The 72,089-nt window shown below is 36.5% G+C and overlaps 5 protein-coding genes and 1 pseudogene across 8 annotated transcripts; all 6 read right to left on the minus strand.

The window, feature by feature from the left end:
* Positions 1 to 3,415: 3,415 nt before the first annotated feature.
* LOC117724774 (olfactory receptor 14J1-like) lies at positions 3,416 to 8,371 on the minus strand. Its single transcript, XM_076916915.1, has 3 exons — positions 7,069 to 8,371; positions 6,686 to 6,969; positions 3,416 to 5,947 (listed from the first exon to the last, which is right to left on the minus strand). Exon 3 carries the CDS (start codon positions 5,919 to 5,921, stop codon positions 4,983 to 4,985), a length of 939 nt encoding a protein of 312 aa, XP_076773030.1. The 5' UTR covers positions 5,922 to 5,947; positions 6,686 to 6,969; positions 7,069 to 8,371; the 3' UTR covers positions 3,416 to 4,982.
* Positions 8,372 to 12,225: 3,854 nt separating this feature from the next.
* LOC117724733 (olfactory receptor 14J1-like) lies at positions 12,226 to 16,893 on the minus strand. The gene is made up of 2 exons (XM_034524636.2): positions 16,585 to 16,893; positions 12,226 to 14,504 (listed from the first exon to the last, which is right to left on the minus strand). The coding sequence occupies exons 1-2, from the start codon at positions 16,607 to 16,609 to the stop codon at positions 13,540 to 13,542; spliced, it is 990 nt and encodes a 329-aa protein (XP_034380527.2). The 5' UTR covers positions 16,610 to 16,893; the 3' UTR covers positions 12,226 to 13,539.
* A 14,783-nt stretch (positions 16,894 to 31,676) lies between these two features.
* Positions 31,677 to 34,358, minus strand: LOC117724797 (olfactory receptor 14J1-like). Of its 2 annotated transcripts, XM_034524717.2 has the most exons (3): positions 34,023 to 34,357; positions 33,519 to 33,810; positions 31,677 to 32,779 (listed from the first exon to the last, which is right to left on the minus strand). In XM_034524717.2, exon 3 carries the CDS (start codon positions 32,751 to 32,753, stop codon positions 31,815 to 31,817), a length of 939 nt encoding a protein of 312 aa, XP_034380608.1. In that variant the 5' UTR covers positions 32,754 to 32,779; positions 33,519 to 33,810; positions 34,023 to 34,357; the 3' UTR covers positions 31,677 to 31,814. The 2 variants fall into 2 exon arrangements, with proteins under 2 accessions (XP_034380608.1, XP_076773031.1); XM_076916916.1 differs by having other exon boundaries at positions 31,677 to 33,810; positions 34,023 to 34,358.
* Positions 34,359 to 39,894: 5,536 nt separating this feature from the next.
* LOC117724807 (olfactory receptor 14J1-like) lies at positions 39,895 to 40,840 on the minus strand (annotated as a pseudogene).
* An 8,843-nt stretch (positions 40,841 to 49,683) lies between these two features.
* On the minus strand, positions 49,684 to 53,682 carry LOC117724777 (olfactory receptor 14J1-like). Its single transcript, XM_034524696.2, has 2 exons — positions 51,880 to 53,682; positions 49,684 to 51,109 (listed from the first exon to the last, which is right to left on the minus strand). The coding sequence occupies exon 2, from the start codon at positions 51,081 to 51,083 to the stop codon at positions 50,145 to 50,147; it is 939 nt and encodes a 312-aa protein (XP_034380587.1). The 5' UTR covers positions 51,084 to 51,109; positions 51,880 to 53,682; the 3' UTR covers positions 49,684 to 50,144.
* An 8,628-nt stretch (positions 53,683 to 62,310) lies between these two features.
* Positions 62,311 to 70,110, minus strand: LOC117724668 (olfactory receptor 2G3-like). 3 transcript variants are annotated; one of them, XM_076916919.1, is made up of 5 exons: positions 69,977 to 70,105; positions 69,361 to 69,473; positions 68,439 to 68,568; positions 67,005 to 67,045; positions 62,311 to 66,640 (listed from the first exon to the last, which is right to left on the minus strand). In XM_076916919.1, exon 5 carries the CDS (start codon positions 66,634 to 66,636, stop codon positions 65,683 to 65,685), a length of 954 nt encoding a protein of 317 aa, XP_076773034.1. In that variant the 5' UTR covers positions 66,637 to 66,640; positions 67,005 to 67,045; positions 68,439 to 68,568; positions 69,361 to 69,473; positions 69,977 to 70,105; the 3' UTR covers positions 62,311 to 65,682. The 3 variants fall into 3 exon arrangements, with proteins under 3 accessions (XP_076773034.1, XP_076773035.1, XP_076773033.1); XM_076916920.1 differs by having other exon boundaries at positions 69,361 to 69,425; positions 69,977 to 70,104; XM_076916918.1 differs by lacking the exon at positions 69,361 to 69,473 and having other exon boundaries at positions 69,977 to 70,110.
* Positions 70,111 to 72,089: the final 1,979 nt, after the last annotated feature.

Here is a 72,089-nt window from a genome sequence, read left to right on the forward strand (position 1 = left end):
TTCTTCCTGTCCTCCACATCCAATTCTCCAATCTCATCCCCAATGTGAAGCACACCACATGCAGGGGCCTGCTTACCCTCTCTTCTTTCATTCCACAGGGACTCCACAGACCCTTGCGGCAGATCCATTTTTTCTCCTTTCTCATCCCCCATTCTCCCAGCCCATCACCATTCCTTCTTGTCAGCTCCTAACACCCAGAAACAAATTGTATCTGAGAATCCACAGTGTCCCCACCTGGCAGGGACACAGAAACACTCTGTATCAGGCAACCCACAGACACCACATGCTCTTAAAATCCAGTGAAGGCCTGAGAAATCAAATACAGCCAAAGCACAAGGCAGTTTACAGGAAGCCTAATCAAGATCAACTTAAATGATGAGAAACTCAAAGAAATTTCACTAAAAAGAAAAGGTTGACCATTCTCTTCAGATCTTTTCAATCTAGTATTCACGATCTTTGCAATAACAATAAGAAAACCGAAGGAGACCAAGGAGAGACAAATAGGAAGGGCAGAAGTCAAAGTTCCTGTATTTTGTGTTTGTAAACACAAGTGAACATAAAAGTTTCACCAGGAAATTCCTATAGTTGATAAACACTTTTAGCAAAGTAGCAGGGCATAAAACTAACATAAAGATTAGTAGCCTATATACAAAAGAAGAATGGACTAATACAGAATATAATATGTTGATATTATAGCTTCCCCTTTCCAAATGCCTCCAAGTACTTTTGCATCTTCCTTCCAATCCAGATCCACACCCTTGTTGGGAGCCAACTTCTAGCAGAAAGCAGCTATCATCTTTGCAGCCATCTTAGGCCATATACCCTGACAGGGGACTTGTTTTCCAATAGCCCACAAAAGCTTAGCACACTCTGATAAACATTTTGTTTTTCTCACATATCCTGTTTCGTTGTTTAGTGTCCACGGCTGTAAGGTACATGGAAAAGTGCCTTCAGCTGTATTCCCCCTGCTTGTGCCTATAAATACCCAAGATTTCCTTTCAATAAGCGGGATTTCCTTTCCAATATTTCCTTTTTCCAAAATTTCCAAGATTTCCTTTCAATAAGACTCTCTATCTTGTCACCATTCTTCGTGGCTCTTGCCCCTCCATCCCCACTCTTTCCTTGCTAGACCCTGTTGACTGACCTGAACGGACAGGATCACACCCTGTCTCTCATTAGAAAAAAAAACTAGGCACCTAAATAATAATAAAACAAAAACAAACAACGTCCCCTCAGGAGTAACTGCATCCTCTCCCACTGAGACAGACAGGGTAGCCCAGCTAAGGTACAGAAATCCTAAAACAGCAGAGTCTGAGTCAGAGATAGCCCAGGCTCTAGTTGTTAGGGGACTGGCATCAAGAGCAAGCTGCACATCTGCTACATATGTATAAGGGGCCTACATCCAGTCTATGCGTGATCTTTGGTTGGTGGTTCAGTCTCTGTGAGCCCCCATGGGCCCAGATTAGTTGGCTTTGTAGGTCTTCTTATGGTGTCCTTGACCAATCTGGCTCCCTCAGTCCTTCTCCTGACTCTTCCACAAGACTCCCTGAGTCCTGCCTAATGTTTGGCTGTGGGTCTGTGCATCTGTTTCTATCAGTTGCTCCATGAAGATTCTCAGATGACAATTATGCCAGGCTCCTACCTGCAAGCATAGCAGAATATCATTATTAGTGTCAGTGGGGTTTGTTATTGCTATTTTGTTTTTTTAAATGTTGGCCATCTACTACTGAGTGTGGGACCTGCCCTTAAGAGTGAGACTCCACTGGACAAAACTAAATTTGTATCTGAATTTTGTTTCTGGGTTATAGATGGGAATTGTGTCCACTTCTCTTCTCAGTACTGGGACCCAATCTGGTGTCCATGGCATGTTAGCACAGTCTCTTTGGGACTTCTTATGGGAGTTCATATGTGCTTTAGTACTCCTGTGTTTAGAAAGCCTTATTTCTTTATTGGCCTCCATCCCCTCTAGCTATTACATTCCTTTATCCCCTCTGGCTCTTATTTTTTTTTTGCTTCCTCTTTTGGATAATTCTCTGACCTCTGAGGGGAGATATTTGATAAAGCTATTACATTTAGGACAGGGTATTTCTAGGTCTTTCATTTTCTGCACACGGTTCAGTTGTGAATCTCTGCATTTATTCCCATATACTGCAGGTAGAGGCTTCTCTGATGATGCCTGAGCAATGCACTAATTTAGGAGTATTGCAAAATATTGTGAGGAGTAATTTTATTGCTATCTTCCTTTAGTAGTATTAGGTATTTTCTCTATATTCCTGGCCAATCTAGTTTCAGGTACTTGGCCATTTGAGCAGTGTCAAAGATGGGTTCTATCTTATGGAATGGGCTTTATTTAATTCCAAGCAAATATAGGTTTCCCTATATCTAGAATGTAGACACAAGACCTGGTCTATATATTGGGTGCTCCAGCTGGAGACACCAGCTTAGAAAAAAACAGAAAGAAAACCCTAAGCAGCAGTCAGTTCCACTAAAGTTGGTGGCTTAGGTACTCAGCTTTAGAAAGCAGTCTCCTGGAGTTCAGAAGCCAATCTATGAATCAGTAAATCAGTATTATGGCAATCATCTGAGCCCAGTTGTCATCACTGTGGTCTGTGCTATGCCATTTGAGGCACTGGGCTCATCTCCTCCAAGTTTGGTTACCTGACTTCCAAAGAGATCCTGTGACATACCCAGTATGCTTTAAAAATACTGTTTAATTAAATGAAAAAAGAAAAATAGGGTGTTTAGAAGTTACATAGTCAGGTCCTCAGCATTTAAAATCCCATAACATTTTTGCTTTCCAAAGATGCCTCAGGTCAAAATATAACCTTGATTGTCCTTATTTGTAACTTTTATATTAATATGAATAAATGCCCCGAACAACTTGAAAAAAAGAAAAGAAAAATAGGAGATATCTCCAAATTTTATACAACCACAAAACAGAGATGACTAATGTTGTCTAGCGTATAATATTTATAACCTAATAATCTCAGGGTTTGGTGACAGAGTTAATAGAACTGTAAGAAACTTGAGTTTCATGGTATGTCTTAAATTTATTTCTTCCACATGTTATATTATAGCTTACTCAGACTCATTCTTATACCTGAAAAATGAAGAGAAAGTGTTTTCTCACTTGGAAGGAAAGGGTAGTAATGTCTCACGTTTATGGAATTCATATGTCATTGGTTGTTCATCATAGAGTTACTGTTAATAAAAGTAAGTTGTATGTAAATGAATCACACAAATGTAATTATATATTACACATTGAGAAATGTATAATTTTTAAAAAGAATTGCAAATTTCTTTTTTTGTTTGGAGGTCTTGAACAAAGCTTTTGGTACTTGCAACAAAAACCAACTTAATGTCACAGAACACAACATTCCCAAAATTATTTTATATATTTGAAAGATCAATAATCTCAAAGAAAATAATTTTATTAAGTACAATGAAGACATTCAACATATCTAGTAGAGAAGACAACAAAATACTTATAAACCAAACATTAGCTATTTACCCAAGTCATTTGGAAATGATAAGCCAGTATTTTTACAGCTAAAATTTATAAATGGATGGTCATGTAAATAAATTTAAAACATAAGGTTAAAATGGAATTGATTTTATGTTGTAATTCAATTAACTAATAAAATTAACAGGCTAGCACAAGTTTTTCAAAAAATATGCAACTCAAAAAGAATCAAATGGAATTTATATGCTTCTGCAGATGGATTGAACAGTCCAATGTCTGAGCAGGTAAAAGGTCTAGTGATCAGTCACTTGTGGTAGTATCTTGAAAATCTAGACTGACCAACTTTTCTTATTACAGGTTTCAAAATCTAAGACTCAATATACTATATAAAAATTTGAATTGAAAAATGGCCTGAATAATAGAAATCATGATTGAAGAATTGTTTTACCCACTATAAAATGAGGAATTAACATTATTATGAAGCTTTTTACAAAAAGAAAAGGAAATATATAAGATTAAAATAATATGAAAACTAACAAGTATTATCAATATGTTTGATCTGTTGAGATATCACACAATTGAAGAAATATAGCAATGGTAGATTATTACAGAAATACAAATCTCAACAGATTTGAGTACTGTTTGTCACTATGTTCCATGCATCTGGCAGGATTTCATGCAGCTCTGAGTTTCTGTCTATATCCATAGTTCTTCATGAACTAGTGAAATCATGGGAATTTTAGAAGAGAAGCACCCTGGCCCTACATTCATAACTGACACATAAATTACCCATTTTTAGAAAGCAATATGGTCACATAATTTAAGACACTTGAATATTTCGTACATGTTGATTCAATAAGCCTATTGTTTAGAATCATAAAGAGAAAGCTTAATAACTTACAAATGCATGTATTAAATTACTTAAAATAATTAAATATTGAAGATATTTTATATAGGAAATTGAGTGATTATATACAGAGAAATTTTAATATAAATTGAAAACAGTACTTCACGAAGTCTTTAACTGTAAGATTATGTGAATTTATGTAGTGATATCATATTAATTTGTATAAATATATATTAATAGACAAAAATAATTTTAAAATAAAAATTTAAAAATAAATTGTTGATATAAATAATAACTTGGTGGTGGAACTTGTGCTAATAGTATTACTTTTGTGTTTTATTTTTGTGATTTTTGTCTCTGCAAAAGTGTTAAGAAATATACTGAGATTGTCAGTGTGTCTACGTGTGGATGTGTTAGGAGGTAAAAAGTAGTGAATCTATATTACAACTTTTTAAAATATTTTAGTATTTTGAAGAAACAAAACTTTTAATACAAAAATGCAAAGATATAAAACAATGTACTTTCATAAGGACATGGTTATAAAATGTAGTTTATCTATAAGAAAACAAAACAAAATATCACTCTTCATAATATGACAGTTTGAAGAAATCCAATGAATATAAGCATTCTTGTGTAGAAATTTACAGTAAGAAACAACAGGGAAAAATGATTCTAACCAGTGAATTTTGTACTAAACAGTAACTTCCTTACAACACTCTTTATGGTCTCATTTTTCAGACTATAAATAATAGGGTTGAGAGTTGGAGGTAGGACTGTGTAAAAGATAGAGAATAAGAACCCCAAAGCAGTTGGAGAGTCTGAGATTGGGTTCAGATATGCAAAGATGCCTGTAGAAAGAAACAATGAGACAACAAAAAGGTGGGGCAGGCAAGTAGAGAAGACCTTAGACCTGCTTTCAGCAGAGGGCATCCTGAGAACTGTGGAGAATATGTGGACATAGGAGATGACAATCCCAATAAAGCAGACAAAGCCCATTACAGACAGAAAATCAGCCACTCCCATTGTTACAAGGTAATCATTAGAGCAGGAGAGCTTGAGCAGCTGAGGGACATCACAGAAGAATTGGTGAATTATTTTGTCACCACAGAATCTGATAGAGAGAATACTTGCTGTGTATAATGTTCCTGAGATGCCTCCACTTATCCACACAACTGCCATAGCCCAAGTGCACTTTCTGGGACTCATGATGACCTCATAGTGGAGTGGAAGGCAGACAGCTACATAACGATCATATGACATCACTGTGAGAATGGCCAGCTCACCCCAAGCAAAACCTGTGAAGAAAAAAATCTGCAGCATACACTGGCCATATGAAATGTATCCACTTCCTGCCAGGGAACTCTCAATATACTGGGGAATTGTGACAGAGAGGGATGAGAAGTCCAGAATGGAAAGGTGCTTCAGAAAGTAATACATTGGAGACTGGAGCTGTGGGTCCAGTGTTGTGATGGTGATAATGATGAAGTTCCCTGCTGAGCCCAATAGGTATGTCACCAAGAAGAGCAAAGCCTGCAAGATCTGCAGCTCATGGTTGTCAGAGAACCCCATGAGGAGAAATCCGCTCATTGTGGTTATATTTTTTACAAGCATTTTGGTAATAGAATTTGTGGTAGGACCTGGAGAATAAAATAATATATTAAGTGCATTAGAAAGAACCCAAGGCATTATTTATTTTTTCATTAATATTTATTTCAATAATTACACTCTATATAGTCTATTATCCATACTTAATGAGAAACTCAGGTAAGACCACATTTTTCTTATCTCTATAGATCCCACACTATCCACTCATAAAACAGTAGTTAGAGGAGCATGAACATCACTGGGTTCTCTCTAGGAATGTGGTTTGTTTGCCCCGTGGAAAAGCATTGTTCCACCATAACAGTTGAAACACATTGCTTTTCTCTAACTCATCAATAGTCAGTCAATGATGGACTGTGGAATGAGATTTTGAACGTAGATTTGATTGGTTATGTATAACTTGGACAGGGTACCATGTTAGCAAATGAAATAGACATTTATAGGAAATACACCGAGAATTTCAATATGGTTTGGTTGTCTACTGGACACAGCTATTCTCTCTTAGAAAACAACACTGTCATAATAGCAAGAGGATATTGGTTATTGTAGAATCAAGTGTAAATAATGCTTTAAAGGACTATGTAGGAGTTGTTGAAATCAATAAAAATACTTGTGTGAGGGGAATACTCACAAGACACTCTCAGTTTAGATATCCTATTTCACTTTAAGGAGTGTTTTAGGGGACAGGCAGCTTCTATTTGAATTCTATTCCTATTTAACTGCTGTCCATAGTACTTGCCTTCACCTATAGCCACCAAGTTATTAGCTCTTACCAGAACAGAGACAATTACAAAATCAAATGGTGATTTCTTGAGATGGTTTATGATGCAGAGGAAAATGGCCAATATCCAATAAGAGATGGCAAATTTAAAGTCATTTATGTTTCCAATAGGAGTCATGCTTTAGTTCATGGTCTTTTTGATATTTGAGGGATTGAAAATAACCTATCATTCTCCCCTTTTAAGATGCATGTTGGTGTTTGTAGGCCGATGAGAATTTAATAGGGTGTCAGCTTCCTGCATGCTTGTTGTTGTTTTTGTTGTTCTATTAGTGAGTTCTAGGAAACAAAAGCAAATGAAATATCATGACATATTTTCAAGTTTACTTATAATTTGTGTGCTTACAAATGTAATTGCAGAATAAAATTTGAGGTCACCTTTTTTAAAGTTGAAGTTAAATTTTTTAAATTTAAATGAAATTTTTCATTTAATGGCATCTCTCTTATGACAGAAAAAACTCACTCCAGCTCCCTCACACCTCTTCCTCAAAGAATGAACATGCATCCACATATCCGACAGGGTGTTGGAATTTGATTGTAGTTAAAGTGGTCTTAGAGACAATGATATGAGAAAATGAGTCCCAGGACCTGTGGCAGCAGCATGCTGAATTCAATCCAGTACGTGCTTTACAGAAAGATCCTCCATCTATAGGAAAATAACTGACTGTTAAATAAAGTATATAACTTTTGTTTCATCTCATACAACTTTTGTGTTTGAAAGCCTATTGTCTGCTGTTTTGTGTACCTCAGTCATAACTTGACTCTTTCTAGAATATCCTCACACTGTTTAATTTCTTCAATACCTTATATACACAACATAAATCAGAGCAAATCAAAGATCTCCCTTATGCCTTTCACAGTTTCCAATTTTTTTCTTTGTGGTTGGTAAAATGATAAACATATTTATAATTATTTTCCATAATAAATTTATATTGGTTCATTTAAATTAACATTTTAATCTGATAAATTAAACTAGTTCATTTAATATGAAGATGTCAATCTGTCAAATCAAACCAGTACAGTGAGAGTTGAGAAAGCGGAGTAATATTGATCTTTCATGGAAATGAGACAGGAGACATGTTTGGGTCCTTCCTAAAATCCACACAGATAGTTTCATCAGCTTGCAGTTAAGGATTTTAATAGAAAAAATTTAAGTGTTTGTAGCTTAAGTAACAATATGAACATCAAGTTATAATAATTTATACATATAAAAACCACACAGGGATGGGGTAATAATCACATTGAACATGGCTACTTGGGCTGTATCTAATGTTAATATCTGAGAGCTATTGAAGAAGTGCTATAACTGTTTAGAGACGTGTCACATATGCAAAAGTATAACTTGATAACTTTTCTCATTCAGTAGTCTTCTCACATGGTCTCTTATTATGTTTATATGAATTTTTAAAATCGGTTTATTTTCACTAAGGTGCCCTTGCTTCCTTGCTATAATGATAGCCTTACTTTTTAAAACTAAGGTTGTAAGGTTGTGTTAAAATTTCCATAAAATACTTATCTTTTCTCATGCAAGTTTAGGAAACTCACTCCAAGAAGACTTGTTGTGTATGTAGCTCTCCAAGCTGATCAACAATTTCTGATATTTCTTGTCCATGATTGCAGATTTATAAATCCTATTATGTCCCTAGAGAACAATTGTGGTGAGCTGTCTCTTGTGGAGAGTGAATGGACTTGAAGGTGTACTCTCTTTTGAAATGGACTTAGACAAAGTTACTTCATTTACTCTGACCCCATGTCACCTGGGACATGGAGTCCCTAAAATTTTCCACATATCTGTTGAATGGTTTTGTGATCTAGGGGTTTAGTTGTCCTAGCTCAGTGGTTTTCAGTCCTTAGTAAACCTGTGCATCTCCAGAGAGCTGTTGGGCATCACGCTGAGTGTCTCTGAAGCAACCATTGTAGGCAATATCTCACAGGGGTAGCTTCTAGTGCAAATGCCTCAGGTAGATGGCTACTGTGTAGCAAAATTGATTATTTCTGACAGGACAAAAGAATAGATAAATTAAAGTAGAAAAATAATGGAAGAAATTATACATTTGTCAACCACATTTTACTCTATCTGTTATTTTCAAAGAATTCATAATTTATCAATTAAACTAATGGAGAAAATTTAAATACAGCAAGAATTCCTTCAATGTGAAGTTTAGAGTTTGTGTTAGGAAATTGTCAGTACTGATGAATGTTCCATGTGGCCAAGTCACAGATGATGCCATAGAAAAATTGGTTTGCTGTTTTAAAATTACTTATTACTTTCTACAGAAAATAAAGCATTACTTTGTTTTGCTTCAAAGAAAATCTCATGACTTCTTGAAAGTCACAAACAAAAATGCAATTACAGGATTTTGCCACAACCTTTCTGCATGTTTGAATTTTTGCATTGTGCAGTGCTTTGCCTAATCTGAAGCATTGTTTTAATGAAAAATTTTCTTAAAACAATGAAATTGAGGGAGAAATGGATTGTGATGTTGATTTTTCTATTACTATTTTTCCCTTGCTGGAGAATGAACTCAGCTGTGCTACTAAGGTATATCTCTACAGGTATTCATATTTAGATTTCTACACTGATAAGAGAATCAGGTAGATGGTCTTCATTCTTCTTCTAGACCTCCATTTCCAATGCTCTAATCTCATTCTCACTGTGCAGCAGACAGCTTGCCGAGGCCTGACTACCTTCTCTAATTCCCCTGTGTACTCTAGAGGTCCTTTGGGCAGACCCAGTTTTTCTCCCTCCTACAAATTTTCTCACATGTACCCTAACAGCCTATCCCCATTCATTTTTGTCAGCTCCAACACCTAGAACAACATTCTCTCTGGGGATCCACAGTGTCCCCACCTGGCAGGGACACAGAACACTCTGTATCAGGCAACCCACAGACATCACATGCCCCTAAAAGCCAGTGAAGGCTGTTGTAGCCCTCTCCACTCCATGCTTGGCGGCCACTGTTTCCCGGCCCAAGCTGCTGCTCCGGTCTGCGGGTCAGGGTCTAGCAAGAGAGAGAGTGGGGATAAAGGGGAAAAGACACAAAGAATGGAGACAAGACAGAGGTTCTGATCAAGTCTCTGATCAAGTCTCATTTATTAAAGGGAAATCTGGGGTATTTATAGGCTTTTGCCACATGCCTTGCGTAAGCCTTACAGGCGTGTATAGGGTGGATAGCATGTGCACCGTGCGCCTTGCAGCTGGGGGCAGTAAACAGCAAAACAAAATATGTTGGATATCAGAGTGTGCTTCAGCTGTTGTAGGCTGTTGAAAAACAAGTCTCATGTCAGGGTATATGGCTCAAGATGGCTGCAAAGCTGATAGCCACTTTCTGCTAAAAGTCAGCTCCCAACAGAAGGCAACAAAAACAAAGGAGTGAAAAACCCACCCTACAAAGACAAGTTGTAAACACCTAGAATCACAATCACCCCAAATCTAGTTGCTTAGATACAAGAATGAAAATATAATAAAACAGCCAGCACAACATATTTTTGCCAGAATCCAGAAACTCTACTACTGTAAGTCCTGAGAAGTGGAATAAGTTAAAGCATAATAAAGGATATTTACAGGACACCTACACTCAAGATCAACTTAAATGGAAAGAAACTCAAACATTTCACTAAAAAGACAAGGTTGATAACTCTCTTCAGATCTTTTCAATATAGTACTGGCAGTCATAGCAAGAACAATAAAACTATTCTAGATCAGGGGAGAAAATAGAAAGGGAAGAAGTCAAAGTCTCTTTATTTTCAAATGATATAATTGTACATACAAGTGACCCTAAAAGTTTCACCAGGAAATTTCTTCAGCTGACAAACATTTTCAGCAAAGTAGCAGGGCACAAAACTACCACATAAAGATTAGTAGCCTATATACAAAAGAAGATTGACTAAGATAGAATATAATATATTGTGATTATACCTTTCCCTTTCCCAATGCTTCCAAGTTCTTTCTTACCTCCTCAATAATGATCCACAACCTGTCTTTCTCTGAAAAAAACAGGCACCTAAGTAACAATTTACTGTTATTATTATTATTATTATTATTATTATTATTATTATTATTATTTTATAAAATTTAATATAAAACAAAAAGAAACAACATTGCCTCCAGAGTAAGTGCATTCTCTTCCACTGAGGCCAGAGGTAGCCCAGCTAAGATAACGGAACTCTAAAACAGCAGAGTCTGAGTAAGAGATAGCACAGGCTCCAGTTGTTTGGGGACTGGCATCAAGAGCATCTGCTACACATGTATAAGGGGCCTACATGCAGTCTATGCGTGATCTTGGGTTGGTGGCTCAGTCTCTGTGAGCCCCCATGGGCCCAGGTTAGTCGGCTCTGTAGATCTTCTTATGGTGTCCTTGACCCCTCTGTCTCCCTCAGTCCTCCTGACTCTTCCACAAGACTCCCTGAGCCCTGTCTAATGTTTGGCTGTAGGTCTGTGCATCTGTTTCCATCAGTTGCTCCATGAAGATTCTCAGATGACAATTATGCCAGGCTCCTGCCTGCAAGCATAGCAGAATATCATTAATAGTGACAGTGGCTTTTGTTGTTATTATTATTATTTTGGTTTTGTTTTTTAAATTTTGGCCATTTAATGCTGAGTGTGGGACCTGCTCTTAAGAGTGAGACTCCATTGAACAAAACTAACTTTATATCTGCATTTTGTTTCTGGGTTATGGATGGGAACTGTGTCCACTTCTCAGTGCTGGGAACCTGTCTGGTAGACCCGTGTAGGCCCTTGGCATGTTACCACACTCTCTGGGAGTTCATATGTGCTTTAATATGCCTGTGTTTTAAAGGCCTCATTGTCTTAGAGGCCTCCATCCCCACTAGCTCTCACATTTTTTTATCCCTTCTGGCTCGTAAGTTCTTTGCCTCTTCTTTTCCAGAATTCTCTGAGATCTCAGGGAAGAGATTTGATAGAGCTATCCCATTTAGGACTGGGTGTTTCTAGGTCTTACATTCTCTACACACTGTTCAATTGTGAACCTCTGTGTTTGTTTACATATACTGCAGGTAGAAGCTTCCCTGATGATGACTGAGCAAGGCACTAATACACAAATATTGCAAAATGTTTTGAGGAGTAATTTTATTGCTATCTTCATTTAGTAGTATTGGATTTTTTTCTATCACCTTCCTCTATCTTGTCTCAGGTTTTGGCCATTTGAGCAGTGTCAGGGATGGATTCTGTTTCATGGAATGGGCCTTGGTTCCTAGTGAATATTGATTGGTTACTCCCATGACATAGATGCCAATATTGTATCAATATATTTTACATATAGGCCATCATTGTATATATAAGGGTTTGAATTTGGATTGGTATTTGTCTTTCTTCTCTGGGAAAAAAAATGTACTTTAGAGTACACTCCAGTACCACAAACATTAGTATATAGGGGTGAAACTCCATTACTGTAATGCATTCTTTGTACTAGAAGCTCTATCTGGGGATGAGAGATGGGCTCTCATCTCATCTGTCCCCCTGTTAGTTGCTTATTTTATTGCCTTCATCTATATACATATTTTAAGAAGCTCTACTATATTAGGTTTCCATGCCACCCCTCAAATGACCTGTAGTTTTAGCTGTTCCTTCTTGCATTTTCTCACTCACCCTCCTTTCCTCTTCCTTTCCTTGTTTGACCCTCCTGTGCCAGTGTCCTCCATATTCACCTATAACTACTGTCTATTTTATTTTTTCTAACCTAGGGAGATCCACCTACTAGTCCTTTACTCTATATCCAACTTCTGTGGCTATATGGATTGTAGCTTGCTTATTAATGACTTAACAGGTAGCATCTACATATAAAATGATATGTACCATGCTATATTTGTGTTTTGGGGTCTGGACTACATTGCACAGGATGATTTTTCTAGCTCCATCCATTAACCAATGAATTTTACGATTTCATATTTTAATGACTGAGAAATATTTTACTGTGTGTTTTTTTCATCTATTGACAACCATCAACACAATTTCCAATATCTGACTATTATGAATAGAGTTGCAATGAACATGTGTGAGCAACCATCTCTGTAGTAGGATTAAACTCCTATGGGTATGCCCAAGAGTTCATTAAATGAATCTTTATGGATATCTAGTTTCAACTTCCTGAGGAACCACATACTGATTCTCATAGCAGCAATACAAGCTTGTACTCCTATCAGCAGTGGATGGATGTTCTCTTTAATGTAATTTGTAGCCAGCGTGAGCTGTCAGGTCTGGACCCTATACATATTATACCGTTCAATATATCCTAATTAAGTACAACAAGAGATAAATAGATAATAAAACAGCAACCACAACACACTGAATTAAGTTGTCAGTACAACACTACTGTTATTTGTGAATGTAGTTAGATAAACTAGTGTGCTTGAAACAAGCATATTGGTAATGCTACAGTGGGTATAATGATAAAATTTCCGGAACACTGAAGTAAAAGTAGTTCCGTATTACTGAAACTCAGTTTAATGATTAACATTTTGGTCTGGATATAGTGGTATTGTGTAAGATTTCATCTCCTATAAAACTGTACAGCCTAGGACTTGTAACTTTTATGTAATCATACAAAAATGAGGACCAAATCAGTACTCAATGTTTCAGAAAAAATACTATTTATGCTAATTCCAATAAACTCAAATTGTGAAAGTGTCATATTCAAGTGTTTGCCCAGTCAGTGTTTGTGCATGTTTTCTGCAGAAAAATTCACATTCCTCAATAAAGCGTCTTTAAATATCAAAAAAAAATAAGAGGAGAATAATATTTCCAAAATATTACCTTTCATTAACATTAGAGTTTGTAGAATCCTATTCTTGTGTTTAATTGAACAGTCAGTAACAACAGGGAAAATGATTCTAACCAGTGAATTTTGTACTCAACAGTAACTTCATTACAACACTCTTTATGGTCTCATTTCTCAAACTGTAAATAACAGGGTTGAGAGTTGGAGGTAGTACTGTGTAAAAGACAGAAAATAAGAACTCTAAAGCAGTTGGAGAGTCTGAGGTTGTGTTTAGATATGCAAAGGTGCCTGTAGAAAGAAACAATGAGACAACAAAAAGGTGGGGCAGGCAAGTAGAGAAGACCTTAGACCTGCTTTCAGCAGAGGGCATCCTGAGAACTGTGGAGAATATGTGGACATAGGAGATGACAATCCCAATAAAGCAGGCAAAGCCCATTGCAGCCAGAAAATCAGCCACTCCCATTGTTACAAGGTAATCATTAGAGCAGGTGAGCTTGAGCAACTGGGGAACATCACAGAAGAATTGGTGAATTATTTTGGCCCCACAGAATCTGATAGAGAATATGGTTGCTATATACAGAGTTCCTGGAATGCCACTGCTTAGCCAGACAACTGTCACAGCCCACCTACACATTCTAGAACACATGATGACCTCATAGTGGAGTGGAAGGCAGACAGCTACATAACGATCATATGACATCACTGTGAGAATGGCCAGCTCACCCCAGGTAAAAGCTGAAAAGAAAAAAATCTGCAGCATACACTGGCCATATGAAATGTATCCACTTCCTGCCAGGGAACTCTCAATATACTGGGGAACTGTGACAGAGAGGGATGAGAAGTCCAGAATGGAAAGGTGCTTCAGAAAGTAATACATTGGAGACTGGAGCTGTGGGTCCAGTGTTGTGATGGTGATAATGATGAAGTTCCCTGCTGAGCCCAATAGGTATGTCACCAAGAAGAGCAAAGCCTGCAAGATCTGCAGCTCATGGTTGTCAGAGAACCCCATGAGGAGAAATCCACTCATTTTGGTTACATTTTTCACAATCATTTTGAAAACAGAAATTGTGGTTGCAGCTGGGAAATAAAACAGTACAATAAATGTATTAGAAAAACATTTAAAATATTTATCTGTTCATCTATATTTATTTCAATAATTATTCTCTTTATATACTCTATCATCTATCTATCTATCTATCATCTATCTATTTATCTATCTCTATCATCTATCTATATTCTACTTGTTGATATATTTGAGAGCACACTTTTCTCATCTTGTTAGATCTCATACTATCCACTCATAAAGCAATAGCTACAGGTGTACACATGTTTCATCATTGGTCCTTCTCAAGGGATGTGGTTTTGTTTGTCCCATGTAAAAGCACTGTTTCACTCTCACAATTGAAACCCATTGCTTTTTTTAAGTCATGAATATTCAGTCAGTGATGGACTGTGGGATGAGTTTTTGAACATAGGTTGGTTATTCATACAACAGACAGGGTACTCTGTTGTCAAATGAAATAGTCATTTAGAGAAAATATACAAGGAATTACAATATGGTCTGGTTGTCCACTGGACACAGCTATTCTCTCTTAGAAAACAATACTGTCATTATAACAAGAGGATATTGGTTATTGTTGAATCAAGTGTAAAAATGCTTTTGAATAAAATGTAGGAGTTACTAAAATCAGTAAGAAAAATACATGTAAGGGGATTATTCACATGACTCAGTTTAGATATCCTATTTAATTTTAAGGAGTGTTTTAGGGGACCATCAGCTTCTGTTTGAATTCTATTAATATTTAACTGCTGTCAACAGTACTTGCCTTCAATTGTAACCACAGAAAAATTATTAGCTCTTACCCAAAACAACAACAATTGCAAAGACAGATGATTTCTTGAGATGGTTTAAGATGCAGAGGAAAATGGCCAATATCCAATGAGAAACTGCAAATTTTAAGTCATTTATGTTTTCAGTAGAAGTCATGCTTTAGTTCATGGTCGTTTTGATATGTGAAGGATTGAAAATAACCCATCATTCTCCCATTGCAAAATGCATGTTGGTGTTTTGGGGGCTGATGAGCATTAAATGGAGTGTCAGCTTCCTACATGTTTTTGTTGTTGTTGTTGTTGTTGTTTTATTAGTGAGTTCTAGCTAACAAAAGCAAATGAACTATCATTACACATATTCAAGTTTACTTAAAATTTGTATGCTTACAAACGTAACTGTAGAGCAAAATTTGAGGTCACTATTTTCAATGTTAAGATATTTTTCATTTAATGGCATCTCTCTTACTACAAGAAAAACTCACTCCAGCTCCCTCAAACCTCTTTCTCAAAGAATGAACCTACATCCAAATACCAACAGGATGTTGGAATTTGACTGCAATTAAAGTGGTTTTAGAGCCAACCATGACTTGAGAAAATGAGTCCCTCGACCTGTGGCAGCAGCATGCTGAACTGAAACCAGTGTGAGCTCAACAGAAAGTTCCTATGTCTACAGAAAAATAAATCACTGTTAAATAGCTAGATAAATTTTGCTTCATGTGATACATCTTTTGTGTTTCAAAGTCTCTTGTCTCCTGCTCTGTGTACCTCAGTTATAACTTGAATCATTACATAATATCCTCATACTGTTGAATGAGGTTGAATGGTGATTTCAACACTTCACATGCACAAAGTAAATCAGAACAAATCAAAGATCTCCCTTATGTTTCTCACACTTTTCATCATTTCAAATTCTGGGTTTTGATAGAGTTTTTCCTCGAGGTTGGTTAAATGATAAACATATTTATAATTATTTTTCATAATAAATTTATATTGGTTCATTAAATTAATATTTTAATTTGATAAATCAAACTAGTTCATTTAATATTAATGTTTTAATCTAACAAATTAATCCAGTACATTGAGAGTTGAAAAAGCTGAGTAATAGTGACCATTCATGTAAATGAGACAGGATGCACATTTGAGTCCTTCCTAAAACAGGTATCCCTTGATTCAGACAGATAGTTTCATCAGCTTAGAGTTAAACATTTTAATAGGAAAAATTTGAGAGTTAGTTATTTAAGTAATAATATTTCTATCAAGTTATAAAAATTTACACATAACAAAAAAGACACAAGGACAGAGTAACAATCACATTGAACTTGTCTACCTTGGGCTGTCTCTCTTGTTGACATCTGAGAACTGTTGAAGAAGTGCTTTAATTGTTTACAGAAGTGTCACATATTGACTTCTTTAATTCAGAGGTCTTCTCACATGGTCCTTTATCATATTTATATGAATTGTTAAAACATGTTTATTTTCACTAAGTGTCCTTGCTTCCTTGTTATAATGGTAGCCTTGCTTTTCCACACTGCTACAGTGTATGACTGTGTTAGAATTTCCCTAAAATACATATCTTTCCTTATCCAAGTTCAGGAAACTTACTCCAGCATGACTTGTTGTGTATGTGGTTCTCCAAGATGATCTGTAATTGCTGATATTTCTTGTCCACGATTGCAGACTTTTAATCTTATTATGTCCCAGGAGGACAAATGTAGTGAGCTGTCTTCTTGAGGAGGGGTTTTGGACTTGGAGGCGTACTCTATTTTGAAATGGAAATTTGGACTTAGACAAAGTTACTTCATTTACTCTGACCCCATGTCTCCTGGGACATGGAGTCCATAGATTTCCACACGGCTGTTGAATGGTTTTGTGATCTTGGGAGTTCAGTTGTCATGGCTCAGTGGTTTTCAGTTCTTAGTAGACCTGTAAATCTCCAGAGAGCTAATTAGAGCTCAGAATGCTGGGCACCACACTGAGTGTCTCTGATTCAGCCATTGTAGGCAATAGCTCACAGGGGCAGTTTCTGGTCTAAATACCACAGGTAGAAGGCTACTGTATAGCAAAACTGAATATTTCTGTTAGGACAAAACCAGAATATATAAGTTACAGTAGGAAAATAATGTAAGAAATTATATATTTGTCAAGCATAGATTATTTTATCATTTATCTTCAAAGAATTCATAATTTGTCAGACTAATGGAAGAAATCTAAATATGGCAAATATTTCTTCTATGTGAAGTTTAGAGTTCATCTTCAGAAATCATCAGTACGGATAGATGTTGAGTGTGGCCAAGTCACAGATGGTGCTGTACAAAAATCAGTTTGCACCTCAAAAATTATTATTTTCTTCCTGGAGAAAATAAAGCATTACTTTGTTTTGCTTCAAATAAAATCACATGACTTCTTGAATGTCACCAACAGAAATGCAATTACAGGATTTTGCCAAAAGCTTTCTGCATATTTGATGGGTAGGAGGGCTTTGCCTAAATTAAAGCATCAGTTAGTTGTAGATGGGTGATACCAAAATCCTTTCCTGAAAACAATGGAATTGAGGGAGAAATGGATCTTGATATTGACCTTTTTGTTACTATTTTTTCCATTGCTGGAGAATAAGCCCAGCTGTGCTACCAAGCCATATCTCTACAGCTATTCATAATTAGATTTCTACACTGATAAGAGAACAAGGTAGGTGATTTTCACTGTTTTTCCAGACCTCCATTTCCAATTCTCCAATCTCATTCCCATTTTGCAGCAGAGAGCTTTTAGAGGCCTGTCTACCTGCTCTTCCCCTGTGGACTCCACAGACCCTCCGGGCAGACCCAGTTTTCCTCACGCCTATAGATTTTTCTCACTCCCACTCTCCCATCCAATCTCCATTCATTTTTGTCAGCTCCAACACCTAGAAAAACATTCTCTCTGGGAATCCACAGTGTCCCCACCTGGCAGGGACACAGAAACACTCTGTATCAGGCAACCCACAGACACCACATGCTCCTAAAATCCAGTGAAGACAACAGAAACAAAGGAGTGGAAAACCCACCCTACAAAGACAAGACAAGATGTAAACAGCTAAAATCACAACCACCCCAATGCAGAATGAAAACGTAATCAAACAGCCAGCACAACACGCTTTTGCCAGAATCCAGAAACTACTACTATAAGTCCTGAGAAGTGGAATATAGTTAAAGCACAATAAAGGATATTTACAGGACACCCACAGTCAAGATCAACTTAAATGAAGAAAAACTCAAGTAGATTTCACTAAAAAGTAAAGGTCAAACACTCTCTCAAGACCTTCTCAATATAATATTGGCAGTCTTACCATGAAATACAACTATAGGAGACAACTATAGTTGTAGTGATAGTTGTAAATGCCCTGAAGATAACATGAGGCATTCAACAATCAAAGGCACCCTTGTGGTTTTTTTCTCCTTTATTCATTGATATATGCACTTTACATCCTGATTGCAGTCCCCTTTCCTCCTCTCTTTCCAGTCCCATCCTCCAACTCCAACTCCCCTTTCCCTATTTGTCCTCCCTTTCTCTTCAGAAAATTGGAAGCCCCCCATGCTACCCACTTTTACATACCAGGTTGCCTCAGGACTAAGTGCATTCTTTCCCACTGAGGCCAGACAAGGCAGCCCAGCTGGGGGAACGGGCTCCAAAGACAGCCAACAGAGTCTGAGTCATGGACAGCCCCTGCTCCAGTTGTTATAGGACCACTATGAAGACCAAGCTATATATGTGTAGAGGGCTTAAGTCCAGTCCATGGATGCTCTTTGGTTGGTAGTACAGAATCTTTGAGCCTCCATAGTCCCCGGCTTTTGAGGTCTTCTTGTGGTGTCCTTGACTCCTCTGGTTCCCTCAGTCCTTCTCCTGAATCTACCACAAGACTCCCTGAACCCGGCCAAATGTTGTGCAGTGGGTTCTACATCTGTTTCTATCAGCTGTTGGATGAAGAGTCTCAGATGACAGTTATGCTGGGCTCCTACCAGCAAGCATAGCTGAGTATCATTAATAGTGTCAGTGGGTTTGTTTGATATTTTTTCTTTTTCTTTTGTTGTTTGTTTTTAGAGTGAGAGTCCGCTGTGTAAAACTAACTTTACATTTGCATTTTTATTTTGGGGTTGTTGGGAAAAAAGATATAAGGCTGGGGATCCCAGGGTTCTTCCCGCCATGCTGTGGGTCCTCGGCTGGGAACGCTCTGGGTTCCTCCAGCTGGAAGTTGGGCCCGGCTGGTCATTAACTAAAAGCCTCTCCCTGGCTCCTCATGGTTCTTCATAGAGGTGCGGCCCCAATACAGGAGGAAGCCCTTGGGTTTCCAAAACTGGTTTATTCACATGGCAGATGGTGGATGGATCTGGATGCATACCCCCATAAACCCAGGATCGACCTGAGTTAAAAGGGGAGGGGAGAAGCGGGGAGGGGCTGGGGAGGAATGTTTAATGGCTCCACCTCTGGCCTTCAGGTACCTCATTAGTATGTAAATCTCTCTAGGGCCTGTTTGCGCCCTCCACCTGTGTATGTGACTGAAGGGTGAAGGTGGAATGGAGATTAGACCTCGTGTTAGGCCCAACATTGGGTTAGGAATGGGAACTGTGTCCAGTTCTCTTCTCAGTGTAGGGAGCCCATCTGGTGTACTTGTGCAGGCCCTGTGCATCCTATCACAGTGTCTGGGAGTTCACATGTGCTTGAGTACTCCTGTGTTTTGAAGACCTCATTTCCTTAGTGACCTCATCCCCTCTGGCTCTTATATTCTTTCATCCCCTCTGACTCTTACATTCTTTTTGCATCCTCTTTTGCAGGATTCTATGAGCTCTGACCGAGAGAACTGATAGAGATACCCCATTTAGGAGTGAGTGCTTCTAAATTTTTCATTCTCTGTACACTGTTCAGTTGTCAATCTCTGTATTTGTTTCCATATAACACATATGGAAGCTTCTCTGAAGATGCTGAGCAAGACACTAGTCTACAAATATTGCAAAATGATCCAAGGAGTTATTTTATTGCTATATCTCCTTAGCAGTACTTTTTTTTTTTTTTTAAATCTATATCACTAGTCTATATAGTCTCAGTTTCTTGGCCATTCAACAGTGTCAGAAATGGGTTCCCTCTTGTGAAATGGTTGTTAATCCCACAATTTATGTGCCACAATTGTATCAATTTACCTTACATATATTTCACCATTGTAGATAGAAAAGTTTGTGTCTGTGTTACCATTTGCCTTTCTTCTTTGGAAACTCTCCGTTGTACTTTTTAGTACTACAAACATCAGTCTACAGAGGTGAAAAACCATTAAATTAACCCATTCCTGGTTGGAAGGCCCATTTGGAGATGAGAGATATTTTCTGGCTCCTCTGTTTTTCGCCATTTTATTGATTGCCTTCATGTATGCATATATTTTAGGAAGCTTCCACTACATTAGGTTTCCATCCCACTCCTCAAATGATGCAGACATTTATCTGTTTCTTCTTGCATTTCTTCCCTTATCCTTTTCCCTTCCTTTCTGGGTTTGATACTCCTGTCCCAGTGCCTGCCATATACACCCATAATTATCTATTGTATTTTCCATTCTTAGATAGACACACAGCCTAGTTCCTTACTCTATACCTAACTTCTGTGACTATGTAGATTGTAGCTTGTTTATCGATGGCTTAACAGGTAGTATCCAAAATACAAGTGAATATGTACCATTCCAAATATAATCTTTTTGGGTCTGGATTACATTATTCAGGATAATTTTTCCTAACTCCACTTATTTCCTGGGGAATTCCATTATTTCATTTTTTAATGAATGAGAAATATTATATTGTGTAAATATGCCACATTGTCTTCATCCATTGACAATTATCAAGGCAGGTTCTAATTTCTGGCTATGATAAATAGAGCTTCAGCCAACATAAGTGAGCAACAATCTCTGTAGTAGGATTTAAAGTCTTTTGTGTATGCCCAGGAACTATATATACCTGGATCCTGAGATATATCTAGTCTCACCTTCTCAAGGACCCCCAAAGTGATTTTTATAGTAGCTGTAAACTTGTACTCCTATAAACAGTAGATGGATGTTCCCTTACTGTAAATCCTGGCCAACAGAAGCTGTCAGGTGTGGAGCTCGTACATATTTTGCCTTTCAGTATATCCTGTTTAGTCACAGCAACAGATTTACAACTAATCATGGAACAACAAAAATACATGGAATCAAGTAAGTAGTACTGCTGGGGACAAGAAGAGATCTTTCTTCTCCTCCTTGGTTTTTCTTGAGGCAGCCTGGTGGGGATGGAAGTGGAAGACAATTGGCCAGGTTGGGGTGGGGGGTAAGACTTGGTCTTAGGAGGTTCAGGGTAAAGCCTTGGGCCTCAAGAGATATTTAGGGTTGCTGTAACAAAAGTTTATTTATCTATACTAGAAAAGTTTACTTACTATGCTACTGTAGCTGGCCTGCCATCCTGTGGCCAGAAACTGCGGTCTCTGGCACCCAGCACTCCAGCCCAAAACCAGCAAAGGATTAAGTAAATGGCCTTGTACTATCCTAAAAATTTCTTCTGAGGGTAAAACTTCAGGCTTAGGTGATTAACACCTGTAGCCTAACAGCAGAGGATTAGGCAAACAGCCTTTGTACTCACTCTCTCAGCAGGAACTGCTGGGCCCTGACTTATGCTTGCTAGCCTGAGGTCTCAGGAAGAAAAAAAAAAAAAAAACTTAGAAAAGTTACAATAGAGTTTATTACTAAGTGTAAAAAAGTTTCCTATGAAGGCTATCTGAGGGGAAAGGTGGAAAGGTCCTAAGAGGGGAAAAGGAAAATTTTCTAACAAAGAAAAAATTCTAAGGGAAAAAATTTTAGGCAGGGGAAAGGGAAAGGAAAGGAAGAATGACTCCTAATGAACCACTACATCTATGAGTAGTCTTCTATGACTACTCTCTCTTTGTCTTTGTCTTCAGTACTTATGCATCTTTCAGAGTACATGGTCACATGCTACAAAGTTAATCACAAGTTCACACCAAAAATCAAATCATAAATCGAAATAGAAGTTTACAACACAGAATGCTTACCTGCATATCCATTAGGAGCAATTATCAAGCTAAACAACCATCACCTGTCTAATTCCACAGGTTCACTGAAGGTTTAAAATTATAACTAACAATTTAGTGAAGTTTTGTATAGATAGACCCAGGCAATATTTTCTCTTTTGTCCCATTACCTATAATAAATCATGAGTTCTCTTTTAGTGACTGTTGGTTAATTGTTTTATGACCTCATTGGAATGTGCTCTGAGCAGGAGAAAGTCCGGTTACTATCTAAGGGCAATTAACTGATGACACTCAGGACACTGGTGTTGCGGTAAATCTCTCGCCCATTGGAAGTCCATTGAATAAAGACACAAGTCAATAAGTATCAAATGAATGCTGCATGCCTAGATTGGGCAGATTTACCATTAAACTACACTATTTCCCCGGCTATGAGCGCTCTTAACAACTTGCGGTTTCCTAGGTCAAGGCCTTCTTCGTCTTCTCTCTCTCTCGACCACACTGGCAGAGTTCTCATTGCAGTTTTGACTATCAGAGAGGGACCTAATATAGGTCCCTTTATAAAAGAACTTAGTAATCATTGAAAAATTTTAGGAATTCTTATAGAATCATCATTAAGACTTAAGAAGTCTCTTTTTGTAGGCACTTAGAGCTATGAGTTTTCCTCTTAGTACTGCTTTCATGGAGTCCCACAAGTTTTGGTATGATGTGTCTTCATTTTCATTAAATTCTCAAAATTCTTTAATTTCTTTCTTTATTTCTTCCTTGACCAAGTCATCATTGAGTAGAGCATTGTTCAGTTTCCACGTGTATGTGGGCTTTCCGTTGTTTTTTTCCATGTCAAAGATGAGTCTTAGTCCATGGTGGTCTGATAGGGTACAAGGGATTATTTCAATCTTTTTGTACCTGTTGAGGCCTGTTTTGTGACCAATTATATGGTCTATTTTGGAGAAGGTACTATGAGGTGCTGAAAAAAAGGTGTATTCTTTTGTTTTAGGATGAAATGTTCTATAGATATCAGTTAAGTCCAATTGGTTCATAACTTCTGTTAGTTTTATTGTGGCTATGTTTAGTTTCTGTTTTCATGATCTGTCCATTACTGAGAGTGGGGTGTTGAAATCTCCCACTATTATTATGTGAGGTGAAATGTATGCTTTAAGCTTCAGTAAAGTTTCTTTTAGGAATGTGGGTGCCCTTGCATTTGGGGCAAAGATGTTCAGAATTGAGAGTTCATCTTGGTACATTTTTCCTTTGATGAATATGAAGTGCCCTTCCTTATCTTTTTTGATTACTTTTGGTTGAAAATCGATATTATTTGATATTAGAATCGATACTCCAGCTCGTTTCTTGGGACCATTTGCTTGGAAGATTATTTTCCATCCTTTTACTCTGAGGTAGTTTCTGTCTTTTTCACAGAGGTGCATTTCATGTCTGTGACAAAATGCTGGGTCATTTTATATATCCAGTCTGATAGTCTATGTCTTTTTATTGGAGAATTCAGTCCATTGATATTAAGAGATATTAAAGAAAAATCAATGTTGCTTCCTTTTATTTTTATCATTGGAAGTGGAATTATCTTTGTGTAGCTATCTTCTTTTGGGGTTGTTGGAAGATTACTTTCTTGCTTTTTCTATGTTGTAGTTTCCCTCCTTGTATTGGAGTTTGGAAAGAGCATACACTAACACCTTGACAACACACCTGAAAGTGTTAGAACAAAAAGAAGCTAATATTCCCAAGAGGAGTAGAAGGCAGGAAATAATCAAACTCAGGGCTGAAATCAACCAAGTAGAAACAACAACAACAACAACAAAAAATATACAAAATATCAACAAAACCAGGAGCTGGTTCTTTGAGAAAATCAACAAGATAGATAAACCCTTAGCCAGACTAACCAAAGGGCACAGAGACAGTATTCAAATTAATAAAATCAGAACTGAAAAGGGAGACATAACAACAGAAACAGAGGAAATTAAAAAAATTATCAGATCCTACTACAAAGGCCTATACTCAACAAAATTAGAAAATCTGGATGAAACTGACAAATTTCTAGATAGATACCAAGTATCAAAATTAAATCAGGAGCAGATAAACCATCTAAACAGTCTCATAACCCCTAAAGAAATAGAGGCAGTCATTAAAAGTCTCTCCACCAAAAAAGGGCCCAGAACCAGATCGTTTTAGTGTAGAATTCTATCAGACCTTAAAGGAAGACCTAATACCAATTCTCTTCAAACTATTCCACAGAATAGAAACAGAAGGAAAAATACCCAATTTGTTCTATGAAGCTACAATTACGCTCATACCTAAACCTCACAAAGACCCAACAAAAAAAGAGAACTACAAACCAATCTTGCTTTTGAGTATTAATGCAAAAATACTCAATAAAATTCTCACAAACCAAATCCAAGAACACATCAAAACAATCATCCATCATGATCAAGTAGGCTTTATCCCAGAAATGCAGGGATGGTTCAATATTCGGAAATCCATCAATGTAATCCACTACATAAATAAACTCAAAGAAAAAAACCACAAGATCATCTCACTAGATGCCAAGAAAGCATTTGACAAAATTCTACATCTCTTCATGTTAAAAGTCTTGGAAAGATCAGGAATTCAAGGCACATACCTAAACATAGTAAAAAGCAATATACAGCAAGCCAGTAGCCAACATCAAACTAAATGGAGAGAAACTTGAAGCAATCCCACTAAGATCAGAGACTGGACAAGGCTGCCACTCTAACCCTACATATTCAATATAGGACTCGAAGTCCTAGCCCGAGCAATTAGACAACAAAAGGAAGTCAAAGGGATACAAATAGGAAAGGAAGAAGTCAAAGGTTCACTATTTATTGATGATATGATAGTATACTTAAGTGACCCTAAAACTTCCACCAGAGAACTCCTAAACCTGATAAGCAACTTCTGCAAATATAAAATCAACTCAAACAAATCAGTAGCCTTCCTCTATTCAAAGTATAAACAGGCTGAGAAAGAAATTAGGGAAATGATACCCTTCACAATAGTCACAAATAATATAAAATACCTTGGAATGAATCTAACCAAGCAAGTAAAAGATCTGTATGACAGGAACTTCAAGTCTCTGAAGAATGAAATAGAAGATCTCAGAAGATGGAAAGATCTCCCATGCTCATGGATTGGCAGGGTTAATTTAGTAAAAATGACCATCTTGCCAAAAGCAATCTACAGATTCAATGCAATTCCTATCAAAATTCCAAATCATATCTTTATAGAGATAAAAAGAGCAATTTGCAAATTTATTTGGAACAACAAAAAAACCCAGGATAGCGAGAACTATTCTCAACAATAAAAGAACTTCTGGGGGAATCACCATCCCTGACCTCAAACTGTACTACAGAGCAATAGTGATCAAAACTGCATGCTATTGGTACAAAGACAGGCAGGAAGATCAATGGAATAGAATTGAAGATCCAGAAATGAACCCACACAGTATGATCACTTGAACTTTGACAAAGGAGCTAAAACCATCCACTGGAAAAAGGACAGCATTTTCAGCAAATGGTGGTGGTTAAACTGGAGGTCAGCATGTAGAAGGATGCAAATCAATCTATTCTTATGTCCTCGTACAAAGCTCAAGTCCAAGTGGATAAAGGACCTTGACATAAAACCAGATACACTGAAAATAATAGAATAGAAGGTGAGGAAGACCCTCGAATACCTAGGCACAGGGGAAAAGTTCCTGAACAGAACACCAATGGCTCAAGCTCTAAGATCAAGAATTGACAAATGGGACCTCATCAAATTGCAAAGCTTCTGTAAGGCAAAGGACATTGTCAATAAGACAAAACAGCAACCAACAGATTGGAAAAAGATCTTTACCAATCCTACATCCGATAGAGGGTTAATATCCAAGATATACAAAGAACTCAAGAAATTAGACTCCAGATAACCAAATAACCCTATTAAAAATGGGGAACAGAGCTAAACAAAGAATTCTCAACTGAGGAAACTCGAATGGCCGAGAAACACTTTAAGAAATGATCAACATCCTTAATCATCAGAGAAATGCAAATCAAAACAACCCTGAGATACCACCTCACACCAGTCAGAATTGGCTAAGATAAAAAACTCAGGTGATAGTAGATGCTGGCAAGGATGTGGAGAAAGAGGAACACTCCTCCATTGTTTGTGGGACTACAAGCTGGTACAACCACTCTGGAAATCAGTCTGGCGCTTCCTCAAAAAATTGGACATACCATTACCTGTGGATCCAGCTATACCACTCCTGGGTATATACCCAGAAGATTCTCCAACATATAACAAGGACATATGCTCCACTATGTTCATAGCAGCCTTATTTATAATAGCCAGAAGCTGGAAAGAACCAAGATGTCCTTCAACAGAGGAATGGTTACAAAAAAAATGTGGTACATTTACACAATGGAGTATTACTCAGCTATTATAAAAGATGAATTTGAGAAATTCTTAGTTCCATTTATCATCCTGAGTGAGTTAACCCAATCACAAAAGAACACACCTGGTATTTACTCACTGATAAGTGGATGTTAGCCCAAAATCTTGGAATAGCCAAGACTCAACACACAGACCACATGAAGCTCATGAAGAAGGAAAACCAAGTGTGGATGCCTTGGTCCTACTTAGAAGGAATAACAAAAATACTCAAGGGAGCAAATATGAAACAAAGTGTGGGACAGAAACTGAAGGAGGGGTCACCTGGAGACCATTCCACCTGGGTATTCAACCCATGTACAGTCACCAAAGGTAGACATGATGTGGATGGCAGGAAGTGCATGCTGACAAAGCCTGATATAGCTGTCTCCTTAGAGGTCTGCCAAAGGCTGACACATTCAGAGACCAATGCTCACAGCTAACCACTGATCTGATCAAGAGTCTCCCAATGGAGAAGCTGGAGAGAAGACTAAAGGAGCAGAAAGGGTTTGTGGCCACAAAAAGAGAGTAACAATACCAACCAACCAGAGCTCCCCAAAGTCTAAACCACCAGCCTGGAAGCACATTGGGAGGGACCCATGACTCCATCATGAAGGGGAGGAAGGCCTTGTTGGGTATAGGTGGGAGATGAGATTCTTGCTCCCATGAAGAATGAACACTGAGTAGGGGGGAATTTGAGGGTGGGGAGGTGGGAGTGGGGGGGGTAGGTGGGAGCACATTCTCATAGCAGCATGAGGAGGGCAGATGGGGGCAGATGGGATAGGAGGTCCCTGGGTGATGGGATTAGGCAGTCCCTGGGTGGTGGTGGGGGATGGGAGTAAGGGAATAAAATCTGAATTGTATATAATATCCAATAAAAATAATTTTAAAAAAAGACTTAAGAAGTCATCTATTTGTCTATATAGCATCACCACAAGACAGTACATCTTTGTGGATCTGAAGAAATCTGCTCCAAAGGGGTGTGCTATTGCTTAGTGATTGTTACATATGTTTAATAATAATTATTATTAACAATAATTGATAATAATGGGAAAACATATTAACAGCAGGAATCTTTCCTAAAATAAGTCCCCCACAGTCTTGCTGGATGGGAGCTCACTTTGTGGCAGATTATATAATAATCCAAGGCAAGCATTTCAGGATGATCATCTGCTAATGATTAGCTTGTCCCATTATGGCTCCTGACACAGTACCACAAGCTTGTTATTTGTAGACAATGTCAAAGAAAATAAAGTGTACTTGAAACATTTATAGCAGTAATGCTACAATGGGTATAATAATAAGATTGTCAGAATACTAAAGTAAAAGTACTTTATATATTACTGATATTCAGTTTAACGATTAGTATTCTGTCCAGGATGAAATAAGATTGTGGAAACCTTCATCTCTCACAAAAGTGTACAGCCAAAGACTTGTGACATTTGTGTAATCACACAAAAAGAGGACAAAAAAGTTACTCAATGTTTCAGAAAAACTATTGTACATACTACTTCTCTTGAGCTCAAACTGTCATGAAATAGCCATGCCCAAGTGTTTGTTTGTCCAAGGCAGTGTGTCTGCATGTTCATTTTCTCTGCAGGAAAACTCTCACTTGAAAATAAAGTTTCTTTAAGTAGGAAAAAAATTTGGAAGAGACTTAGATATCCTCAAAGGAATAAATGAACAACACAAAAACCATATGAATTGTTGATTCCTGACATTTCTGTTTCATTATTTGTGGTCCAAAGTATGATATGTGGGCTGATTTGAAGAGAGGAAAGGAAATGGAACTAGAATAAAATTATATTATCATAGCAAAATTAAAATAAATTATTAAAAAATAGAACTGAGAAAAGTGAAAGCAGGTGAGAGGCAAGGTTGCCTTCCATCTCACTTGTTTATACACAAACTAGCGTCTATGTCTGAGAGCAACCCAGCATGGAGAAAATGTAATGATTTTATTCCACTTTTACAGAACAAGTGGGTGTTCACAATACCAACATGTTAAGTTTGTGTAAGTGATGTGACAGACATGTTTTAATGGATTAGCATGACAGGATATAGAGGGAACTATGGGAAATAAAAAAATGTGCCTGCATGGTCAAATTGAAGAAACATTTCACTTCTTCATTTTTTAAGTATAAGAATGAGTCTGAGAAAGTTTAATATAACATGTGGGAAAATGAATTTGAGACATCCCATTGAAACTCAAGCTTTTTCCAGCTCTCTTTGGCCATTAACTGTATCAGTAAACCCTAGGATTATTAGGTTATAAATATTATACATTAGACAACACTAGTCATCTCTGTTTTGTGTTTGTATCATATTTGGAGATAACTCTTATTTTCCTTTTCTTTTATTCAAGTTGTTCAAGGCATTTATTCATATAAATACAAAAGTTATAGATAAGGACAGTCAAGGTTATTATTTGATCTGAGGTTTGTTTGGAAAGCAAAAATTATATAGGATTTAAAAATGCTGAGGACCTGATTATGTAACTTCTACACACCCTACTTTACTTTTTCTCACTTAACTAAACAAGATTTTAAAAGCATATTGGGTCTGTCACAGGATCTGTTTGGAAATCAGGTAACCAAGCTTGGAACAGGTGATCTCAGAGTCACAAATGGCCCAGCATAGACCAGGGTGATGGAAAATTGGCTCAGATGATCATTGCTGTACTACTGATTTACTGATTCATAGAGTGGATTCTGAACTCCAGGAGAATGCTTTCTAATGCACCTAAGCCACCAACTTTGGTGGAAATGACTGCTGCTTAGGGTGTTTCTGTTTTTTCTCTAAGCTCATGTCTCCAGCTGGAGCACCCAGTGTTATAACCTATGTCTTGTATCTACATTCTAGATATATGAAAACCAGAAGAGAAAGTGTTTTATCTCTTGGAATAAAGGGGTAGTAATGTCTAATATTTATAGGATTCACAGGTCATTGATTGTCCATCACAGAGTTACTCCTAATAGAAAGTAAATTATATGTAAATGAACCACACAAATGCAGTTACATAAGACATTCAGAAATGAATTATTTTTAAAAAGAATTGCAAATACTTTTTGTTTGGTGTTGGGGGCGACCTTTAGCAGAAAGCGGCTAGAAAGCAGCTATCCACATGCTAGCCACACCTCCAAGGCTTATGTTATATCCAATTGCCTACAAGGGGCGTGGCAAAAGTGTATAAATACCCTAGATTTCCTTTCAAATAAAGAGACTTGATCAGAGACTTGATCAGAACATCTGTCTTGTCTCCATTCCTTGTGTCTTTTCTCCTCATCCTCACTCTCTCTCCCTCTAGACCCTGACCCGAAGACCAGAGTGGCAGTTTGAAGCCAGGCAGAGCAGAGCAGGCCGCAACATAGTAACTAACCAGGCTTTTTAAGTCTTTTGTCTCAAGCCAGGTAGAGCTGAGCCAGTTGCAACAGTTTGGGTTCTACAACAAAGCTTTTGGTACTTGTGAAAAAAAGAAACTAATGTCACAAAACACAAAATCCCCAAAATTATTCTATACATTTGAAAGACCAATGTTCTCAAAGAAAATAACTTTATTAAATGAAGACATTCTACATATCTAGTAGAGAAAACAACAAAATACTTATAAACCAAATATTGGCTATTTACCCAAATCATTTTGGAATGATAAGCCAATATTTTGTCAGCAGAAATTAATGGATGCTCGTGTAAATAATTTGAAAATATAAGGTTAGAAAATGGTATTGATTTTCTTATGTTATAATTCAATCAACTAATGAAATAACAGGCTAGCACATGATTTTCAGAATATATGAAACTCAAAAAGAATCAAATGTAGTTTACGTGCCTTTGCAGATGGATTGAACAGTCCAGTGTCTGAGAGGTAAAAGATCTTGTGATCAGTCACTTGTGGTAGTATCTTGAAAATCTAGACTGACCAACTTCTGTTATTATAGGTGTCAAAATCTAAGACTAAATATACTATATAAAAATTTGAATAGGAAAGTGGCCTGAATAATAGAACTAGAGACTGAAGAATTGTTTAGTTCACTATAAAACAAGGGATTATCATTCTTATAGAGCTTCTTACAAAAAGAAAAGGAAATATATAAGATTAAAATAATATGAAAACTAACAAGTATTACCAATGTGTTTGATCTGTTGAGCTATCACACATTTGAAGAAATACAGCAAAGTTGTATTATTACAGAAATACAAATCCCGACATTCCAGTGTTATTTGTCACTGTGTTCCATGCTTCTGGCAGGATGTCATGCAGCTCTGAGTTTCTGTCTGCATCCATAGTTCTTCATGCACTAGTAAGGTCATGCGAGGTTTAGAAGTGCTTTGGTCCTTGTATGTGTCACATTGACACATACAAGACATTTTTTGTAGAAAGCAGTGGTCACATCATTTAAGAGAGTTAAATATTTTCTTCACTTTGATCCAATAAATATATTCTTTAAAGTTATACAGACAAAGCTTGATAACTTACATATTAATGTATCAAATTACTTAATAATAACTAAGTATTGAAAATATTTTATATAGGAAAAATGAAGGAATACATACACATAAATTTTAATATAAATTGAAAGCTGAAGTTCAAGATAAATTTAAAAATAAGACTGTACAAATTTATCTATTGATATCATGTGCACTTATACCAATATGTATATTAACAGACAAAAATAATTTTAAAATAAAAATTTAAAAATAAATTGTTAACTTAAAATTATAATTTGTAGGTGGACCTAGAACTATTAGTATTACTTTTGTGTTTTTATATTTTTGATATCACCTGTGAAAAAGTGTTAAGAAATATACTGAAATTGTCTGTGTGTCTTCATGTATATGTGTTAGAAAGTAAAGTGTAGGGAATCTATATTACAAGACATTTAAGTTTTTTATTAATCTGAAGGAACATCACTATTAATGCTAAAATGCAAATAAATAAGACAATGTTCTTCCATAAGGACATGATTATATAAGGTAGTTTATTTACAGTAAAACAGAACAAAACATTACTCTTCATTAACAGAGTTTGAAGAAATATTAGTGACTAAAATCAATCATGTGCATAATTAAGCAGTCAGAAAAAATCAGGACAAAATTATTCTAACCAGCGAATTTTGTACTAAACAGTAACTTCCTTACAACACTCTTTATGGTCTCATTTCTCAGACTATAAATAACAGGGTTGAGAGTTGGAGGTAGGACTGTGTAAAAGACAGAAAATAAGAACTCTAAAGCAGTTGGAGAGTCTGAGGTTGGGTTTAGATATGCAAAGGAACCTGTAGAAAGAAACAATGAGACAACAAAAAGGTGGGGCAGGCAAGTAGAGAAGACCTTAGACCTGCTTTCAGCAGAGGGCATCCTGAGAACTGTGGAGAATATGTGGCCATAGGAGATAGCAATCCCAATAAAGCAGACAAAGGCCATTGCAGCCAGGAAAGCAGCAACTCCCATTGTTACAAGGTAATCAGTAGAGCAGGAGAGCTTGAACAATTGAGGAATATCACAGAAAAAATGGTGAATTATTTTGGCCCCGCAGAATCTGATAGAGAATATGGTTGCTATATACAGGGTTCCTGGAATGCCAGTGCTTAGCCAGACAACTGTCACAACCCACCTACACTTTCTGGGACTCATGATGACCTCATAGTGGAGTGGAAGGCAGACAGCTACATAACGATCATATGACATCACTGTGAGAATGGCCAGCTCACCCCAAGCAAAACCTGTGAAGAAAAAAATCTGCAGCATACACTGGCCATATGAAATGTATCCACTTCCTGCCAGGGAACTCTCAATGTACTGGGGAACTGTGACAGAGAGGGATGAGAAGTCCAGAATGGAAAGGTGCTTCAGAAAGTAATACATTGGAGACTGGAGCTGTGGGTCCAGTGTTGTGATGGTGATAATGATGAAGTTCCCTGCTGAGCCCAATAGGTATGTCACCAAAAAGAGCAAAGCCTGCAAGATCTGCAGCTCGTGGTTGTCAGAGAACCCCATGAGGAGAAACCCATTCATTGTGGTTACATTTTTCACAATCATTTTGGTAACAGAATTTGTGGCAGGAGCTGGAGAATAAAATAATATATTAAAGGCATTAGAATAATCCCAAGGCATTATTTATTTTTTCATTAATGTTTATTTCAATAATTACACTCTATATAGTCTATTATCCATAATTATTGAGAAACTCAAGTGAGATCACATTTTTCTTATCTCCATATATCTCACACTATCCACTCATAAAACAGTAGTTAGAGGAGAATGAACAACACGGGGTTCTCTCTAGGAATGTGATTTGTTTTGCCCCATGAAAAAGAATTGTTCCACCACCACAGCTGAAACCCATTGCTTTTCTCTAAGTCATTAATAGTCAGTCAATGATGGACTGTGGAATGAGATTTTGAACGTAGATTTGGTTGGTTATGTATAACTTGGACAGGGTACCATGTTAGCAAATGAAATGGGCATTTATAGGAAATACACCCAGAATTTCAATACGGTTTGGTTGTCTACTGGACACAGCTATTCTCTCTTAGAAAACAACACTGTCATAGCAAGCAGATATTGGTTATTGTAGAATCAAATGTAAATAATGTTTTAAAAGACTATGCAGGAGGTATTGAAATCAATAAAAATACTTGTGTAAGGGGTATACTCACAAGACACTCTCAGTTTAGATATCCTATTTCACTTTAAGGAGTATTTTAGGGGACAAGCAGCCTCTATTTGAATTCTATTCTTATTTAACTGCTGTCTATAGTACTTGCCTTCACCTGTAGCCACCAACAAGTTATTAGCTCTTACCAGAACAGAAACAATTACAAAATCAGATGGTTTGTTCTTGTGATGGTTTAAGATGCAGAGGAAAATGGCCAATATCCAATGAGAGACTAGAAATTTAAAGTCATTTATGTTTCCAATAGGAGTCATGCTTTAGTTCATGGTCTTTTTGATATTTGAGGGATTGAAAATAACCCATCATTCTCCCCTTTTAAGATGCATGTTGGTGTTTGGGGGCTGATGAACATTAAATGTAGTGTCAGCTTCCTGCATGCTTTTGTTGTTGTTGTTGCTGCTGCTGTTCTATTAGTGAGTTCTAGGAAACAAAAGCAAAATAAAATATCATCACAGATTTTCAAGTTTACCTAAAATTTGTGTCCTTACAAATATAAATGCAGAATAAAATTTGAGGTCATCCTTTTTAATGTTGAGGCATTTTTCATTTAATGGCATCTCTCTTATGACAGGAAAAACTCACTCCAGCTCCCTCACACCTCTTCCTCAAAGAATGAACCTAAATCCAAATACCTGACAGGATGTTGGAATTTGATTGTAGTTAAAGTGGTCTTCAAGACAATGACATGAGAAAATGAGTCCCAGGACTTGTGGCAGCAGCATGCTGAATTCAATCCAGTATGTGCTTTACAAAAAGATCCTCCATCTATAGGAAAATAACTGACTGTTAAATAAAGTATATAACTTTTGTTTCATCTCATACAACTTTTGTGTTTGAAAGCCTCTTGTCTGCTGTTTTGTGTACCTCAGTCATAACTTGACTCTTTCTAGAATATCCTCACACTGTTTGATTTCTTCAACACCTTATATACACAACAGAAATCAGAGCAAATCAAAGATCTCCCTTATGCTTTTCACAGTTTTTATCTTTTCAAATTTTTTCTTTGTGGTTGGTAAAATGATAAACATATTTATAATTATTTTCCATAATAAATTTATATTGGTTCATTTAAATTAACATTTTAATCTGATAAATTAAACTAGTTCATTTAATATGAAGATGTCAATCTGTCAAATCAAACCAGTACAGTGAGAGTTGAGAAAGCGGAGTAATATTGATCTTTCATGGAAATGAGACAGGAGACATGTTTGGGTCCTTCCTAAAATCCACACAGATAGTTTCATCAGCTTGCAGTTAAGGATTTTAATAGAAAAAATTTAAGTGTTTGTAGCTTAAGTAATAATATGAACATCAAGTTATAATAATTTATACATATAAAATTTATACACACAGGGATGGGGTAATAATCACATTGAACATGGCTACTTGGGCTGTATCTAATGTTAATATCTGAGAGCTATTGAAGAAGTGCTATAACTGTTTAGAGATGTGTCACATATGCAAAAGTATAACTTGATAACTTTTCTCATTCAGTAGTCTTCTCACATGGTCTCTTATTATGTTTATATGAATTTTTAAAATCGGTTTATTTTCACTAAGGTGCCCTTGCTTCCTTGCTATAATGATAGCCTTACTTTTTAAAACTAAGGTTGTAAGGTTGTGTTAAAATTTCCATAAAATACTTATCTTTTCTCATGCAAGTTTAGGAAACTCACTCCAAGAAGACTTGTTGTATATGTAGCTCTCCAAGCTGATCAACAATTTCTGATATTTCTTGTCCATGATTGCAGATTTATAAATCCTATTATGTCCCTAGAGAACAATTGTGGTGAGCTGTCTCTTGTGGAGAGTGAATGGACTTGAAGGTGTACTCTCTTTTGAAATGGACTTAGACAAAGTTACTTCATTTACTCTGACCCCATGTCACCTGGGACATGGAGTCCCTAAAATTTTCCACATATCTGTTGAATGGTTTTGTGATCTAGGGGTTTAGTTGTCCTAGCTCAGTGGTTTTCAGTCCTTAGTAAACCTGTGCATCTCCAGAGAGCTGTTGGGCACCACTCTGAGTGTCTCTGAAGCAACCATTGTAGGCAATATCTCACAGGGGTAGCTTCTAGTGCAAATGCCTCAGGTAGATGGCTACTGTGTAGCAAAATTGATTATTCCTGACAGGACAAAAGAATAGATAAATTAAAGTAGAAAAATAATGGAAGAAATTATACATTTGTCAACCACATTTTACTCTATCTGTTATTTTCAAAGAATTCATAATTTATCAGTTAAACTAATGGAGGAAATTTAAATACAGCAAGAATTCATTCAATGTGAAGTTTAGAGTTAGTGTGAGGAAATCATCAGTACTGATGAATGTTCAGTGTGGCCAAGACATGATGATGCCATAGAAAAATTGATTTGCTCCTTTAAAATTACTTACTCCTTTCTACAGAAAATAAAGCATTACTTTGTTTTGCTTCAAAGAAAATCTCATGACTTCTTGAAAGTCACAAACAAAAATGCAATTACAGGATTTTGCCAAAACCTTTCTGCATATTTGAATGGTTGAATTGTGAAGAGCTTCTCCTAATTTGAAGTATTGTTTTCAGGAAAATTTCCTTAAAACAACGGAATTGAGGGAAAAATTGATCATGATATTAATTTTTCTATTACTATTTTTCCCTTGCTGGAAAATGAACTCAGCTGTGCTACTAAGCTATATCTCTACAGCTGTTCATATTTAGATTTCTACACTGATAAGAGAACCAGGTAGGTGATATTCACTGTTCTTCCAGACCTCCATTTCCAATGCCCCAATATCATTCTCACTGTGTAGCATACAGCTTGTAGAGGCCTAAATACCCTCTCTACTTCCCCTGTGGACTCCACAGGTCTTTGGGGCAGACCCAGTTTTTCTCCCTCCTACAGATTTTTCTCACCTGTACTCTCCCATCCTATCCTCATTCATTTTAGTCAGCTCCTAACACCTAGAAAAACATTTTCTCTGGGAATCCACAGTGTCCCCACCTGGCAGGGACACAGGACACTCTGTATCAGGAAACCCACATTTACCACATGCTCCTAAAAACCAGTGAAGGCAACATAAACAAAGGACTAAAAAACCAACCCTCCAAAGACAAGACAAGATATAAACACCTAGAGTCACAATCACCCCAAATCTAATTGTTTAGATGCCAGAATGAAAATATAATCAAACAGCCAGCACAACATGTTTTTGCCAGAATCCAGAAACTCTACTACTATAGGTCGTGAGAAATGGAATATTGTTAAAGCATAATAAAGAATATTTACAGGACACCCACAGTCAAGATCAACTTAAATGAAGAGAAACTCAAAGAAATTTCACTAAATAGACAAGGTTGACAACTCTCTTCAGATTTTTTCAATATAGTACTGGCAGTCTTAGCAAGAACAGTAAACAACTATTTTAGATCAAGGGGGAAAAATAGGAAGGGAAGAAGTCAAAGTTTCTTTATTTTCAAATGATATAATTGTATATATATGTGACCTTAAAAGTTTTATCAGGAAATTCCTACAGCTGACAAACGTTTTCAGCAAAGTAGCAGGGCACAACCTACCACATAAAGATTAGTAGCCTATATACAAAAGAAGAATGGACTAAGATAGTATATAATATATTGTGATTATAGTTTCCCCTTTCCCAATGCGAGCAAGTTCTTTCTCACCTCCTCCCCCCCCCCCAATCAAAATCCACAACCAGTCTTTCATTAGAAAAAAATAACAGGCATCTAAGTATCAATTTATTATTATTATTGTTGTTGTTGTTGTAAATTTTAATATAAAACAAACAACGTCCCCTCAGGAGTAACTGCCTCCTCTTCCACTGAGGCCAGACAAGGTAGCCCCGGTAAGGTAAAAGAATCCTAAACAACAGAGTCTGACTCAGAGATAGCACAGGCTCCAGTTGTTAGGGGACTGGCATCAAGAGCAAGCTGCACATCTGCTACACATGTATAAGGGGCCTACATCCAGTCTATGCGTGATCTTGGGTTGGTGGCTCAGTCTCTGTGAGCCCCCATGGGCCCAGATTAGTTGGCTTTGTAGATCTTCTTATGGTGTCCTTTGACCCCACTGGCTACCTCAGTCCTTCTCCTGACTCTTCCACAGGACTCCCTGAGCCCTACTTAATGTTTGGCTCTGGGTCTGTGCATCTGTTTCTATCAGTTGCTCCATGAAGATTCTCGGATGACAATTATGCCAGGCTCCTGCCTGCAAGCATAGCAGAATGTTATTAATAATGACAGTGGGTTTTGTTGTTGTTGTTGTTATTTTGTTTTTCTTTTTTAAATGTTGGCCATCTACTACTGATGTGGGACCTGCTCTTAAGAGTGAGACTCCATTGAACAAAACTAACTTTATATCTGCATTTTGTTTCTGGGTTATCGATGGGAACTGTATCCACTTCTCGGCGCTGGGAACCCATCTGGTATACCCGTATAGGCCCTTGGCATGTTACCACAGTCTTTGGGAGTTCATATGTGCTTTAATACTCCTGTGTTTTAAAGGCTTCATTGTCTTAGAGGCCTCCACCCCCACACCAGCTCTTGCATTCTTTTATCCCTTCTGACTCTTAAATTCTTTGCCTCTTCTTTTCCAGAATTTTCTGAGTTCTCAGGGAAGAGATTTTATAGAGCTATCCCATTTAGGACCTAGTGTTTCTGAGTATTTCATTCTCTACACACTGTTCAATTGTGAACCTCTGTGTTTGTTTTCACATACTGCAGGTAGAAGCTTTTCTGATGATGACTGAGAAAGGCACTAATCCATGAATATTATAAAATGTTTTGAGGAGTAATTTTATTGCTATCTTCATTTAGTAGTATTGAATTTTTTTAATAACTACATCTAGTCTCAGGTTTTGGCCATTTGAGCAGTGTCAGGGATGGATTCTGTTTCGTGGAATGGGCCTTGGTTCCTAGTGAATATTGGTTGGTTACTCCCATGGCATAGATGCCAATATTGTATCAATATATTTTACATATAGGCCATCATTGTATATAGAAGGGTTTGATGTATTTGTCTTTCTTCTCTGGAAAAAAAGTACTTTAGAGTACATTCCAGTATCACAAACATTAGTATATATGGGTGAAACTCCATTAATGTAACCCATTCTTTATACTAGAAGCTCCATCTGGGGATGAGAGATGGGCTCTGTCCCCCTGTCAGTTGCCTATTTTATTGCCTTCATCTATATACATATTTTAAGAAGCTTCTACTATGTTAGGTTTCCATGCCACCCCTCAAATGACCTGTAGTTTTAGCTGTTCCTTCTTGCATTTTCTCACTCACCCTCATCTCTTCTTTTCCTTGTTTGATCCTCCTGTGCCAGTGCCATCCATAACCATCCATAACTACTGTCTATTTTATTTTTTCTAACCTAGGGAGATCCACCTACTACTCATTTACTCTATATCCAGCTTCTGTGGCTATATGGATTGTAGCTTGCTTATTAATGACTTAACAGGTAGCATCTACATATAAAATGATATGTACCATGCTATATTTGTGTTTTGGGGTCAGGATTACATTACTCAGGATAATACATTAACCAATAAATTTTATTATTTCATATTTTATGACTGAGAAATATTCTATTGTGTAAATGTTTTCTTCATGCATTGACAACCATCAACTCAGTTTCCAATATCTGACTAGTATGAATAGAGTTTCAATGAACATGTGTGAGAAACCATCTCTATAGTAGGATAAAAATCCTATGGGTATGCCCAAGAGTTCAATACCTGAATCTTTATAGATATCTAGCCTCAATTTTCAGAGGAACCACACACTGATTTTCACAGCAGCAGTACAAGCTTGTACTTCTATCAGCAGTGGATGAATGTTCTCTTTAATGTAAGTTGTAGCCAGCATGAGCTGTCAGGTGTGGACCCTGTACATATTATGCCTTTCAATATATCCTAGTTAGGTACAACAAGAGATAAACAAATAATAATAAAATAGCATCCACAACACACTGAATTAAGTTGTCAGTACCATACTATTGTTATTTGTAGACATAGTTAAATAAACTAGTGTGCGTGAAACAAGCATATTGGTAATGCTACAGTGGGTATAATAAGATTGCTGGATGACTGAAATAAAAGTAGTTTCTGTATTACTGATACTCCATTTAATGATTAACATTTTGGTCCGGGTATAGTGATATTGTGTAAGATTTCATCTCATTTAAAACTGTACAGCCTAAGACTTGTAACTTTTATGTAATCATACAAAAATGAGGATCAAATCAGTACTCAATATTTCAGAAAAAAATACTATCTCCAATTGTCATGAAAGTGGCATATTCAAGTGTTTGCCCAGGCAGTGTTTGTGCATGTTCTTGTTTTCTGCAGAAAATTTCCCATTCCTCAATAAAGCTTTTCTAAATATCAAAAAAATTTAATAGGATAATATTTCCACAATATTGCCTTTAATTAATATTAGAGTTTGAAGAAATCCTATTCTTGTGTTTAATTGAACAGTCAGTAACAACAGGGAAAAATGATTCTAACCAGTGAATTTTGTATTCAACAGTAACTTCATTACAACACTCTTTATGATCTCATTTCTTAAACTGTAAATAAGAGGGTTGAGAGTTGGAGGTAGTAATGTATAAAAGACAGAAAATAAGAACTCTAAAGCAGTTGGAGAGTCTGAGGTTGGGTTTAGATATGCAAAAGTGCCTGTAGAAAGAAACAATGAGACAACAAAAAGGTGGGGCAGGCAGGTAGAGAAGACCTTAGACCTGCTTTCAGCAGAGGGCATCCTGAGAACTGTGGAGAATATGTGGACATAGGAGATGGCAATCCCAATAAAGCAGGCAAAACCCATTACAGCCAGGAAATCAGTCACTCCCATTGTTACAAGGTAGTCATTAGAACAGGAGAGTTTGAGCAACTGGGGAACATCATAGAAGAATTGGTGAATTATTTTGGCCCCGCAAAATCTGATAGAGAATATGGTCGCTATATACAGGGTTCCTGGAATGCCAGTGCTTAGCCAGACAACTGTCACAGCCCACCTACATATTCTGGAACACATGATGACCTCATAGTGGAGTGGAAGGCAGACAGCTACATAATGATCATATGACACCACTGTGAGAATGGCCAGCTCACCCCAGGTAAAAGCTGAAAAGAAAAAAAATCTGCAGCATACACTGGCCATATGAAATGTATCCACTTTTTGCCAGGAAACTCTCAATATACTGGGGAACTGTGACAGAGAGGGATGAGAAGTCCAGAATGGAAAGGTGCTTCAGAAAGTAATACATTGGAGACTGGAGCTGTGGGTTGATGTTGTGTTGTGATAATGTGATAATGATGAAGTTCCCTGCTGAGCCCAATAGGTATGTCACCAAGAAGAGCAAAGCCTGCAAGATCTGCAGCTCATGGTTGTCAGAGAACCCCATGAGGAGAAATCCATTCATTATGGTTATACTTCTCACAATCATTTTGAAAACAGAAATTGTGGAGGCTGCTGGAAAGTAAAACAGTACAATAAATGTATTAGAAAGACATTTAAAATATTTATCTGTTCATCTATATTTAGTTCAATAATTACTCTCTTTATATACTCTATCATTTATCCATCTATCTTGTCTCCTGCTCTGTATACCTCAGTCATAACTTGAATCATTATATCATATCCTCATACTGTTTGATTTCAACATTTTACATGCACAAAATAAATCAGAACAAATCAAAGATCTCCCTTTGTATCTCACAGTTTTTATCTTATCAAATTCTGTGTTTTGACTGTTTTTCCTTGAGGTTGGTTAAATGATAAACATATTTATAATTATTTTTATAATAAATTTATATTGGGTCATTAAATTAATATTTTAATTTGATAAAACACACTAGTTCATTTAATATTAATGTTTTAATCTGACAAATTAAACCAGTACACTGAGAGTTGAAAAAGCTGAGTAATATTGATCATTCATGTAAATGAGACAGGATGCATGTTTGAGTTCTTTCTAAAACAGGTATCCCTTGATTCACAGATGTTAGAGTTAAACATTTTAATAGGAAAAATTTGAGAGTTAGTAACTTAAGTAACAACATTAAGTAACAACATTTATAACATGGAGTTATAAAAATTTGCAAATAACAAAAAAGAAACAAGGACAGATTAACAATCACATTGAACTTGTCTACCTTGGGCTGTCTCTCTTGTTGACATCTGAGAATTGTTGAAGAAGTGTTTTAACTGTTTAGAGAAGTGTTACATATGCAAGAATGTAAGATGTTAACTTATTTCATTCAGTAGTCTTCTCCCATGGTCCTTTATCTTATTTATATGAATTTTTAAAATGGGTTTATTTTCACTAAGGTATCCTTGCTTCCTTGTTATAATGATAGCCTTGCTTTTCCAAACTGCTACAGTGTATGACTATGTTAGAATGTCCATAAAATACTTATCTTTTTTTATTTATGTTCAGGAAACTTATTCCAGGATGACTTGTTGTGTATGTGGTTCTCCAAGATGATCTGTAATTTTTGATATTTCTTGTCCACGATTGCAGACTTTTAATCTGTATTATGTCTCTAGAGAACAAATATAGTGATCTGTCTTCATGGCAGAGAGGAGATGGACTTGGAGGTGTACTCTATTTTGAAATGGAAATTTGGACTTAGACAAAGTTACTTCATTTACTCTGACCCCATGTCACCTGGGACATGGAGTCTATAGATTTCCACACAGCTGTTGAATGGCTTTCTGATCTTGGGGGTTTAGTTGTCCTGGCTCAGTGGTTCAGTCTTTAGTAGACCTGTAAATCTCCAGAGAGCTAATTAGAGCTCAGAATGCTGGACACTACACTGAGTGTCTCTGATTCAGCCATTGTAGGCAATAGCTCACGGGACAGTTTCTGGTCTGAATACTACAGGTAGAAGGCTACTGTATAGCAAAACTGAATATTTCTATTAGGACAAAAACAGAATATATAAGTTACAGTAGGAAAATAATGTAAGAAATTATATATTTGTCAAGCATAAATTATTCTATCATTTATCTTCAAAGAATTCATAATTTATCAGACTAATGGAAGAAACCTAAATATGGCAAATATTCCTTTTATGTGAAATTTAGAGTTTATCTTAGGAAATCATCAGTACAGATGAATGTTGAGTGTGGCCAAGTCACAGATGGTGCCATATAAAAACTGTTTTGTACCTTAAAAATTACTATTTTCTTTCTGGAGAATATAAAGCATTACTTTGTTTTCTTTGAAATAAAATTCCATGACTTCTCGAAAGTCACCAACAGAAATGCAATTACAGGATTTTGCCAAAAGCTTTCTGCACATTTGATGGGTAGCCTTGTGGAGGGCTTTGCCTAATTTAAAGCATCAGTTAGTTGTAGATTGGTGATACCAAAATCCTTTCCTGAAAACAATGGAAATGAGGGACAAATGGATCATGATATTGATTTTTCTATTACTATTTTTCCCTTGCTGGAGAATAAGCCCAGCTGTGCTACCAAGCCATATCTCTACAGCTATTCATAATTAGATTTCTACACTGATAAGAGAAGCAGGTAGGTGATTTTCACTGTTCTTCCAGACCTCCATTTCCAATGCTCCAATCTCATTTCCATTGTGCAGCAGAGAGCTTATAGAGGCCTGTCTATCTTCTCTCCTTCCCTGTGGACTCCACAGACCCTTGGGGAAGACCCAGTTTTCCTCACTCTTACAGATTTTTCTAACCCACACTCTCCCATCCAATCCCAATTCATTTTTGTCAGCTCATAACACTTAGAAAAACATCCTCTCTGGGAATCCACAGTGTCCCCACCTGGCAGGGACACAGAAACACTCTGTATCAGGCAACCTAGAGCTACCACATGCTCCTAAAATCCAGTGAAGGCAACAGAATCCAAGGAGTTGAAAACCCACCCTACAAAGACAAGACAAGATATAAACAGTTAAAATCACAACCACCCCACTGCCAGAATGAAAACATAATCAAACAGCCAGTACAACATGTTTTCGCCAGAATCCAGAAACTCTACAACTATAGGTGCTGAGAAATGAAATATAGTTACAGCACAGTAAAGTCAATTTACAGGGTACCCACAGTCAAGACTAACTTAAATGAAGAGAAACTCAAGTAGATTAAGCTAAAAAGTAAAGGTTGAACACTCTCTCAAGATCTTTTCAGTACAATATTGGCAGTCTTAGCATGAACTACAACTATAGGAGACAACTCCAGGAGACCAAGGGGAGAAAATAGGAAGGGAAGAAGTTAAAGTTTCTTTATTTTCAGATGATATAATTACATATACAAGTGACCCTAAAAGTTTTACCAGGGAACTCTTATAGCTGATAAACATTTTCCCCTAAGTAGCAGGGCACAAAATTAACACATCAAGATCAGTAGCCTATATACAAAAGAAAAACTTTCTAAAACAGAATATAATTTCCTGTTTCCCAATGCCTCCAAGTTCCTTCTCACTTTCCCTTCAAACCAGTTCTACAATTTGTTTCATGTTAGAACAAAAAGCCTGCCATCTAAATAATAATAATAAAATAAAATATAAAACAAACCAAAAATATTGGAACAGGGTACACAGACACACACACACACACACAGACACACACACACACACACACACACACACACACACACACACACACAGTAAAAGCAGAAGAAATACAGCTAAATGAAAATCACATGAAACACAAGAAAATGCAGAGGTACACATGTTCACAGACCCAGGGATTCCATAATGAAATCAAAACCAGAAGCCATAATACATGTGCAATGGATGTGTAAGTTTAAGGAAAATGCCCTGAAAATAACATGAGGCATACAACATTCAAAGATACCCTTGTGGTTTTTTTCTTTATTAGTTGATATATGCACTTTACATCCTGATTGCAGTCCCCCTTCCTCCTCTCTTTCAAATCCCATCCTCCAACTCCCCTTTCCCTATTCCACCCTCCCCATGTCTTCAGAAAACTAGAAGCCCCCCATGCTGCCTACTTTCACATACCAGGTTGCCTCAGGACTAAGTTCATTCTTTCCCACTGAGGCCAGACAAGGCAGTCCAGCTAGGGGAATGGACTCCAAAGGCAGCCCACAGAGTCTGAGTCAGAGACAGCCCCTGCATGCTCCAGTTGTTATTGGACCACTATAAAGACCAAGCTATATATGTGTAGAGTCCAGTGGCTTAGGTCCAGTCCATGTACGATCTTTGGTGGGTAGTATAGAATCTTTGATCCTCCATAGGCCCAGGCTTTGGAGGTCTTCTTGTGGTGTCCTTGACTCCTCTGGCTCCCTAAATTCTTCTCCTGAATCTTCCACAAGACCCTCTGAACCCAGCCAAATGTTATGCAGTGGGTCTCTACATCTGTTTCCATCAGCTGTTGGATGAAGATTCTCAGATGACAGTTATGCTGGGCTCCTACCAGCAAGCATAGCTGAGTATCATTAATAGTGTCAGTGGGTTTGTTTGATAATTTTTCTTTGTTTTTGTTGTTGTTTGTTTTTAGAGTGAGACTCCTCTGTGAAAAACTAACTTTACATTTGCACTTTTATTTCTGGGTTAGGGATGGAAACTGTGTCCACTTCTCTTCTCAGTGCTGGGAACCAATCTGGTGTACTTGTGCAGGCCCTATGCATCCTATCACAGTGTCTGGGAGTTCACATGTGCTTGAGTACTCCTGTGTTCAGAAGACCTCATTTCCTTAGTGACCTCATCCCCTCTGGCTCTTATATTCTTTCATCCCTTTTGACTCTTACATTCTTTTTGCATCCTCTTTTGCAGGATTCTATGAGCTCTGACCGAGAGAACTGATAGAGATACCCCATTTAGGAGTGAGTGCTTCTAAGTTTTTCATTCTCTGTACACTGTTCAGTTGTCAATCTCTGTATTTGTTTCCATATAACACATATGGAAGCTTCTCTGAAGATGCTGAGCAAGGCACTAGTCTACAAATGTTGCAAAATGCTCCAAGGAGTTATTTTATTGTTATATCCCCTTAGCAGTACTGGGTTTTTATCTGTATCACTAGTCTATCTGGTCTCAGGTTCTTGGCCATTCAACAGTATCAGAAATGGGTTCCATCTTGTGGAACGGTTGGTTACTCCCACAACTTATGTATCAATTTACCTTACATATATTTCACCATTGTAGATAGAAAAGTTTGTGTCTGTGTTACCATTTGCCTTTCTTCTTTGGATACTCTTCAGTGTACTTTTTAGTACTACAAACATCAGTCTACAGAGGTGAAAAACCATTAAATTAACCCATTCCTGGTTGGAAGGCCCATTTGGAGATGAGAGATATTTTCTGGCTCCTCTGTTTTTCGCCATTTTATTGGTTGCCTTCATGTATGCATATATTTTAGGAAGCTTCCACTACATTAGGTTTCCATCCCACTCCTCAAATGATGCAGACATTTATCTGTTCCTTCTTGCATTTCTTCCCTCACCCTCCTTCTCCCTTCCTCTCTGTGTTTGATACTCCTGTCCCAGTGCCTGCCATATACACCCATAATTATCTATTTTATTTTCCATTCTCAGGTAGACACACTTCCTAGTCCCTTACTCTATCCCTAACTTCTGTGACTATGTAGACTGTAGCTTGATTATCAATGGCTTAACAGTTAGGATCCAAAATACAAGTGAATATGTACCATACCAAATATATCTTTTTGGGTCTGGATCACATTATTCAGAATAATTTTTCCTAATTCCACTTATTTCCTGGGGAATTTTATTATTTCATTTTTTAATGAATGAGGAATATTATATTGTGTAAATATACCACATTGTCTTCATCCATTGACAATTATCAAGGCAGGTTCTAATTTCTGGCTATGATAAATAGAGCTTCAGCCAACATAAGTGAGCAACAATCTCTGTAGTAGGATTTAAAGTCCTTGGTGTACGCCCAGGAACTATATATACCTGGATCCTGAGATATATCTAGTCTCACCTTCTCAAGGACCCCCAAAGTGATTTTTATAGTAGCTGTAAACTTGTACTCCTATAAACAGTAGATGGATGTTCCCTTACTGTAAATCCTGGCCAACAGAAGCTGTCAGGTGTGGAGCTCATACATATTTTGCCTTTCAATATATCCTGTTTAATCACAGCAACAGATTTACAACTACTTATGGAACAATAAAAATACATAGATATAGGAATCAGTACCACATGCTTGTTATTTGTAGACAATGTCAAAGAAAACAAAGTGTACTTGAAACATTTATAGCAGTAATGCTACAATGGGTATGATAATACGATTGTCAGATGACGAAAGTAAAAGTACTTTATATATTACTGATATTTAATGATTAGTATTCTGTTCAGGATCAAAAAAAGATTGTGGAAAATTTTATCTCTCACAAAAGTATACCGCCAAAGACTTGTGACATTTATGTAATCACACAAAAAGAGGACCAAATTGTTACTCAATCTTTCAGAAAATTACTGTACACACTACTTCTCTTGAGCTCAAACTGTCATGAAAAAGCCATGCCCAAGTATTTGTCCAAGGCAGTGTTTCTGCATGTCCATGTTCTCTGCAGGACAACATTCACTTGAAAGTAAAGCGTCTTTAAGTAGGAAAAAAATTAAAAAGATACTTAGGTATCCTCAAAGGAATAAATGAATAACACAAAAACCATATGAATTGTTGATTCCTGTAATTTCTGTTTCATTATTTGTTGTCCAAAATAGGGTATGTGGACTGATTTGAGGGGAGGAAAGGAAATGGAAAAAATGAAATTATAATATCAAAATTAGAATAAATAATTAAAAATAGAACTGAGAAAAGTGAAAGCAGGTGAGAAGCAGGGTTGCCTTCCACCTTACTTGTTTATACTCAGACTAGCATCTGTGACTGAGAGCAACCCAGCCTGGAGAAAATGTATCATTCACTTTTACAAAACAAGTTGGTGTTCACAATAACATGTTAAGTTTGTGTAAGTGATATAACAGATATGTTTTAATGGATTAGAATGACAGGATATAGAGGGAACAATGAGAAATAAAATATGCCTGCATGGTCAAATTGAAGAAACATTTCACTTCTTCATTTTTTAAGTACAAGAATGAGTCTGAGAAAGTTTAATATAACATGTGGGAAATTGAATTTGAGACATCCCATTGAAACTCAAGCTTTTTCCAGCTCCCTTTGGCCATTAACTGCATCACTAAACCCTGGGATTATTAGGTTATAAATATTATACATTAGACAACACTAGTCATCTCTGTTTTGTGTTTGTATCATATTTGGAGATAACTCTTATTTTCCTTTTCTTTTTTCAAGTTGTTCAAGGCATTTATTCATATAAATACAAAAGTTATTGATAAAGACAGTCAAGGTTATTATTTGATCTGAGGTTTGTTTGGAAAGCAAAAATTATATAGGATTTAAAATGCTGAGGACCTGATTATGTAACTTCTACACACCCTACTTTACTTTTTATCACTTAACTAAACAAGATTTCAAAAGCAAACTGGGTCTGTCACAGGATCTGTTTGGAAATCAGGTAACCAGGCTTGGAGCAGGTGATCTCAGAGTCACAAATGGCCCAGCAAAGACCACAGTGATGGAAAATGGGCTCAGATGATCATTGCCGTACTACTGATTTACTGATTCATAGATTGGATTCTGAACTCCAGGAGAATGCTTTCTAATGCACCTAAGCCACAACTTTGGTGGAAATGACTGTTGCTTATGGTCTTCTTTCTGTTTTTTCTCTAAGCTCGTGTCTCCAGCTGAAGCACCCAGTGTTATAACCTAGGTCTTGTATCTACATTCTAGATATATGAAAACCAGAAGAGAAAGTGTTTTATCACTTGGAATAAAGGGGTAGTAATGTCTAATATTTATAGGATTCACAGGTCATTGATTGTTCATCACAGAGTTGCTAATAGAAAGTAAATTATACATAAGTGAACCACACAAATGCAATTACATAACAAGCATTCAGAAATGCTTATTTTTAAATCTTATTTTAATCTTATTTTTAAGAAGAATTGCAAATACTTTTTTGTTTGGGGTCTACAACAAAGCTTTTGGTACTTGTGAAAAAAAGCAAACTATTTAATGAAAACTATTTAATTTAAACTATTTAATTTAAACTATTTAAAACTATTTAATTATTAAACTATTTAATTTAAACTATTTAATGAAAACAATATTGCCAAAATTATTTTATAAATTTGAAAGATCAATAATCTCAAAGAAAATAACTTTGTTAAATAAAATGAAGACATTCAATATATCTAGTAGATAAAACAACAAAATACTTATAAACCAAACATTAGCTATTTACACAAGTCATTTGGTAATGATAAGCCAGTACTTTATTAGCTAAAATTTATAAGTGGATTCTTATGTAAATAAATTTAAAATATAAGGTTAGAAAATGGAATTGATTTGCTTATGCTGTAATTTAATCAACTAATAAAATAACAGGCTAGCATAAATATTTCTGGAAATATGCAACTCAAAAAGAACCAAATATAATTTACATGCCTCTGAAGATGAATTGAACAGTCCAGTGTATGTGCAGGTAAAAGTGCAGTCATTTGTGGTGATCAGTCATTCGTGGTTGTATCTTGAAATTTTGGACTGACCAACATTTCTTATTGCAGGTGTCAAAATCTAAGACTAAATATACTATATACAAAATTTGAATAGAAAAAAATGGCCTGAATAATAGATAGTGAAGAATTGTTTAATCCACTATAAAATGAGGGATTATCATTCTTATGAATCTTCTTACAAGAAGTAAAGGAAGTATATAAGATTAAAATAGTATGAAAACTAACAAGTATTATCAATGTGTTTGATCTGTTGAGCTATCACACATTTGAAAACATTTAGCAAAGGTGGATAAGGACTATTACTGAAATACAACAGATTCCAGTGCTGTTCCATGATTCTGGCAGGATTTCATGCAGCTCTGAGTTTCTTTCTCTAACCATAGATCTTCATGAACTAGTAAGATCATACAAGGTTTAGAAGTGCTTTGACCCTACATTGTTACTTGATACATAAAAGACTTATTTGTAGAAAGCAATCTGGTCTCATATTTAAGAAAGTTGAATATTTTTTAAACTTTGATCCAATAAACCTATTCTTTTGAATTATATAGACAAAGCTTGATAACTTACAAATGAATGTATCAAATGACTTAACAATAATTAAGTATTGAAAGTATTTTATATAGGAAAAATCAGGGAAAATATACAGATAAATTTTAATATAAATTAAAACAAGTTCAGAAAAAAATTTAACTGTAAGACTATGCAAATTTATCTACTGATATCACATACATTTAAGCCAATATGTATATTTATAGACAAAAATATTTTAAAATAAAAATTTAAAACTAAATTGTTAAAATTATAACTTCATGGTGGACCTAGAACTATTAGTATTACTTTTGTGTTTTTATATTTTGATATTGCCTCTGCAAAAGTGTTAAGAAATATACTAAGATTGTCAGTGTGTCTGCATGTGTATGTGTTAAGAATAAAAAGTAGTGAATCTATATTACAAGGATTTTAAATTTGTTATTAATCTGAAGGAACATCACTATTAATGCTAAAATGCAAATAAATAAGACAATGTTCTTCCATAAGGACATGATTATATAATGTAGTTTATCTACAGGAAAACAGAACAAAACATTACTCTTCATTAACATTAGAGTTTGAAGAAATCCCAATGACTAAAATCAATCATGTGTATAATTAAACAGTCAGAAACAACAGGGCAAAATGATTCTAACCAGTAAACTTTGTACTAAACAGTAACTTCCTTACAACACTCTTTATGGTCTCATTTCTCAGACTATAAATAATAGGGTTGAGAGTTGGAGGTAGGACTGTGTAAAAGATAGAGAATAAGAACCCCAAAGCAGTTGGAGAGTCTGAGGTTGGGTTCAGATATGCAAAGATGCCTGTAGAAAGAAACAATGAGACAACAAAAAGGTGGGGCAGACAAGTAGAGAAGACCTTAGACCTGCTTTCAGCAGAGGGCATCCTGAGAACTGTGGAGAATATGTGGACATAGGAGATGACAATCCCAATAAAGCAGACAAAGCCCATTGCAGCCAGGAAATCAGTCACTCCCATTGTTACAAGGTAATCATTAGAGCAGGAGAGGTTGAGCAACTGGGGAACATCACAGAAGAATTGGTGAATTATTTTGTCACCACAGAATCTGATAGAGAGAATACTTGTTGTGTATAATGTTCCTGAGATGCTTCCACATAGCCACACAACTGCCATAGCCCAAGTGCACTTTCTGGGACTCATGATGACCTCATAGTGGAGTGGAAGGCAAACAGCTACATAACGATCATATGACATCACTGTGAGAATGGCCAGCTCACCCCAAGCAAAACCTGTGAAGAAAAAAATCTGCAGCATACACTGGCCATATGAAATGTAGCCACTTTCTGCCAGGGAACTCTCAGTATACTGGGGAACTGTGACAGAGAGGGATGAGAAGTCCAGAATGGAAAGGTGCTTCAGAAAGTAATACATTGGAGACTGGAGCTGTGGGTCCAGTGTTGTGATGGTGATAATGATGAAGTTCCCTGCTGAGCCCAATAGGTATGTCACCAAGAAGAGCAAAGCCTGCAAGATCTGCAGCTCATGGTTGTCAGAGAACCCCATGAGGAGAAATCCGCTCATTGTGGTTATATTTTTTACAAGCATTTTGGTAACAGAATTTGTGGTAGGAGCTGGAGAATAAAATAACATTAAATGCAGTAGAAAGGCATTAGTTGTTTATCAATATTAATTTCAATAATTATATGGTTTATCATCTATCTATCATCTATTTATCTAGATATATCATCTATGTATTTATCTATCATCTATCTATACTCTAATTGTTGAGAAAGTTAAGTGAAAGCACGTTTTTTCTCATCTCTATAGATCTCACACTATCCACTCATAAAGCAGTAGCTACAGGTGTACATGTGGCCCATCCCTGGTTCTCTCAAGGAATAAGGTTGTGTTTGCTCCATGAAAAAGCACTGTTTTACTTCCACGGTTGAAACACACTAATTTTCTTTAAGTCATCGATAAAATGATGGACGGTAAATGGAAATTTTTTGAACATAAGATTGAATATTACTGTGGCAAATGAAATAGACATTTATAAGAAATATACAAAGAATTAAAATATGTTTGGATGTCCACTAGAAACAGCTATTTTCTCTTAGCAAACAATACTGTTATTACAGCAAGAGGTTACTAGTTATTATAGAAGCAAGTGTAAAAATTATAATTTTATTGCGCATAAATTACCATGCAGCTATTATTGAAACCAAGAACAAAACATGTGTGCTAGGGCAATACTTCCATCTCTCTCTCAATTTAGATACCCTATGTCATTTTAAGGAGTATTTTAGAGGTCAAATAGTTTCTATTTAAATTCTATTTTTATTTCACTGCAGTTTATATTACTAACTTCAGGTGTAGCCATCAAATAGTTATTAGCACTTACCACAAGCAAAGACAATTGCAAAGACAGATGGTGATTTCTTGAGGCAGTTTAAGATGTAGAGGGAAATGGCCAATATCCAATAAGAGACTGGAAATTTAAAGTCATTTATGTTTCAGATAGGAATCATGTTTTAGTCCATTCTCCTTTGTTTTCATATTTGAGGGATTAAAAATAAACCATCATTCTTCCCTTGCAAGATGCATGTTGGTGTTTGATGGCTGATGAGAATTTAATGGAGTGTCAGCTTCCTGCATGTTTTTTCCCATTAGTGAGTTTCATGCAGTGAAAGAAAATATGTTCAGTTTGTCTTTTGAAGTTTTAAGTCCTGTGAAATGTCATCACATACATTTTGTCTACCCAAGAATTGCGTGCTTACAAATGCAATTGCAGAATAAAATTTGAGGTCATCCTTTCCAAACTTGAGGCATTTTACATTAAGTGAATCTCTCTTGTGACAGAACAAACTCCCTCCACCTCCCTCATAGCTCTTTTGCAAGAATGAACTTGTTACCAAATAATTCCAAACCTAGATTCAATTACTTGACAGGACATTGTAATTTGATTGTAATTAGAGTGGTCTTAGAGCCAAATATGAATGAGAAAATGAGTCCCAGTACCTGTGGCAGCAGCATACTGAATTCAAACCAGTGTGGGCTCCACAGAAAGAAGCCCCATCTATAGGAAAATGTAACACTATTAAATAAACTAGATAGCTTTTGTTTCATCTGATACAACTTTTGTGTTTGAAAGTCTCTTGTCTCCTCTTTTGTGTACCTCAGTCATAACTTGAATCTTTCTAGAATCTCCTCTTACCATTTGATTTCTTCAACATCTTATATACACAACAGAAATCAGAACAAATCAAAGATCTCCCTATGTTTCTCACAGTTTTTAATCTTTTCAAATTCTTTGCTTTGGTAGTATTTTTATTTGTGGTTGTTAAAATAATAAACACATTTATGATTTTGTTCATACTAAATTTTACATTGATTCATTTAAATTAATATTTTAATCTAACAAACAAAACCAGTTCACTTAATATTAATTTTTTAATCTGACAAATCAATCCAGCTCTGAGAGTTAAGAAAGCTGATATATATGAGACAGGAGGCACGTTTGAGCCTTTCCTAAAACAGATCTCCCTTGATTCACACAGGTAGTTTCATCAGCTTGGAGTTAAACATAGGAAAAATTTGAGACTTAGTAACTTAAGTAACAATATTGCCATGGAGTTGTAAACATTTACACATATCAAAAAAACAGGGACAGAGTAACAATACAATTGAGCTTGTCTACATTGGGCTGTCTCTCTTGTTGACATCTGAGAGCTGTTGAAGAAGTGCTTTAACCGTTTACAGAAGTGTCACATATGCAAGAATGTAAGATGTTAACTTTTCTCATTCACTAGTATTCTCACATGGTCCCTTATTATGTTTATATAAATTTTAAAAACTGATTTAAGTAATATGCCCTTGCTTCCTTGTTAAAATGATAGCCTTATTTTCTAAACTAAGTTAGATTGTACATTCGTGTTAGAATTTTTATAAAATACTGATCTTTCCTCATCCACGTTTGGGAAACTTACTCCAGGATGTCTTGTTGTTCGTGTAGCTCTCCAAGCTGATCAGCAATTTCTGATAGTTCTTGTCCACAATTGCAGTTCTTGTTATGTTCCTCGAGAACAATTGTGGTGAGCTGTCTTCTTGAGAAGAGGGGATAGACTTGGAGGTATACTTTCTTTTGAAATGGAAGTTTGGACTTAGACCAAGTTACTTCATTTACTTTGACCCTGTGTCACCTGGGACATGGAGTCACTACAATTTCCACACAGCCGTTGAAGGATTTTGTGAGCTTGAGGTTTGGTTGCCCCAGCTCAGCGGTTTTAGTTATTATTAGACCTGTGAATCTCCAGAGATACAATTAGAGATCAAAACCCTGAGCACCACACTGAGTGTTTCTGATTTAGCCATTGCAAGAAGGGCAGCTGATAGTCAGAATACCATAGATAGAGGGCTACTGTGTAGCAAAACTGTGCATTTCTGACAGGCCAAAATAATATATAAATTACAATAGAAAAATAATATGAGTTTATACATTTGTCCATCATTGTTTATTCTAACAATTAATATCAAAGAATTTATAATTTATCAGTTAGACTGATGGTGGAAATATATCTATATCTATATCTATATATCTATATCTATATATATATGTATATATATATATATATATATATATATATATATATATCTTCTATGTGAAGTTTAGACTTTGTGTTAAGGAATCATCAGTTACATATGAGTGTTGAGTGTGGCCGTGTCACAGGTGCTGCTATAGAAAAATTGGTTTACTTCATTAAAATTACTATTTCTTTTCCACAGAAAATAAAGCATTCCTTTGATTTGCTCTAAAAATACCTCAAAACTTCTTGAAAGTTATCAGTAAAAATGCCCTTAAAGGATTTTGCCAAAAGTTTTCTGTACATTTGATGGGTTATATTGTGGAGTTTTCCCTAATTCGAAGCATTAATTCATTGTCGATGGGTGATACCCAAATAATTTTCTGGAAAAAAATGGAGTTGAAGGACAAAATGATTATGATATTGCTTTTTTATTACCATTTTTTCCATTTCTCTACTCCTAAGCTATATTTCTACAACTATTCATATTTACATTTCATTTACTTGTTTTATGTGTAATATGCAGACGTTTTGTCTGCATGTATGTATAGCTGTGCTTCTTATGTGTGATCTGTGCTCTCTATGTGTGCTTTGTATCCATGGAGCCCAGAAAGTGCATCAGAACTCCTAGAACTGGAGTTATAGATGCTTGTGAGTCACCATGTGGATGATGGAAATCTAAATTGGGTTTTCTGGAAAAACAGTGCTTTTAAACAGCAAACATCTCTCCAGTCCCAGCTATTAATATTTTAAACAAACATTTGATTGGAATCAAGAACATAAGTACCTTTGTAAATAAAATAGATCTAACTTTTAAATTTGTTGTTTAATTTTATATTACAATGTATCTTTGGTATTTACCAACTACCATTTGAATTTTTATTTATTTTTTCTAAATTTTCCTGTCATTTGTTTTCAAGTGAAGCCACTGTTGACTTACTACCAGGAAAGAGTCTTTTGGACAGAGAGACAGTGATTACACAGAGGAAAATTCAATGTGCATGAAATATTCAAGTGTTTAATGCAGAGTCTGAGAAGAGACTCCAACTATATCACAGATAAGAGTGACTTCAAACTTTAGGGTTTGATTTCCATGGAAGGAAAATAAGCAAGCATTTATCAATGTGCATGTCATAGTATGGGGGTGGGGGTGGGTGAAAATCCACCAGATTACTCGTGTGTGTGTGTGTGTGTGTGTGTGTGTAAATCATTTTCCTAGAAATGATTTCTGTGAGAGTCTCCAACCATGAGGTCAGTGCCCTGTCTTCCTCTGAATCAATTTCTTAGACATTTTCCATCCAGTGCTGTCTCTCCTATGTTTCTCTCTCACATCTCTTTTGCAAAGAACAAACAAAATCCTATCTCCTGACAGGTTATTGGGGTTTTATTACAAGAAAATTTGCTTTTAAGGCCAAGCAATTCCATTGCTCAAGACGCTGTAGCAAGAGAACTGTCAGTTCACACTGTCATGGGCAACAAACCAACTGTGTAATGGGAAAAAGCCTAATAATAAATTTGAAAGCCACCTTGTCTCATTCTTTGTATTGGAATAACAATTTGACCGTTCTAAAATACTTTAGATTTATTGGTTCCTTTAAAAGTTTACTCCAGGTGAAAGAAAGCAGGAATCAGAGCCCTCAATCAAGCTTGGCATGTAATTTGTCTATTTTAAATTTTGTTTTTAGTTTCTTTTTTCCTTGAGGTTGATAATATGATAAACTGAATTATTCTTTGTAGTAAATTTTTACATTGGTTGATCTAAAATTTTGTTGTACATTGCCAAATTAAGTAGTTGACAATATACTAGCAGCCTACAACTTGAATGACTTTGTGCATGTGTTTTTAATCAAACAGACTTCTGAAAGAGCTCTCAAGGGCAAAGCTATCATTTTGTAGTTAATCTGTTCAATCTCTGTTTTAGTAGGAAAGTACAACAACTCAGAACCATAAGTAAGAAAGATGATATTTGAGTCCCAACTCTTGGCCTTTGTTATTCACACCAGTTACATCTAAAGTTCATAAATATTTACCAAATGCATGAAGGAAAAGGCCATGATTACACAGTTACATCAAACACTTATCCATCTCAGTGTTTCTCTTTATTACTGACAAGGGAGTGTTTGAAATGAGTCAGTATTTCAAAGACTGAGAACTTTGTGGCAGAAAGGGAAGGATCTTTGTTGAATTTGCTGAGAAGTTACCTTGACCGCAGGGACTTGCACTTCTTCACTCTGGTCAGAAGGGGGCAGGAGAGGATATGACATACTACCCCACTACCCCATTCACTGTCTCATCAATCCTCAGAGGTCTCCAGCACTGCTGTTCGTTAGTTCATTCATTCATTCATTCATTCATTCATTTACTAAAAACTTTTCCTTCTGAATCTTGTTGGTACGTCCCTTGGGAGGATTTATTTCCCTTAGTAATCTATGAGAATTGATTTAATGTCAAACCTTAGTAATGTTACAAAATCCTCCTTGCCACAGTAAAACTAGGTTATTCTAAGAACCCGCCTATCCAAACTGAGCTTCCACAGGTTCACAGGTTTCTCAAGTTACACTTGTAGCTTGTGTTAGGGTAACTTTGAACAATCCTTCTTGTCCTTAACTTTGCAGGGTTAACCCTGATTTGTCTGCCGAGGGCAGGTCTGCAAACTCCCAGGTGGCCATAGGCCCTTCTCCTTGGGGAGCGCCGCGTGCTAGCAGAAAAGAGACATTAGTGGTCTTTCCCAGTGCTGAAAACACTCTACTCTGCATATGTGGAAACACTTTACATACTCTGCATGTAGCAATACCAGGCAGAATGTGCCGACTGTGTAGTGAGGACATGACTGTTACGGACTAGCTAATTTTTGTCTACTTGACACAGACTATAATCATCTTGGAAGAGAGTATCTTAACTGAAGAGTTGTTTTTATCAGATTTTTCTGTAGGGAAACATTTGGGACATTTATTAATTATTGATATGGGAGGTCCTAACTACTGTGGGCCATACCATCCCGGGAAAGGTGGTCTTGGGTTGTATAAAAAGTCAAGCGTAGGGAGCTGTGGAAAGCAAGCCATTAAACATTTCTCTATTATATCCTTTTCAGTTCCTACTTCTAGATTCCAGTCTTGACTTCCTTCTTTGGCTTCTGTCATTGATGTACTCTAACTTATAAGCTAAATAAATGCTTCACCAAAATCCCTAAATTGGTTTTGGTATTATCGTATCAAAATAAAAAATATCTGAACTAATACACAGGGTAACTGACAACCTTCTGATTGAGGTTGAGTCCTGTAGAGGGAATTTCACACCAGGTACTACTATATAGTTAAGTGCCCATAGTTTTGGAGGTCATAGACAATCTGCTATTGTTTTTAATAAATAGCAATGATGTTAAATTGCTTTCTAAATATATTTTGTTCATACCTATAGACCTGGGCTGCTGTCAACCTTGTTCAGAGAAGCAGGTTTTTTGTTTTGTTTTGTTTTGCAGTGGGCAGCGGGCAGTGGAGAAATGCATAACTTTTGAAAATGTTGAGAGGAGACTGAGCCATAAATAGGACATATATATTGACCTTACCTCAGGCTTATGTCCTCAGTGAGACATTAGGGAATAGAAAGCAGGAAAGATCTAAGAGTCAGAAGACAGGGAGGGATGCTGTGACATGCTGTCTTCTAGACATGACATGGCCACTGTACTTGTGAAATCATAGTAGCTATGATTACCACACTAGAGCTAAACAGATGAACCCAATGAAAAACCTAGCAGAGATGGAGAAGAATATGTGCTTCTCTCCATCATGGTCTTGATTACTTTGTGGCTATCTGCCTACACAGTTATGCACGCCCAGGTATGCCAACAGCTGGCAGTAGTAACCTGGATAATTGGTTTCAGCAACTCCTTTGTGCAGACAGTGTTGACTTCTTTGTTACCTTTGTGGCCAATACCAGGTAGAGAATTTCTTCTGTGAGGTACCTGCCATGCTTCAGTTATCATGCATTGATACCTGGGTCAATGAGGTAGAGATATATGCTGCAGTGGTTGATCCCCCTTGGGCTAATTCTTTTCTCTCACATCAACATTGTCAGAGCAGTCATAAGGATACAATCTTCTGAAGGTTAAAAGAAGGCATTTAACACTTGTGTTTCTCATCTTCTGGGGGATATGCATACATGGCACCCAAAAGCAGCTCAGCCAAACTGAAGGGCAAGTTTTTGTCTCTCTTCTGTGGACTCATAACCCCATTGAGGAACCCTCTTATCTATACCTTGAGGAGCAAGGGAGTCAAGGCAGCAGTGAAGAAGGTATTTGGAAGAGAAAAAGTGCAATGGTGGAACTTGGCTAAGGTGAAAGCAGATCCTATAGCAATCCAGTCCTTGGTTCTATAGCAGGATTAACTAAAACCCTCATTCCTCTAGCCAGAAAAAAACAGAGCTTGACTGTGGCTACTTGTTATTGATTATATGGCCCTTGATCTCCCACAGCTGTCTAGTTGTTCTAGCTAAGACTTCAAGTACAATACTGAATAGGTATGGAGATAGTGGGTGTACTTGTCTTGATCCTGATTTTAGTGGAACTGTTTTGAGTTTCTCTCCATTTAGATTGGTGTTAGCTATGGTTAAGTTAATCAATACTTAAATTGATTTCTATAATATTGCCTTTATTATGTTGAAGTATGTCCTTTGTATCCCTACTCTATCTAGGACTTTTATCATGAAAGGATATTGGATTTTTTTTTCTTCATCTAATGAGATGATTCTGTGGTTTTTATCTGTTTACATAGTGAATTCTGTTTATTGATTTATGTATGTTGAACCATATCTGCATCTCTGAGATGAAGCCAACTTGATCATAGTGGATAATTCTAATGTGTTCTTGAATAGAGTTTGTAACTATTTTACTGAGAACTTTTGTATCCATTCATAAAGGATATTAGTCTGTAATTTCCTCATTTTGAAGAGTCTTTCTGTGGATTTAGCAGTAGTGTAATAGTGGGTTAAGAAAAAGAATTAGGAAATGTTTCTTTCATTTCCATTTTGTGTAATAATTTAAGGAATATTGGCATTAATTTTTTGAAGGTCTGGTAGAATTCTGTTCTGAATTCATTTGCTCCAACATCTGTCCCCTGGGAGGTTTTTAATTGCTGTTTCTATTACAGTAGGGATTATAGGTCTTTTAAAATTGTTTACTTTATCTTTATTTAACTTTGGTAGATCACATATATCAAAAAAATCCATCCATTTATTTTAGGTTTTTAAGTTTGGTGGAATGCAGATTTTTAAAGTATGTTTTTATGATTCTCTGAATTTCGTTGATATCTGTTGTATTGTGCATTTTAGTTTCTAATTGAATTAATTAGGATCTTCTCTCTACATTTTTGGTTAATTTGTCTAAAACTTTGTAAATTTTGTTTGTTTCCTCAAAGAACTAATCCTTGCTTCATTGAATACTTAAATTGATTTCTGTTTTGTTTTTATTTCATTGATTCCAGCTCTGTGTTTCCTTGTTTGTTGTTATTTACTTTATGGGTATTAGTATTTTTCTAGAGATTTCAAGCATGTCATAAATTTATCAGCATGCAGTTTCCCCAGGGTTTTTTGTTTGTTTTGTTTATTTGTTTTATGCAGGTACCGACTGCTATGAACTGGCTTCTGCCACCCACAAGATTTGATTCCAAATTCTAGAATCCAATTCTTCAGCTGCCTCTTCACTCTACTTGTTTTCTAACTATTTATCTCTCATCTCTCTGGGATCTAGTCTGCTATTGCTTTCATGTGGGCCTGTAGAGGAATTTTAATCCAGCAACATAGCTACTATGGCTAGAGATCACATCCAAAGACCTGTGTTCATGTGATTCAGCTGGAATACAGACACATCCTTAGGACACACCTTTAATCCCAGACAATAATGTCTAATTAATGGGCAGATAAAGTGATAAATCAGAGAATATTTTGACAGAATGAGTCAAAGATAGGATCCACTCAACTCTCCTAAGAGTAGACAGGAAAGGTAGTAGTTGTAATGAGGTATATATGTGTGCAGCATTATTACTAGGACACTTCCACAGAGACAGGTTGCAGAGAGAATAAGCTAGATACAAGTAAAGACAGAGTGACCAGAGAATGAGAATGAGACAGAAGATTAGAACATATTGACAAGGTTAGTATGAAGCCAAGCAGAGCAATTCAGTCAGAAGCTGAGAAAAGCTGGATTGAATCAGTCACCTTGGAAGATTAGATTCTATAGAGGTTGGAAGCTTTCAGGCCTAGGCCAAGGGATAGTGAGAACAGCGAATGAAATGCTTTGGGCTCAGCCCAAGCAGTGTTTCTACACAGCTTGGGTATACCACTCATCTTATCTTATTATCTGAGGAAATAAAAGTATAATTTGCATCTTTTACCTTATACTTCAAACTAAGAGTCATTCAATAAGGAAAGCCATAGCAGGAACTCAGAGCTGGAATCTATAGACATGAAATGAAACAAACCCCAGAAGCATGTTGCTTGCTGGCTTCCTTCTAGGTTCATATTCTTATATTTCTTATAAAACACAGGTATATTTCTTATAAAACACAGGCTCATCTGCCTAAGACGGTACCAACTATGTGCTCTTGGTCCTCCTCCATAAATTAAAACCAACAAAATTTCCCACAAATCTGCCCATGGGCCAATATGATGTGGGTAACTTCTCTATTTAGGTTCTTTCTTCCCAAGTGTCTCCAGTTTGCTTTAAATTGACAAAAACTAACTAGCACAATATTCTCCAGAACAAATAAAATTTAGGACAGAAACTATGTCTTGACTAAAGAAACCTATGCCAAAATTATTTTAATATCTATTCTGATCACCATGGCATAGCACTAGGAAACAATAACAGGTGAATCTTTTCAGTATTTACTAACACAAGGAATTTAAGCTGCGTAGTCCTCCAACTACCCATTGGCCAATAAAAAAATTACAATGAATGAGCATAGTTAGTATGTATTAATACATGTGCAAAATAGTCTAAAACAAATTTAATTAATAAAAACAATCCTTGTTATTCAAAATAACAACAATAAAGAGGAAAGCATGGTATAACAAAACCTTAGGAGTTTATCAAAAACAGTTTTAAGAGGGAAGTTGATTATACCAAATGCCATCAAGGGACTGTAGATGCTGCCTCAGCACTTAAGTGTGCATATTGCTCTCATAAACGACTTGAGTTTTGTTCACATTGTTCTCATTGCACAGACTGGACAATTCCAGTTCTAAGAAGATCAATAGCTCTTCTGGATTCTGTATACATGTGCACAAGAACACACAAATGCATTAATAAAGTAAAATAAATATTTTAAATGGATACATCAAAAACTGGAGAAACAGCCATACAGACTGTGAATATCAATTATTTATTGGTGAGCACTCTATTTTGAACTGCTGATCTATCCTGCTTTCTGAATACTGAATACTTCACACTGTCTCAATTCCTGGATATTTGTAGTAATTTTAAATCAAAAGTGAAAATGCTTTAATTTGTTTGAAATGTGTTCATCTGTTAGGATCTTGGTACCATTAATAGTGTTGGCTGTGTAACAATATTGGGCATCTTGGGATAAGAAGGAAATACTCAATATTAGGTAAACTCTATTGTAAATGTAAGTGGAAATACCAGCACATTAGCAATCTCACTATAAACAAGACAGTGCAATGAAAGCCACTTCTATCAATTTTAGTAATTGAGCTTAGTTTTTAGTGCTATTAATCAATTATTTGATTTAATATTTGAATGTTAATAAAAAAATTAAAAATAATTGTTGTGGCTTTTAGATTTAAGTTCATATGGCTTTAAGAACCACATTTTCTCCTTATAATTTTATAAGGTTCTTACCTCTCACTTGCTTAGCCTAAGTATAGAAATAGAAAATATCATGGATTTCACATTATTTAAGCACTTAAAGAATTTTATAAAATGAACTAGAGGAGGCTGAATCTGAGAACCTCAGAATTTATAAACCCTTCATAGTTCCTCTTGAGTAGATATTTTATAAAAAACAAAAAAAAATCTATAGGAAATAAAGGTGTAATGCCTTTTGTCTTAGTTAGGGTTTTACTGATGTGAATAGATACCATGACCAAGGCAACTCTTATAAGGACAACATTTAATTGAGGCTGGCTTACAGTTTCAGAGGTCCAGTCCATTGTCATCAAGGCAGGAACATAGCAGCATCCAGGCAAGCATGGTGCAGGAGGAGCTGAGAGTTCTACATTTTCATCTGAAGGCTATTAGTAGAATACTGACTTCCAGGTAGCTACGATGAGGGTCTTATAGCCCACACCCACAGTGACACACTTAATCCAACAGGGCCACACCTACTCTAACAAGGCCACACCTCCTAATAGTGCCACTTCCTGGGCAGAGCATCTATAAACTATCACATTCCACTTCACTCACATAGGTTGGTTCAAACATAGGAGTCTATAAGGGGGCATACCTAGCCATAGCATCATAAAAAAGTACATTTAGTCCAATTTCCAAAGTCCCCATAGTCTATTGCAGTCTCCACAATGTTAAAAGTGCAAAGTTCAAAGTCTCTTCTGAGATTCATTTAATAACTTAACTGAAATCCCCAAGAGAAGACAGGAAATCAGCTGGGCAAACTCTAAACATCTCCATGTCAAAGTGGTCTTCAGATCCCCACTCCTTTTTTATCTTTGTTGACTGCAACAAACTTCTTTCTCCTGGGCTGGTTCCACCCCCTGTTAGCAGCTTTCCTCAGCAGGTATCCCACAGCTCTGGCATCTTTAACATCTTTGGGTCTCCAAGGTAACTTAACTTCATTGTTACACCTTCTTTCAATGTCTGGGATCCACACATAATCTTCTGGGCTCCTCCAAAGGGCTGGTGTCACTTCTCCAGCTCTGCTCTCTGTAGCACTCTAAGCTCAGGTTGATCCACTCCACAACCACTGCTGTTCTTAGTGATCATCCCCATGGTACTGGCATCTCCAATACACTGGGATCTTCCACTACAACTAAGCTTTAACAATAGCCTCTCATAGGCTCTCTTCATGGTGCCAAGCCACAAATCCTTTTCATGACCTCTTCAGTCCTAGGCCATCAACTGCTACTGAGGCTGCACTTTCACCAATGGCCTTCCATGGCCTCCCACAGTGCCAAGCCTCAGCTGCTCTTCATGACCCCTTCATGCCTTCAAAACCCATTTCACCTGGGTGACTCTTACACATTACCAAGCTTCAACATGAGGTACAACCTTAGCTATCTCTGGAACACAGCTTCTTTCTACTCTCAGAAAACACTTCCCAGATTTCACCTCAATGATTCTCTTAATCACCACTAATTTCTTAGTTCCAGCTAACCAGCATCAATTGTCCCAGCAGTCTCCTTCTCCTCTTGACTATAAAGTGAGAGTCAAATGACCAAAACTGCTGAGTTCTGCTGCTTCCTGAGGCTGAAACTTAGCCACCTTGTTATATTATCACCAGCTTTCTGTTTCCCAACTCCTTCACTGCCTAAGTTTAGCATTCATGTAACTTGCTCTATAGACTGACTTTGAACTTAGAGATCTGAATACCTATTTCTGCATGTCTTGTGGAATTAAAGGTGTGTATCAAAATGCCTGGACTTAAGCTTTTCTTTACCTAGAACTTGCTGTGTTCCAGGCTGGCCTTGAACTCAGAGATCTGCTTGGCTTTATCTCCTGGGATTAAAGGTCTGTTCCACTATGCCTGGATATAAAATTAGTTGGGTAGGATCTTGCCCCAAAGTCCCACTTCCTTAATCTGCTATCTCCTAGAACACAGGTTTAGGCTCCATTTCACTTCCTGGGGCCCCTTTAATACTTGAACCATATATTTTATGTTTTTCCTTTCTCAGATTGCTATGCTTGTTCAAAATGCTCTTCATAAGACTTAACCAGAGAACAAAGTCTATGGTGGGCATTTCTGAGACTTTCTTAGTCAAATGCAACTTGAGTCTCTTCACCTTATTCTCAGGCAGACTCTCCAGACAAGGGCAAAAAGTAGCCACATTCTTAACCAAAATACCACAAAACAGTCTCTAGGCCACATATTCTCTACTGAAACTTCTTGGCCCAGGTCTGCACAATTCAAATCACTCACAGTAACAAAGTCTTCTATAGTCTTACTAGGATAGCCCATTAAGCTCCATTTAAAGCATTCCACTGCTTTCCAAATCCAAAGTCCCAAAATCCACATTCTTCCAAACAAAAGCATAGTCAGGCTTATCACAGTAATACCTCACTCCCAGTACCAACTTCTATCTGTGTTAGGGTTTTACTGCTATAAACAGACACCATGACCAAGGCAACTCTTATAAGGACATTTAATTGGGGCTGGTTTACAAGCTCAGAGGTTCAGTCTATTGTCATCAAGGCAGGAATATGGCAGCATCCAGGCAGGCATGGTAAAGGAGGAGCTGAGAGTTCTACGTCTTCATCTGAAGGCTGCTAGCAGAATACTGATTTCCAGGCAGCTAGGATGAGGGTCTTATCCCCTAAATCCACAGAGACACACCTACTCCAACAGGGCCAATCCTTCTCTAATAAGGCCACACCTCCTAATAGTGCCACTCCTTGGGCAGAACACCTTTGTTACACCAGTTTCTTTTCTCAGATATTAAAAAATATTGGGTCTAAAAGGGATATTCATTTTTTAAAATTTGGTATGATAGAGAAGGGTGGTGATCTTTATGATTAGTGAGATTAATCATAGTACAAACACAAAGACACAGAGAAGATTCCATTAAAAATCATAAAGACAAATAACTCAGAATCTCTCAATCCTACATCTTCCATATATTTAGAGGAAAATATATTTGCTACAGACATTAGACTATGCCAAGTTTTTCTCTCTCTCTCTCTCTCTCTCTCTCTCTCTCTCTCTCTCTCTCTCTCTCTCTCCCTCTCTCTCTCTCTCTCCAAATGGATTAGGCTTAAATTTCATGTCTGGTTTTGCCTGGAATGAATTGGATTTCTAAGATAACATGATAAAAATCACCTAATATTCTGAATACAGAAATCAAAGTTCAGGAATCACCATCCAAAAAAAGTACATAGATATAGAAACTTGAAATTTTAGTGAAAATCTCACTTAGCCAAAGCCCAGGATGTAAAAATCAATAAAACTCCACTAATATACCCACTGGGGCAGACCAGAGAGGGAAAACCCAGGCATGTATCTTAGACTAGGACATTACCAGGGGACATTGGTCCAAGGATATAGGGAGCTCTATTTTACTGGGTTCACAAAAACATACCACTAAAGAATGCCTCAAAGACTTCTAGGTAGCTGTAAACACACTTTATCTTTATACAAAAGAAATAAACCAGTAGACATACTTAATCTAATAAGAACCAGGATTCTTAATAAAAGACTGACCACTTAAAAAGAATTGCAGGAGTCTTGACAGCAGCAAATGTTTTCAGTTTATTAGAGAATCTGATTGTCAAGTCTAGATGGGACATCTCTGATTGTGATAATTAGGGGAGTGGTTTCCTTGCTTGTAGCACTCCACAGAGGCCTGCCAGTTCAGTTTTGGAGCATCTATGTCAGGGTGACCCTGGATAATTCATCTGCATCAGCACCTTCATCATTGTCAGGACAGAAAGAATGACATTTCTACCTTGAAAGAATTTTCTTTCCAGTGCTGGAATCTTTCTTTACCAGCCTCTTCAATGCTCCCTTTACATCTTTGTTTCTTAAAGTGTAAATGAGGGGGTTTAGAGTAGGAATAACCACGGTATACAAAAGGGTGATAAACTTCCCCTGACTCTGTGCATAGGAGCTGTTAGGATGAATATAGACAGCAGTGATTGTGCCATAAAATAGTACTACTACCAGCAGGTGGGATCCACAGGTTCCAAGAGCTTTACCCCAGGTTAGAGCTGACCTTAACCTCATCAGTGCTTGGGCAATGTACCCATATGATAGCAAGATGAGTGTCAGGGGAAGGAGGAGCAGCACCAAGGAAGCCATGAATAGCTGCACTTCATTGGCATGAATGTCTACACATGCCAACTTGATCATGGCAGGAACTTCACAGATGAAGTGATAAATCCTGTGGTTCCCACAGCGAGGGAGGCGGAGGGTGATGGTGCCCTGGATCAGCGTGTTGCCCACTCCACTCAGCCAGGCAACTCCTGCAAGAGACTGGCAGAGCCGTGGGTGCATAACTGTAGCATAGTGGAGTGGTCGGCAAACAGCAGCATAGCGATCAAATGCCATAACTGCGAGGAGGACACATTCAGTGGACCCCAGAGCCAGAGACACATAAAGCTGAATAGCGCAGCCTGTGGCAGTGATTGTCTTGGCTGGACCATGGAGGTTCCACAGCAGCTGAGGAACAATGCTGGTGGAAAAGCAGATATCAACGAAAGAGAGGTTGGTAAGGAAATAGTACATGGGCGTTTGGAGCGCAGAATCCAAACAGGAAACGAGGATGATCGCTGTGTTGCCTACCAGTGTCAGGAGGTAGGAGATCAGCACCACCACAAAGAGGATCTTTTCAAGTTGTGGCTGATCAGAGAAGCCCATCAGGATGAAATCATCACCTGAAGTCTTGTTAATTGTCATCACTCTACTCACAAAAGGGGGGGGGGGTGACAAGTACAGATATCCGTGTTAGATAAAGAGGAATGTGATGGTATCAGAAATCCTCTTGAGAGACATGGACCCTAAAGGTGGAAGATGGGATATGTTCTACACAGGAGAGAATATGTTCTATACAGGAGAGAGGCAGGGGAAGGGGGAGAAGGGGAGAGAGAGAGAGAGAGAGAGAGAGAGAGAGAGAGAGAGAGAGAGAGAGAGAGAGAGAGAGAGAGAGATTAGAGTTCCAGGAAGAAAGTCAAAGAATACAGAGTGCACCGAGAACTGTTAAAGGTACATAGCTACACATAGAACTACAAACAACAAAGAAATGAGAATTAGAGAAATAGTCTTACCCAGGGAAGTGGATTAGTTAAGCAATCCCGAATGGTCAGTCCTAAAAACACATAGGAGTAACATTATACAGACTGAGCAGGATACACACACACACACACACACACACACACACACACACACACACACACATTCTTAAATGTATGTATACATGTAACAATTAATGAAGAAAGACCATGGGTTGGAAAGAAAGCAAGAGGAGTATATTGGGGGATATGGAGGAAGGAGAGGAAATGGGGAAATGATGTAACAATATTACAGTCTCAAAAAGAAAAAAGTTTCCGAAAGGCTCAGAAGTGTAAAACAGATCATGTAGAAAACATTCAACAATCAATGATTTCTCAGTTCTTACAAGGTGCCTCAATTGTTCTTTCAGAAATTTTACCCTTTTCTTCCTAACAGCCCTTGTAAGACTATCAGCAAATGTAGAATGAGAGATTGCAAAGATATAAAAATGGTCTTGGTAGGTACCCAACTGTGTCAGTAGGAAAAGTAACAAAGATGCATTTGGGGAGGAAAAAAAGTAAAAGGACATGATACTGTATTTCTCTACCTTAAATGTGTATGTGTAAGCTATTCTATTTCTCTACCTTAAATGTATATTTATAAACACTATGTTGACAACAAAGTACACAACCATAATGACTTAACAGCTAGATATCATGCATGAATTGTTTCTCTGCCAGAATTTTTCTTATAATATGAAAAAGGCTGTCTGGAGTGTTTTAACAGTTAATGTAGACTACTTTTGTTAGTTTTGAATAATTCTAGAACCTTGTAAAATTATTAAAGGCTTGTGCATTTTATTTTTATGTCACAGTAACTAGCAACTCAATTTTTCATCTCAGTAGCTCTTCCTTTAAACTTGTTTTATAAATTATTTTCCTTATTATTGTAACTTCACAATGTACAAGCAAATAATATACATATAAGAATGTAAGTGTATAGGATTTCTTATTGTATTTATATATATTATATATATTTGTATATATATATTTTTATATTCATTATATATGGTACTGTGTGACATAATGCCATTTTTATGGAAGTGTATTTTGTATCTCAAACAAAACTCTTAATTTCCTATCTCATTTGATTTTTATCAAAAACTTTTTTATGACTATCTTAAATGGGAAGCCTTATAAGTGATCATTTATCTTTTGGCTATAACTCTTCATTACTTGACCTCTTATGGCCATAAGAATAATATAAAATAGGACATTCATCAACATAAAATTATTTCTAACAATATCAACTTCATGTACTATCAATTAATTCAAGGTTCTGTACAATTTGTATCCTCCTTTCTGTTCTCAGACTGATATTCTACTTGTGTTACTTCTTATGAATCAGGTTTTAACTTCTTTTTATCATACTGTGTCTCTTCCTAACAGGATTTCAGTTACTCCTACCAACTTCTATCCTCATGTCAGTACCTATTTTCAGATGAGCATCTTCTAAACAGCACTGTCAGTCACTGAGCATTCCTCCTGGAACCCTCAGTTGCTTTGTTTGTGACCATGTAAATTTACACATGAGCCCATTTCACAGAGCAGACCACATGTCCTAAAAGAAGAGGGAAATGCTTAGTGAGTATAATTTTTCAAAAATTTCTTTCTTATTATCTAAAATGAATGATGATTTTTAAAAAACAGAATAGACATAAATGTACTTTAATAAGTTGATATTTTACTATATTATTAAATTCTTATTCTCCCTACTTTTCTCTCTTAACTAGCAAATGTTATTTGAAGCATCTTTTAAATATGTGGTGTGGTAAAATAATGTTCCTTAAATTATCTAATTCAAATCTAACATATATATGGTAAAATATACTCACATTTATTAAAAAAATAAATTTACAAAAAGAAATTTTTAACTCAATTTATAAAAATTGAAGAACGTGGGTTAACACTGTCAAAATTGATACTTTAATTTCTTTCCAACAGAATCCACATATGAAATCCATCCATGGATTTTCCATGCCATTCATATATATTTATTGAAAAATACATGTGTTTGTTCCCTAGGTTTATGTTCTCTACATTGTTTAGCCAAGATACTTGAATGTCCTTAGGAATTATGTGAAATCATATTTTAATATTATAATGCTGTAAAATGAAATTTTTCAGACATGTTAGGGTAGCTACTACTATATATTGTATTTTCAAGTTTTTCCTAAGATACAGTCATCCTGTCCAAATGTATTTATTTAATTCAACATTGTCAAGAAGGCATGAACATCTTAATTTACTCATATTTTAGATGTAAGTTTCTAATATAAAAATCATGTTTTTAATTCTCTATGTTTTCAAAAAAACACAATGATTCAAATTCAAGGGAGCATAGTCACCATACCTGTACATGAATGCAGAGAAGTTTAGACTGTCTTCTCAGTACCATACATACATCCAACACTAGTGCTGTATCAGAAAGAACTTCACATTTTTAGTTCTTCATAAGACTGTAAACTTGGAAAGAATTTAAGAACTCTAAGTCTTAAGGAAATCCTTCCAAATATAAAAGTAGTCTCTTTTTGTTTGTCTATTTTCCCTTTTTCTTATTGTTGAATGTATGTTCTTTGAATTTAAGGTAAATATGAATTGATACTCTAACTTCTCTCCAACAGAATCCACATATGAAATCTATCCATGGATTTTCCATGTCATTCATTTATATTTATTTGATATATATGTATATATATTCATATATATTTATTTGATATATACCAATTTAAGGTAAATAAAATATGAATTACTTCAAATCTAATTTTATAGTGAAATTTAATTTACTATATCATTTAGAAATACGTTAAATGCTTAGCATGATAAAAGATATAAACTATTAACTGAATCACTGACATTTAAAGAATGCTGACTTGGCAGTTGATAAAAATAATATTGTTTTCTTAGCTTGAAAGTTTGTGATACAGACAGATTAGGAAAAGAAAAATGTATGGTTATTATTTCCTTACCTCTGAAATTTTTGTCCCCTCATTCTTTCAATTATTTCCCTAGGCTGAGAAGATAATGAATTTCAGAAATAATAGATTATGAAAATGAATCTTAGAATTCAAGGCCAAATATCAGATGTAAGTGTTTTGCCCAGAGCCAGAAGATACTGAAGTGTGTCACTGAAGATGGAAATTATGTCAGCCCAAACTGGGACCTAGGGATTCCTATATTCTCAATAGAACAATTATCACCAGGCATGACAGTGACCAAGAGCAAAATCTTCTGGGAAACTTCACTGATATCAATGATTCTGCATAGGTAGGTCTTTAATATTAGAAAATTCCAGGCTATCAAGTCACATTCTGGACAAGGATTGTGAAAATGAGAATAAATTTCTCACTTTGAGCAAGTAAAGGTTAAAAACCTGATTCTCATGGAATAGTTGACTTCATTGACATATATTGTAGTCCCTATATAATCAGAACATAATTTAAAGGTCCCCTAACCTGAATATAGGTGAATGTATGGCATATCAACCATTGTCACAGGATAGCTGTAGATTCTGTTGAAGAGAAATAAGAGTAGGTATTCTGACAGTGTTATCCACATTCTTCAATTTTTACAAAAGGTTCTGTGGTCAATAAGTTGGAGAGGCCTCACATATAAAGCTCTTAAAATCTCACAAAGTTCATTGGTACTTATTTCAAACTCATGAAGCAAAGCACATAGGCCAAGTTGCTTGAGACTACTTTCTTCCAATTCATTTGCCTAAAAGCCTTTTTCTGGTAATATGTCTTAATAACTTATATAAAGAAGATAGTAAAGCAGATGCAGAGAGACATCATTATAGAAACATGCATTTAGGAATACAGAGGGCAAAGGCTTGTTGACAGCAGTCATAAATCACAGCTAATAAACATACAAACAGCATGAGTTTCATGAAGAATATGGACATGAACACAGATAATCCTCTTGGTGATAACTTTCAGAAGATCTGAAAAAGAAGGCTAGGTTCATTTGGTGTCATCTCTAAAAACCAACTGAAAATATATAGGTGATAACAATTTCATAATAAAAACTGTCATGTTGAGACATTTAAGAGATGTACCCGTTTTGAGGGTTTTTTTTTTTCCTCCAGAGCAGGGTTGAAACATCATTAGGTCGGTGTTATATAAGGTTCAAGTTAGCAGTAAGACTTTAATGCAAAAATATCTTTAAATAAGGTATTAGACATTGGGAAATTTTGACTCATTAAGTAATAGCTGTTAGATATATTCCTGGTTCCCTGGGTTCCTTGAGTGAAAAACTATGCTGGCTAGTTTTATGTCAATTTGAGATGAGTTATAGTTATTGGGATGAGGTATATTCTATTAAAAAATGGGTCTAGCATGTTAACTGTGGGCAAATTTGTTTATTTTCTTGATTAATTGATGTGGGAGGACCCATCATTTTATGGGTGGTGTCGCCTCCTCTTGACTGGTGGTCCTGGGTGCAGACTGAGCAGGCCATGCTTGAGTAAGCCAGTAAGCAGCAGTTATCCATGGCCTCCCGCATCAATTCTTACTCCAGATTCCTACTTTGAGTTTCTTCCCCGAGTTGTCTGGATGATGTACTGACTAAAAATTATAAGATGAAATAAACCTCCTCTTCAAGTTGTTGATGGTGTTTGCTTTTAGTACTAGGAACCTAACTAAGACAAAGAATTTAAGCTAGACAACCAACTGGATAGCCATCATGTCAAAACTGGATGCTGCAAACACTGATGCCTTGAGGAGGCCACAGAAAAACTATGCCTGCTTACTGTTGAAGTACAATATCATCTCCAGAAGGAACTCTATCAGCTTTGGCTGCCTTAAACAGTTTAAGCCAGACATTCCCATCACAAGACTTGATGAACTTCAGATACTACTCATTCTTAGATATTCTCAATTCAGGCCATGGGGAGGGCACTTCTCTGTTTGCCTAACAGAAGTCTCATGATTAATTCAAAATCAGTTCTGCCTATGCAAGGTCTATCTGAGAATTTTCTCTCAAGGGTGCATTTGTGGATTTGTTAAAATTTGTGAAAGTTATGTGTTCACTTGAATTTAATTCTAGGAACTTTCAAATTTGCTTCCCAATCCTTTCAATGAT

This window comes from Arvicanthis niloticus, chromosome 20 (assembly GCF_011762505.2).
Source record: "Arvicanthis niloticus isolate mArvNil1 chromosome 20, mArvNil1.pat.X, whole genome shotgun sequence".
In the NCBI taxonomy this organism is placed as follows: Eukaryota; Metazoa; Chordata; class Mammalia; order Rodentia; family Muridae; genus Arvicanthis; species Arvicanthis niloticus.

Excerpts from the sequence above, each read along its gene's own strand:
- LOC117724733 (XM_034524636.2), bottom strand. The coding sequence starts at position 16,609 with ATGTCAACAAGAGAGACAGCCCAAG. Across the intron at positions 14,505-16,584 it reads AACAAGAGAGACAGCCCAAG|CTGCAACCACAATTTCTGTT; the intron begins GTAGACAAGTTC and ends TTTATTTCCCAG.
- LOC117724777 (XM_034524696.2), bottom strand. The coding sequence starts at position 51,083 with ATGCTTGTAAAAAATATAACCACAATGAGCGGATTTCTCCTCATGGGG.
- LOC117724797 (XM_076916916.1), bottom strand. The coding sequence starts at position 32,828 with ATGCCTTGGGATTATTCTAATGCCTTTAATATATTATTTTATTCTCCA.
- LOC117724774 (XM_076916915.1), bottom strand. The coding sequence starts at position 5,921 with ATGCTTGTAAAAAATATAACCACAATGAGCGGATTTCTCCTCATGGGG.
- LOC117724668 (XM_076916918.1), bottom strand. The coding sequence starts at position 66,636 with ATGACAATTAACAAGACTTCAGGTGATGATTTCATCCTGATGGGCTTC.